At 46.1% G+C, this 72089-nt stretch overlaps 2 protein-coding genes and 1 long non-coding RNA gene across 5 annotated transcripts in view; 1 reads left to right on the plus strand and 2 right to left on the minus strand.

Annotated features, from left to right (window-relative positions):
* Window positions 1-4477: 4477 nt before the first annotated feature.
* Window positions 4478-6198, minus strand: LOC120939689. The gene is made up of 3 exons (XR_005749353.1): window positions 6144-6198; window positions 5051-5103; window positions 4478-4861 (listed from the first exon to the last, which is right to left on the minus strand). It is a non-coding gene; the product is annotated as an uncharacterized LOC120939689 (long non-coding RNA).
* Window positions 6199-9031: 2833 nt separating this feature from the next.
* On the minus strand, window positions 9032-54603 carry TMEM71 (transmembrane protein 71). 2 transcript variants are annotated; one of them, XM_040354985.1, is made up of 9 exons: window positions 54248-54603; window positions 41946-42015; window positions 31850-31910; window positions 28791-28994; window positions 20855-21003; window positions 18820-18948; window positions 15482-15622; window positions 12999-13106; window positions 9032-9132 (listed from the first exon to the last, which is right to left on the minus strand). In XM_040354985.1, exons 2-9 carry the CDS (start codon window positions 41989-41991, stop codon window positions 9047-9049), a joined length of 924 nt encoding a protein of 307 aa, XP_040210919.1. In that variant the 5' UTR covers window positions 41992-42015; window positions 54248-54603; the 3' UTR covers window positions 9032-9046. The 2 variants fall into 2 exon arrangements, with proteins under 2 accessions (XP_040210919.1, XP_040210918.1); XM_040354984.1 differs by having other exon boundaries at window positions 54244-54603.
* Window positions 54604-70588: 15985 nt separating this feature from the next.
* Window positions 70589-72089, plus strand: part of PHF20L1 (PHD finger protein 20 like 1) — a 199330-nt gene continuing 197829 nt past the window's right edge. Inside the window, exon 1 of one of the 2 annotated variants that reach the window (XM_040354986.1) lies at window positions 70589-70845. In XM_040354986.1, the coding sequence (XP_040210920.1) occupies window positions 70840-70845 (6 nt within the window). In that variant the 5' untranslated portion in view covers window positions 70589-70839. The remainder of the gene's footprint in view (window positions 70846-72089) is intronic. The other variant, XM_040354988.1, reaches the window with a different exon arrangement.

The raw sequence follows: 72089 nt of genomic DNA on the forward strand, positions 1-72089 counted from the left end.
ACTTACGAATAGGAGGCGGCTTGCCGTCTCTGCCGTTCTGCCAATGCGTAACCCCTTTCGATGGCGGGCACATTTGACAGAACATTGGAAAATGACTCCTACTTAGGAATGGGAGGCGGGCTTGCCGTCGCTGCCGTTCTGCGCATGTGTGGCCACTTTTCGATGGCGGGCCCATTTTGACAGAACATTGGAAAATGACTCCTACTTACGAAAGGGAGGCGGCTTGCCGCCGCTGCCGTTCTGCACATGCGCAGCCACTTTTTGACAGCAGGCACATTTCGACAGAACATCAAAAAAGGTACTGTTCCGACTTAAGAACAAATTCGACTTTAGAAACAAACCTACAGTCCCCTAGCCCGTTCGTAACTCGGGGACTGCCTGCATTCTATCTTTAGAACCTTCCTTGTCCAGGTTACACAGAAAACATATAAGAAAAACATTCTGGCATCAGCATCACCATTTTCAACACATAAAGGCCTTAAATGGTAAAAGGTTTGTATTACCCAGAACAACTGAACTATCTTTTCATGGTTACTAGAGGTAATACAAATGCTATCATTAAATACAGTTATGTCCTTGAGGACCAATGTTTTAAATTAAGGTGGCATACAAATATCACATTCATGAGAATGAGAGAACATAGCGCAGTTTTTAGTTTTAGCTGCATCTTTGCTTAATTTCCAAAAATAAATCAGTTTTGCATGATTGGCAGGTTGTTGAATCACCATGCTGGCTTCTTGTACCTCCCAGCAGCTTAAGTCGTCGATATTCCCCACCACATTCTCAGTTCACCTAACAAAAGGTGTTGCACTCTCCTGATGGATTCATCATGATATGAGAAATATGGGGAGTCCAGCTTCCGGAAAGTGACATCTCCACTATGGCCTTGTGGAATGCGTCATGAACTGATGGAAAGTAATCTCACCATTGTAACGTCCGAGAGATATAAGAAGCCAGGAGCTCATTCAATGCACCAGTGCCTAACCAAAATGTAAATATTACTTTTGGGTGGAACAGGCCATTACAGAAAACTAATAGCTTATTCCATGTTAACAAACAACACATAAGTGCTAGAAGTACCAGCTTGTCATGTATATTTTGTTAAAGAAAACCTGTCATTGCCATTGCTTTCCTCTCCTACTAAAAATGCTCTTTGCCTGGTTGTAATGCTGACTTATTTTTTTTCGATACTTTGAATCGCTGTCTTAACCTCTTAAGCCCCAGGCCATTGGCTGGCCAAAGACCAGGCCACTTTTTGTGATTCGGCACTGCGTTGCTTTAACTGACAATTGCTGCGGTCGTGAGACGTGGCTCCCAAACAAAATTGACGTCCTTTTTTTTCCACAATTTTTTTGGTGTTATTTGATCACCTCTGCGGTTTTATTTTTTGCTCTATAAACAAAAATAGATCGATAATTTTGAAAAAAAAAGCAATATGTTGGACTTTTTGCTATAATAAATATCCCCCATTTTTTTTTAGGCCGATATGTATTCTTCTACATAATTTTTGGTAAAAAGGCATTTTTATTATTATTTTGTTTTTACTAGTAATGGCGGCGATCTGCGATTTTTATCGTGACTGCAACATTATGGCGGACACTTTTGACACATTTTTGGGACCGTTGGAATTTTTACAGCGATCGGTGCTATAAAAATGCACTGATAACGTAAAAATTGAAGGGGTTAACCACTAGGTGGCGCTGAAGGGGCTAAGTGTGTCCTAGGGAGTGATTCTAACTGTTAGGGGGAGGAGCTACCAGTGACACATCACCGATCACTGTTCCTGATCACGGGGAACAGTAGATCAGTGACATGTCACTAAGCAGAATAGGGGAATGCCTTGTTTACAAAGGCACCCCCCTGTTCTGCCTTTGCCGACCACAATCGCGGGCCGTCCGGGAACATTGCGTTCCCGAGACCCCGCGAGCACACTCACAAGGGCACGCGGCGAGCACGCGCCCGCTGGGTGTCAAATTTAAAGGGACGTACAGTTACGCCCATTTGCCTGCCCATGCCATTCTATTGATGTATATGTGTGTGCGGCGGTCAACAAGTGGTCAAAGATTTATGCATATAAGGGCTGACGACTTTTACCCTGACCTTCCTGATCTGCCTACTTATTTCGGGTCAATAACTCAAAGTATCTAAAGCCTGTGGGACAAAATAACAGCCAGGCAACTATGGTTTTCAGAAGGAGGGCAGAAATGGCAGCCCCCGAATACGTCTTTAATGACAGGTTTACTTTAAGCAAAAAAGCGATAGTTAAATATAAGGTGCATCATCAACAACATTTTATTATTTACAGCAGCCTTCCATAGCTGCCGGTCCTGCTTTTCACTCCTAGCAGAAGCAGGCCCCGGATTTACTCCCTGTGCCGCCCAAGGCCGGGGTCCTTCTATAAAGTCCCCCCCCCATTAGAACCCTTCTATATCCCAGCAGCAGTGTCTCCTTCGCCATTACTGAAGGCTGAGGGGGAACAAAATTGGAGGCAACCATTTTTCAGAAGACCACAGACGATGTTAATAAACAAGAAGGAAGCCTGCCGAGTGGCTACAATAGAAATTGAACGGCGGCACCGCCCACCCGCCACCCTTTCCACAACAGGTCACAAATGAAGACAGACCAGGGGGCGGGGGGCGGGGAGTGGGCGGGGCCGCAGCTCAATTTCTATTGTAGCCACTCGGCAGGCTCCCTTCTCGTTTATTACTAGTTTGTGTCTTCTAGAAAATGGCTGCAGGCGGAGACATTATCTCCGCCGGCCGCGGACCTCCAGCGGCGGGGCGAGAAAAATAGTACATTACAGTGCCTTCACCCACTGCCGCCCCGAGGCCTGGCCTCGGTGGCCTTGTGGGAAATCCGGCCCTGAGCAGAAGTAGATGTTTTTTTGTTCTACACAATGGTTAATTATAGGATTGTGGGAGATCAAAGACCAGTAACTAGGAGAGATAATGAAAAAACAGTCATGCCATGAGTCATGAGTCTAAATACATCTATCTAACATGGTCACATTCCTAAACCCCCCAGCCTAAAATACCCCCCAACACATACTCTTACATACAGGGTGCTTCCTCCCTGGTTTTTTTTTTTCAATAAGTGCTGCTGTGCATGCATCCATTAAAAGGGACTTGTGAATTAACATACTACAAGTCCCATCTGCCACTGCAGGTTACTGACGTCACCACACTTGTAATACACACATTACTTCCTCCATCCCCTTCATATAAGCCTGGGATTGGGGGGTGAGCAATGCAAGATTCGGTGCAGAATGCACCTTTTGCGGTTGCAATGCTCTGTGGGCCTGAATGCAAAAATTTAATAAACACATATTTCAGTGTCAATGTATTTATCAAATCACTGAAAAAAAAGTGGGCTGTGCCTTTAAATTTACCACCAGTCCCATAAAATAATGGATTTTGTATGTGACTAACAGGGTCACCTTTAAAGGAGTTGTAAAGGAAAAAACATTTTTTGCCTAAAATTAATGTCTGCAAGGTAGACAGACAGAATAGTGTAATGATTATGTTAATAAACGAGTAAATACCTATTAATTCCTTCATCTATATCACCTTCGGCATTCTAGTTTCTGTTCTCTCATTCACTTCCTGGTTTGCGGGCGCTCGTTCATGTAAGAACTACATTTCCCAGTATGAATTACGGCATGCCCAGTAATTCACACCTACTGAAGTCTCTCAGGCCCCGTACACACGACCGAACATGTCCGCTGAAACTGGTCCGACGGACCAGTTTCAGCAGACATGTTCGGTCGTGTTGTACGGCCGACCGGACAATTGTCCGGCGGAGTCGGACAGTTTCCAGCGGACAAATGTTTCATTAGCATGCTAAGAAACATGTCCGCTGGAAGCCTGTCCGTTGGACATGTTCGGTCGTCTGTACAGACTCACTCCGGACATGTCCGAGCGGCCCAAGCCCTCGCAATGCTTTGGAAGTGATTCGACGCATGCGTGGAAGCATTGACCTTCCAGGGCCGCACAACGTCGCCGCGGCCAACGTCACCGCGTATCGTGTCCGCGCGGATTTCTGTCTGATGGTGTGTACAACCAGTCTAGACAGAAATCCAGCAGCGGACGCAGCGGACATGTCCGCTGAAAGCGGTCCGGCGGACCGTTTTTCAGCGGACAGATCCGCTGGTGTGTACGAGGCCTAACACGTAGAGAGCGTCCTGCCACACAGATGTAGTTCCCAGGAGGGGGTCAGCACGTTACTGACCAGCACAGTAAAGCCTCCCTTCACGGTGGTCAGTAAAATCAGACAAGCAGGAAGTGAACAGAACAGAGAAGAAATAGAGCAACTTCTGAGCAAAAACGAACAATGAGGAAGTGAAAAGAGGAATTTCTGCAGGTAAGGGATGCTATTATGAAAAAAAAAAATCCTTTACAACCCCTTTAAGGGGTTACATAGTTACATAGTTAGTCAGGTTGAAAAAAGACACAAGTCCATCCAGTTCAACCACAAAAAATAAACAAATTGTAAAGGTACAATTTTTTTTCCCTAACTGTTTAAGGTTATTTTTCCTTAAAAGCAGACACCATAAATCAGTTGAGCATACATTTTGTACAAAGTGGGTTTCTGTATGGCCAGGAAGCACCAAATACTGCATGCAAACTTCAGGCAGTAGGCAGTCACACAGTACAGTAAATATCATTGACATCAACAATCAATATAATAATTACACATTCATAAACCAGTGCAAATTCCAATACATTCATATCTCTTATGTGCGATCGATCCCAGGCTTTGCTCTACTGCTATAGACATGCATACAAAAGGTGAAACTGTCTAACGGACAGATCCTGGGGTTGCTGATGGGTCTGCAGACAATCATACAGAATCTTCAAGTATCCTAAAAAACAAAATAATATCTATATATTAACTGGTAACATACTTCTTCGTTTTCAAAAAATTTGTAGCAGAAAATAAGATCCCTTTGAGGTGTCTACTGTCCAAAAAGGTGTTATTTTGGGGGGGGGGGGGGGTTTGTAGCAAGTTTGTAGAAAGTAAGGGGAACGGGGTGATCAGATGTTGTAAGTACCTCTCTGTTCTTGTTGAGACCTCCTCTGCCTCTTGATACTGGGAATAGAGCATCTGTCAAACAGGAAATAATATGTCAGACTTAAACTCGAAAGCCAACATTTGTGTAAGTTATGGGCTGGCCTCAGACCTCAGCACCATGTATGAGGCAGGGCTGGACTGAGACAAAAATTTGGCCCTGGAATTCATCCAGTCTAACCAATTTTAATTTTGAGTGTCCCAACAGCGTCCCCCTTACATCAGAGTGTCCCCAACAACGTCCCCTTACATCAGAGTGTTCACATCAGCAACTACTTACATCAGAATGTCCCGATCAGCACCTCCTTACATCGGAGTGTGCCCATCAGCACCCCCTTACATCAGAGTGTCCCCATCAGCACCCCCTTACATCAGAGGGGCCCCATCATCACCCCCTTACATCAGAGTGTCTCCCAACAGCATCCCCCTTACATCAGAGTGTCCCCATCAGCACTCCTTACATCAGAGTGTCCCCATCAGCACCCCCTTACATCAGAGGGACCCCATCATCACCCCCTTACATCAGAGTGTCCCCCAACAGCATCCCCCTTACATCATAGTGTTCCCATCAGCAACTCTTACATCAGAATGTCCCCCATCAGCACCCTCTTACATCAGCGTGTCCCATCAGCACCTCCCTACATCAGAGTGTCCCCATCAGCACCTCCCTACATCAGAGTGTCCCCACAGCACCCTCTTACATCAGAGTGTCCCCATCAGCACCCCCTTACATCAGAGGGGCCCCATCATCACCCCCTTACATCAGAGTGTCCCCATCATCACCCCCTTACATCAGAGGGGCCCCATCATCACCCCCTTACATCAGAGTGTCCCCATCAGCACCCCCTACATCAGAGTGCCCCCATCATCACCCCCTTACATCAGAGTGTCCCATCAGCACCCCCTTACATTAGAGTGTCCCCATCAGCACCCCCTTACATCAGAGTGTCCCCATCAGCACCCCTTACATCAGAGTGTCCCCATCAGCACCCCCTTACATCAGAGTGTCCCATCAGCACCTCTTTACATCAGAGGGGGTTCCAATTGTATTTAACTTTTGTTACTTTTATACTTACACGTGAAACTCAGCAGCAGTGCAAGAGACCTGGGAAGAAGGCACTTGTCCAGAATTACAATAAATAATCACAGTTAATAATATCAGTGGAAACCTTATGACTGGCATTCAAAGAATTTGTTCTTTTGCCAGGGCTGCAAGGCCCCTTTCCATAGGCGTGTGCACAGGGTGTGGCAGGTGTGCCCAGGCACACCCTAATCACCCTTTACTGCACAGATTCCCCCTACTGTCCTGGCTCCCCCTCCCCCCCTCCAGTGCTACCAGCTTCCCTCCTCTCCCTCCAGCTGTTGCTGCAAGGATGTTTTAGGATGAGTGGAGGAAGGGGCCGGTAAAAATATAATTGACCATCCCCTTCCGTTTCTGAATGAACATCGTGAGTGATCAGTAGTGTGTGCTTGAGCTTTGGGGTGCACACCCTAATGCATACACTGTGCGATGTGCGTGCACCTATGCCCCTTTCACACTTAGCGTATATGAAAGCGTGTGCTTTTTTCAAGCTCTTTTGCACATTTTTTACACGGTACACATAAGGCAGCCAATAATTTTCAATGGGCTGCCCTCTGCACAACAAACATGGCAAAGTAGCTTAAGGACCCTCCTAGGCTACCAACAACCTCCTCAGCACTCAGACTCCCTGCTAGCATGACTCGTTCGTATTTAAGGGCTGAACTTAACCACTCTGACCGGACATTCTGCCTGGAGATTGGTCCTCAAGTATGCCAATTAGCCCTCCTGGCTTCGCCCACTAACTTCTAGAAGTTTCTCCAACCTTACAGATCCAGGAGGAGGTGCCAGAGACCTGACTGTATGGGTCATCCAGCCTCACCTGCAGTAAAGCCTGACCCAGATTTAGGAATCACCACTTACCATGATTAATAAATTTGCACTATTCAAGTAGCACACTAGAGGGTGCTACATTGCAGTTCCCACGTTTGTGGTGCCGTTAACAAATTTGTGGCACTGCAAGCATAACACATGTATTTTGCACATTCCTGGACCACTGCTGCACAACTGATAGTTCCTTGTGCTGCTTCTTCTCTTCCAGTCACCATGTAAGCCAAACTTTTCTGGGACATTCTGCCTAGGGATTGGTCACTAAAGTATGCAAATCAGCCCTCCTGGCCTCCGCCCACTAACTTCTAGAAGTTTCTCCAAACTTCCAAATCCAGGAGGAGGTACCAGAGACCTGCCTGTATGGGTCATCCAGCCTCACCTGCAGTAAACCCTGACCCAGATTCAGAATCAAACTTACCATGATCGATACATTTTCCTGCACTATTCAAGTAGCACACTAGAGGGTGCTACATTTGTTTCCCACGTTTGGGGTGCTATTAACAAATTAGTGGCACTGCAAGCACAACACATGTTTTTTACCCCATTCCTGGACCACTGCAGTACAACTTATTGGTTCCTTGTGCTGCTTCTAAGGCCCCGTACACACGAGAGGATTTATCCGCGGAAACGGTCCGGTGGACCGTATCCGCGGATAAATCCTCGAGATTTGCGAGGATTTTGATCCGATGGAGTGTACTCACCATCGGATCGAAATCCGCGCCGAAATCCCATCGCGATGATGTGTCGCGCCGTCACCGCGATGATGACGCGGCGACATGCGCGACGCTGTCATATAAGGAATTCCACGCATGCGTCGAATCATTACGACGCATGCGGGGGATTGATTCGGACGGATTGATCCGGTGAGTCTGTACAGACCAGCGGATCAATCCGTTGGGATGGATTCAAGCGGATAGATTTGAAAGCATGTCTTCAAATTTTTATCCACTGGAAATCCATCCCAGGGGATAAAAATCCGCGGAAACAGATCCGCTGGATTGTACACACCAGGGGATCTATCCGCTGGAGCCGGTCCGCGGATCAATTCCAGCGGATGGATCCTCTCGTGTGTCGTGGCCTTACTCTTCCAGTCACCATGTAAGCCAAACTTTTCTGGGGCGTCCCCTCTTCTCCAGGGTAGGAGCTGTCATGTATATTTGCCAGAAGTATACTGTGTGTTCCTGCCATATGACTGACAGCAGTATTAGCCAATCAGATTGAGTGTTAGGAGCAGGTAGACATAGTATACCAATTTCCGGACAGGAGGAGGTTTAGCATCATCTAGCTCTTTCCTCGCCAGCCTGACTATCCTTAATCCACCCCTATCATTCATTGGATTTCAGATCTTTTAATCATGGACATCACATGTGGGCATTACCTAGGGTGGTCCAAGTGCCTAGCAAAGCCCACTCCTCCAGACTGACATCTACCCATCAAGAGTTTTGATATTTGGATAACTCCTCCTAAGAGCCAGATGCAAGCCATCCAGGCTGAGGTTCTTTGAGAGGAGTAGGGTGCTATGTACAGGAGGTCCACTCCCACCAGCCATGATCTACCTGCATTTCATACATGTCAGGCTCTGTGCTGGCAGCTCAGCTGTCAGCTAATTTAAAGCTCCCATCTCTCCACAGTGATCCACCTGTTGATGATCCTGCTCGTCAGCTCTGCCTGCTTAAAGCCTTCCAGTTCATTTGCTCTTTGCCTTCACCTGTGTTAACATCACAAGAGACTTTCTCCTGTGTTTCAGTTGAAGACCTGCTTGACTGACGTTCCCTCTGGCTACAGATCCTGCTTGCTGTACTACCTTTATCTCTGGCTCCTAAAAATTGGCTTGGCCGATTACCCGATCCGGTTACCGAACTCCGGCTATGTTTTGACTACGCTTACTCTGTTTACCTTTTTATTTTTATTATTATACAAGTGTGATTTAACTGTACTTCTGTCTCGGTCTGATTCATGGTTTCTGACAACACAGAAGCACAGAGACCCAGTGATGATGCCATGTGGTCTAAAACAAAAATATGTAATATAAACAGAAATGTTTCTTTTTAAAATGGCATTTTATGTTCCTTACCTTGCACAAAGGACAATGAAGAAAATGAAGATGCCGATGTAGAATACAGCAATAGAAACATTTTTCTCCTGCCTTGCTTTATCTGAAAGAAAACATATGCACAGTTTCCATACATATCTGATATTCACATATACAGTGGAAACTTGGTTTACGAGTAACTCAGTTAACAAGTTTTTTTAAAGACGAGCAACTTTTTTAAAATAATTCTGACCGGTTTGCGAAACAAGCAGAATTCAAGCCTGAATGGGGCCTGCAGTACCGCATTTGGCCAGAGGTGCGGGGGCGCCTGAGTGGAGCCGAACATCGCCCATAGGAAATGCATGAAAAGGCCTCGAGAACAGCTCGGCTGACCTTGGCAAATCTGGGGAACAAAGTCTTTCCGAGGTTTGTCGAGGTCAGCCGAAGTGTCCTCGGGCCTTTTCGGCCGTTTCCGAGGCTCTCCGGTGCCCCCTGCCTCTGGTCACCTACGGTATTGCATGCCCTAGAAGTCAATGCGGAACCAATAATTTTCATTTCCATTGACTTCAATGGGGAAACTCGCTTTGATATGCGAGTACTTTGGATTACGAGCATTCTCCTGGAATGGATTATGCTCGTAATCCGAGGTTCCACTGTATACAGTGGAACCTTGGTTTACGAGTAATGCGTTTTGAATAACAAGCAACTTTTTTTTTTTAAATCCTGCAACTGCCCCTCCTGCTCCCCCCTCCCCCAACCTTGTACCAGCCCTGGTGTGTTCATCTGCTCTATAATGCAGCATTTTCCTGATTCACTCTATTCTGTAGAACAGGGGTCTCCAAACTTTCTTAACAAAGGGTTTACTGTCCTTCAAACTTTAGGGGGGGTCGGACTATGGCTGGTGGGAGAAGAAAATCTCTTGTCATCCCTGTGTGCAAACAATGCCCCATCATTGGTATTAGAGGGGGTAGTAGAGCCCCATTGTTGGTATCAATGGTAGGAATAGTGCCCCATTTTTTGGTACCAGTGGGAGGGATAGTGCCCCATCGTTGGTGTCAGTGGGAGGAATAGTGCCCCATGATTGGTATCAAAGCAAGGACTAGTGCCCCATCATTGGTTTCAATGTGATGAATGGAATATAGATTGGGACTTTGAATGAGGCATATGAAAAACACATGCCTCCATCCCTGATAATGGAACAAGAAAAGGGTTTGGGACTTTAAATGAGATGCGTTTAAATGCAAACAGTAAGTATAAATAAATAAGGTTGTATGCGTAATAACCAGGCTTAAACTTACCAACCAAATAGCAGACCAAATTCAACTGTCTAACTTTGTATGTTAAAAGCAGAGGATTGGTTGCACACATTTGCAAATATATGGTTAAGCTACAGGCCTTGCCAAGGCTCTCTGCATTCCTGTAGCCCTAACTAAACTTTCAGGCCCCGTACACACGACAGAGGAACTCGACGTGCTTGGCACGTCGAGTTCCTCGTCGAGTTTTGGGATGAAGCCGCCGAGGAGCTCGGCGGGCCGGCTTCTCCCATAGAAGAACGAGGACAACGAGAAAATAGAGAACATGTTCTCTATTTTCTCCTCGAGTTCCTCGGCGGCTCCATCGAGCCAAAACTGTACAGACGACAGAGTTTCTCGGCAGAATCCGGGTTTTGACCGAGTTTCTCGGTGAATTCTGCCGAGAAACTCTGTCGTGTGTACGAGGCCTTATAGTTTCCTCAATGGAGGCATACAAGTACTAATGAGTAGATGGAGGGCAGGTGACTAGGGGTGTGTGTCACCGCCTCCATCTAGGATTGGTATAGTAGTAGAGAGCACTGGAAAAAATGCATAAAGGTATATGTATAAACGTATCAAAAAACGCATCTCCATCCCTGATGATATGAATGGAACATGGATTGGGACTTTGAATGAGGCATATGAAAAACACATGCCTCCATCCCTGATAATGGAAAAAGAGAAGGGTTAGGGACTTTAAATGAGGCCTGTAGCTTAACCATATATTTGCAAATGTGTGCAACCAGGGCCGTCATCAGAAATTATGGGGGTGCTACCGCCTAAAATTGAGAAGCGGGGGGGGCTGCCGCGAATTGAGAAGCGGGGGGGCCCTCTGCAAAAAAAATATATATACAAAAAGGGGGGTAGCCATCCGGGGCCTTGGGAACCTCTGGCCCTTTAATAAAAAGAAATAAAAAATATATATAATAAATACTGTATATATATTTTTTTTTAAAAAAGTGGGGTTGCCATCTGGGGACCTCTGGGCCCTATATATATATATATATATATATATATATAAATTACAAATAAGGGGGGTTGCCATCCGGGACCTCTGGGCCCTTTAATAATAAAAAAAAAAAGAAACCTCGGGGCCCTTTAATAAAAAATAAATAAAAAAAAATATATAAAAAAAAGAAAAAAATGTATTAAAAAAGAAAAAAGAGGAAGTTTCCATCCAGGGCCCTGGGGACCTCTGGGCCCTTTAAAATATATATATATATATATATATATATATATATATATATATATATATAAACAAAAATAAAAAAATAAACATTTATAAAAAAAAAAGGGGGTTTGCCACATGGGGCCCTGGGGACCTCTGAGCCCTTTAATAAATATATATATATATATATATATATATATATATATATATATATATATATATATATATATAAGAACTAAAAAGAAAAAAAAAATAATATAAAAGAAAAATGTAATTTTTTTATAAAAAAAAAAAAAGGAGGGTTACCACACGGGGCCCTGGGAACCTCTGTGCCCTTTAATTATATATATATAAAAATAAAAGAAATAAAAAAATATATAAATTTTTTTTTTTATAAAAAAAGGGGGGTTGCCATCTGGGGCCCTGTGGGCCTCCGGACCCCTAAAAAAAAAAAAAAAAAGGGGGGTTGCCATCCAGGCCCCTTACAGGTGTACTGCCTGTACCCCCCTGATGGCGGCCCTGTGTGCAACCAATCCTCTGCTTTTAACATACAAAGTTAGACAGTTGAATTTGGCCTGCTGTTTGGTTGGTAAGTTTAAGCCTGGTTATTACGCATACAACCTTATTTATTTATACTTACTGTTTGCATTTAAACACATCTCATTTAAAGTCCCAAACCCTTCTCTTTTTCATTTTTGGTTTCAATGTGAGGACTAGTGCGCCATCATTGGTGTCAGTCGGAAGAAAAATGTTTCATAATTGGTGTCAGTAGGAGGAATAGTGTCCCATCGTTAGTGTCAGTGGGAGGAATAGTGTCCCATCGTTAGTGTCAGTGGGAGGAATAGTGCCGCATTGTTGGTGTCAGTGGGAGGAATAGTGCCGCATTGTTGGTGTCAGTGGGAGGAATAGTGCCGCATTGTTGGTGTCAGTGGGAGGAATAGTGCCGCATTGTTGGTGTCAGTGGGAGGAATAGTGCCCCCATCATTGGTATTAATGGGAAGCATAGTGTGCCATTATTGGTGTCAGTGAGAAGGCTAGTTTCCCATTGTCGGTGTCAGTGGCAGAAACTATACCCCACTCTTACTGACAGTCGGGAAAATAATGCCCCAAATGCCAGATAAAATCAAGCAAAGGGCTACATTCGGCCCCCCGGGCCGCTGTTTGGAGACCACTACTGTAGAAGAATAAAATTTGACCTGGAAGAAAACAGTCTGCTGACGTTTGGTTTTCACACAACTCAAATCAATACACCCCTAGGTTTGGTCCCTTGTCATTACCAGGTTCTTTCTCCGAAATTAGTTCACTGCACCAGGAGCAGCTGTCCCTCCTGCCCCCCCCAACCTTGTCCCAGTCCTAATGGTCCCTAGATTAGTACTTATTTAATATGTTCATCAGCTCCATAATGCAACAGTTTCCTGATTCACTCTTTTCTGCAGAAGAATAAAATGTGACCTGGAGAAACATTCGGTGTTGCCCTCCATTCACACAATAAAAATCAATACACCCTTAGACGTGGTCCCTCATCATTACCAGGTTCTGTCTCAGAAATGTCCTCCACGCTTCCAATCAGACTTAAAGGAATTGTTTTCTGTTGTGCTGGTATGAGGTTCTTCGTATCATCTGAAAATGTGTTGTTACCTGTAAAATGAAATTGAAATATTTTTATACTGATTTCATATAACTGATATAATTATATTTATTTATTAAAAAGTAGGGGCCAAATTCTCAAAAGAGATACGCAGGCGGAACTGCTGTTCAGCCTGCGTATCTCTGTGCCTAACTTTGGAAACGATCCTCAAAAGGATTTTTCCAAAGTTAGTCAGAAGATCTGACATCTGTAAGACACTTAGGCCCCATACACACCATAGAATCTATCCGCAGATAAATCCCATCAAATGGGTTTCTGCGGATAGATTCTATGGTGTGTACACAGGATAAATCTCCCCTGGGATGGATTTCCAGCAGATGGATATTTGCTGACATGCTCAACAAATCCATCTGCTGGAATCCATTCCAACGGATGGATCCGCTCGTCTGTACAGACTTACCGGATCCATTCGTCCAAAGGAATTCCCCGCACGCGTCGTAATGATTTGACGCATGCGTGGAATTCCTTATATGACAGCGTCGCGCCCGTCGCCGCGTCATAATAGCGGCGACGGCGCGACACGTCATCGGCAGAGGATTTCAGCGCGGATTTCAATGCGATGGTGTGTACACGCCATCGCATAGAAATCTTCTGAAATCCTCGAGAGGATTTATCCGCGGATACGGTCCGCTGGACCGTATCTGCGGATAAATCCTCTCGTGTGTATGGGGCCTTACACTGTCAGATCTTAGGATGCAGTACCGCATCCGCCGCTGGGGGCATTTCGAGTCGAAATGCCGGCTAGCTTATGCAAATGAGTACTTAAGCAGATCCACAAAGCATTTAAGCTTTGTGTTTTCTGCATAAGTTACGATTTGCACGCGTTAAATTAGGGCTGGTTTTACAATGTGTAAAGTTAGTACACCATGTAAAACCAGACCTTTTTTTCGTTCGCCGCGATTTTTTTTTAAATTTGAATTTTTTTTCCCGGCGCGTATTTTTTTTTTCACTCGTCGCAACTTTATTGTCCCGTCGCAATCCACAAAGCCCGGCGTAAATTACGTTTGCGCGCTGCACGTCGGGAAAATTACGTCACACGCATGCGCAGTACGGCCGGCGCGGGAGCGCGCCTCATTTAAATTGTAATCGCCCCCCGGAGAGGAGGACCGCCTTGCGACTGAGGCACTTAAGTTACACGGCCTGAAATTTCTAGGTAAGTGCTTTGTGGATCGGGCACTTAGGTAGAAATTTAACGCCTGTGTAACTTAACTGCTGAAAGTTAAGTTAGGCAGCGTTTTTGAGAATTTGGCCCTAGATCTCTTCCATCTTTCCAAGATAAAGGAGTCTTCTAAGCCCTCACATACAGCAATATAGACAAGCATAGGCTTTTTATGTGAGCAATTACCAGGAACTATCAGTAGACATGTGCAATTCAGTCAGTTCCAAATTTGTTTAACGAATTTAGACAAATTCGTTAATTCGGAAATATACAAATTTTTTGAATTTTCGAATTTCCGAATATTCTGAAATTCTGAAATTTGAAATTCGAAAATTCTAAATTTCGGAAATTCTAAATTTCAGAATTTCGGAAAATCCTAATTAAAAAATTAGGAGATTCGAAAATTCAAAAGTCCGAAAATTCGGAAATTCAAAAATAAGAATGGAAATTCAAAAATTCAAAAGAATGAAAATCCTAAAATTCTAAAACCTGAAAATCTGAAATAATAACCAACTAATAATAACTTAACTATTACTAACTATTAAATTATAGGTATTGGAATTTCCTTTCAAATTTGGCTGTTAGTGAACGTAACGAATACGAATTTAAAGTTACAAATTATCCATAATAACAAATGCCATATAAACAAATGGAATGTAACGAATTAATAATAATAAATAACAATAATAATAATAATGATAATAATAAAAAAAACGTATTATTATTTATTATTATTTAGTTTCGTTCTATTTGTTTAGATGCAACATTCTTTAACTTCAGATGAATTTGTATTCTTTACTTTCAATAACAGCCAAATTTGAAAGGAAATTCCAATACCTAGAATTTAATAGTTAGTTATTAGTAGTTAGTCATTATTTAGAATTTTTATATTTTTGTTCTTTCTAATTTTCAAATTTTCCTTTCTTATTTTCAAATTTTCAAATTTCCGAATTTTCAAATTCTGAATTTAAAATTTTTCGAATTTCCGAATTTTGAATTCTCAAATTTTCCAATTTTACACATTTTTGAATTTCCGGATTTACAAATTACGAATTTTAGAATTTCTGAATTTTCAAATTTCCGCATTTCAAATTTCTGAATTTCAAAATTTAGAATTTTAGAATTTACGAATTTTCAAATGTTCATAAAATGAACAAATTTTTCGGCAGTGCACATGTCTAACAATCATTACAAAGCCATACCTACCTTTGTTTATACATGAATGTTCTTCGACAGAACCATACGTAGAGCTTTTCTCTAAAATTTCTTCCACTTGTGCTTTACTTGGAGAGCTGATTACTGGGATCAAAGTTCTGCTCTCTGAATTATAAATTGAAGACAGTGAGCCTAAAAACAAAAACTCAGTTTAAAATGTGTATTTATAGATTTATAAGCTATCATTTTTGATTTGTTTTCATTATTTGTATAAAATCTCTGTATTGCAAATGTATAATACAGGGTCAACCCATGAAACGTTGTTTGCAGACCATGCTTGGCTTTCTAATAAGAAAACCTAGCACTACCTCTGCACTTTCTCAATGCTTTTGTTGAATTTGGTGCAAACATACACTGAGGGGGCCAGATTCAGATAGGTCAGCGGATCTTTAGATCCGCGTAACCTATCTGATTTACGTTACGCCGCTGCAAGTTTTTGAGGCAAGTGCTTTATTCAGAAAGCACTTGCCTGTAAAGTTGCTGCGGCGTATCGTAAATCCCCCGGCGGAATTCAAATTCCGCGGGTAGGGGGCGTGTAAAATTTTAATCAGGTGTGTCCCCGCACCGAACGAACTGCGCATGCGCCGTCCGCTAAATTTCCCAGCGTGCATTGCTCCAAATGACGTTGTTAGGACGCCATTGGTTTAGACGTGAACGTAAATTACGTCCATCCGTATTGGCGAACGACTTACGCAAACGACGTAAAAAATTCAAAATTCGACCCGGGAACGACGGCCATACTTAACATAGGATACGCCGCATATAGCAGGGGTAACTATACGCCGGAAAAAGCCGAACGCAAACGACGTAAAAAAAATGCGCCGGGCGGTCGTTCGTTTCTGAATCGGTGTAACTCCTCATTTGCATATTCCTCGCGTATACAAACGGAGGCGCCACCTACCGGCCAGCGTGAGATTGCAGCCTAAGATCCGACGGTGTAAGTCACTTACACCTGTCGGATCTTAGGAAGATCTATGCGGAACCTGATTCTATGAATCGGGCACATAGATCCGACCCACGGAACTCAGAGATACAACGGCGTATCAGGAGATACGCCGTCATATCTTTTTCTGAATCTGCCCCAGGGTCTTTAGAGTCTGGGGGGCACCGGATGGCGGTGGGAGGGGAGGATGTATTATTTTTAAGGAACAGGAACAACACGAAAAACGACATTTTTCAGAAGCCGAAAAACGATGTGAAGCCCACACACGATCATTTTAAATGACGTTTTAAAAAACTTCGTTTTTTTTCATGCCGAAAAATTATCGTGTGTACGCGGCATAAAATTCGAAAGTTCTAAAATTCTAAATTTCGGAAACTCAAAGATTTCAGAAATTCTTAAAATTTGAAAATTTGAAAATTCGAAGATTCAGAAAATTTAAAAATTCTGAATTTCAAAACTTCCGTATTCCGAATTCTCGAAATTCTGAATTTCTGAATTTCCGAAAAAAGTAAAAAAACGAATGAAACGAAAACGAACAAATTTTTCGGCAATGCACATGTCTACATAGAATGACATTTTATTTTCTATCAGCCAGTGGGCTGATCCAAAAACAAACAAATGGATTCCTCCATTCACACAAGCAAGGTGGATGAAGAAATCCTCCCCCGCTGCACTATTGTATTCTGACAGCAAGACTATCTGCTGTCACAATACAGTGATCAGCAACTGCAGCCGATGATCAAGAAAAACTTTCCAACAGGACTGTTTGACAGCAGTTGATTGCTGAACCAGTCAAATTTTGATCAATCTATAGCCAGCTTTAAGGTAAATAAGGGGTTAAACAGGAACAACTTTTTTTTTACTTACCCGGCTGTTTTAAGTGGTATCATATGCAATTCAAAGCCCATTCCTTTGAACTGCAGATGAATGAAACAGTGTGAATACAAAAGTAACCATGTTACTCCATATTTCATTATCTCTGGACTGAACGGTGTTTATAAACACTGTGCCAGGCAGTAATTTTTTAACAACAGCAGTTAAAGTGATATTAACCACTTAAGCCCCGGACCATTTTGTTGCTAAATGCCCAGGCCAGGTTTTGCAATTCGGCACTCAGTCGCTTTAACAGACAATTGCCCGGTCGTGCGACGTGGCTCCCAAACAAAATTGGCGTCCTTTTTTCCCCACAAATAGAGCTTTCTTTTGGTGGTATTTGATCACCTCTGCGGTTTTTATTTTTTTGCGCTATAAACAAAAATAGAGCGACAATTTTGAAAAAAATTCAATATTTTTTACTTTTTGCTATAATAAATATCCCCCAAAAACATATATATAAAAAAAAAAAATTTCCTCAGTTTAGGCCGATACGTATTATTCTACCTATTTTTGGTAAAAAAAATCGTAATAAGTGTTTATCGATTGGTTTGCGCAAAATTTATAGCGTTTACAAAATAGGGGATAGTTTTTTTGCATTTTTATTAATTTTTTTTTTTTACTACTATTGGCGGCGATAATTTTCGTGACTGCGACATTATGGCGGACACTTCGGATAATTTTGACTTGTTTTTGGGACCATTGTCATTTTCACAGCAAAAAATGCATTTAAATTGCATTGTTTATTGCGAAAATGACAGTTGCAGTTTGGGAGTTAACCACAGGGGGCGCTGTAGGAGTTAGGCTTCACCTAGTGTGTGTTTACAACTGTAGGGGGGTGTGGCTGTAGGACTGATGTCATCGATCGAGTCTCCCTATAAAAGGGATCACTCGATCGATACGCCGCCACAGTGAAGCACGGGGAAGCTGTGTTTACATACGGCTCTCCCCGTTCTTCAGCTCCGGGGAGCGATCGCGACGGGGCGGCTATAAACAATTAGCCGCGCCGTCGTCCCGGATCACTCCCCGCGGGAATCCGCCGGACCCCCGACCCGCGGAAAGGCGGGGACGTATATATACGCCCATCTGCCTGTACGTGCCATTCTATGGACGTAAATAGGCGTGCGGCGGGCGTTAAGTGGTTAAAGGCATGTTTTTTTCTTTAAAAAAATAACAAACATTTCATACTTACCTGCTCTGTGTAATGGTTTTTCACAGAGCAGCCCAGATCCTACTCTTCTCGGGTCCCTCGCTGGTGATCTTGGCTCCTCCCTCCTGCCAAGTGTCCCCACAGCAAACAGCTTGCTGTGGGGGAACCCGAGTATAGCCGCTGCTCTGCGTGTCCATTCAGACACAGAGCCGCATCTCAGTCCCACCCCTTCCCTCTTCTCATTGGCCCTCTAAATGTGATTAACAGTAGTGAGAGCCAATTGTACATTGATTTGATCTGCTGACCTGCCATTTTTTGCTTATAAATACATAACATTTGGGATATGAGTTCTAAGTCTCTTACCAGTGTCCTGGGATGGTTGAGAAGTTCGATGTTCTTTAAGATTGGATTGCTCTGACTGTAACACTTGGGGAAAACTTGCAGCAAGACTTGGTCCAATTATGCTTCTTGAAGTACAAGCGGTAATCCTTCCTGTACCATGAAGAAAATATCGATGGAAAGGATAAAATAATAAACCTGCCAGTTTTATTTGTACCACCTGTGTCCCTTTGGAGAGATTTCACTTCACTTCCTGTCCCATAGCCAAAACAGGAAGTGAGAGAAAATCCCTCCAAAGTGAGGGAATCCCTAGTTGTCTCCATTCCTATTCTGGTGCTAACCCGAAATTTGGGATTTCCTTTCACTTTCAGTGATAACAGTAAACAGGACAAATAGAAAAATACAGCATCCTCCTAGTTAGGCTGCAAGACAGTGGCGGTGTGTCCATAAAGGGCGTGAGAGCGCCACACCCTCTCTCCTGCACCTGTCTATCACCAATAGATTCATGCATTGGGTTTTTTTTTGGAAGCGCCTGATTAGAGCCGTGGGTGGGCGCAATGCTGTGCGTTCGCTGTTTACTCAGTGTTGCATTAGGGAAGCGAATACATCGCTTTCCTAACACTGACCTGCCTCTCAGCCAATCAGGTGCTCGGGTCTGGTTACCTGTCACCTGATTGGTTGAAGCGACAGGTGCTGTGATTGGACGCCTCCCCTTTTTTTGGGGGGGAGAGGGGGGAGGGGTACAGGGAAAGGAATGGAACAGGACAAGGATCATAAGCATAGGGGTTGAGAGGGAGTGGGGAAAGACATTAGCAATATGTAAGGTCTGGGGATAGCGTCACCCCATGACCAGACAATTTTTGTTTTATGTATTTATTTATTTTTCTACTATACCCGATTAGTACTGAGAATGAGGGGTTCACTGCCACGTCTCGACCCCGGTTACCTTGGACAGGGGGGAGGCGAGAGGATTGGGGTGAATCAAGGGTGCTAATGAATCCTTTGTTGAAATATAAGATGAGAGGTTACGATTAAATTATGTAAAGGTGATTGATTGTTTATTGTTATTTTATGATAAGATTGATGTCATTCCTTTTTTTTTGTATAAATGAAAAGAAAACTGAAAATAAAGAAATTGTAAAAAAATATTCATGCATTGCATGAATCTATGTATTGTCGCCGGCGCCGCTGCCGCCCACTATTCAGATGGCCGGCCCCCTGGCGAGCGCCGGGCCATCTGAATAACGGCAGCTGGTTGGCTGTGGAAGTGTCTATCAGAGGCAGCTGACCGCGAAAGGTAAGTGTCGGGCGGGGGGCAATCTAGCGGTATTTTGGGGTAATCTGGCAGCATTTTATGGGGCAAACTGGCAGCAATTGATGGGCACAGTGGCGACAATGGCATGGCACAGTGGCTGCGTTTGGCATGGCACAGTGGCGACAATTGCATGGCACATTGGCGACAATTGATGGGCACAGTGGCTGCGTTTGGCATGGCACAGTGGCGACAATTGATGGGCACAGTGGAGACAATGGCATGGCACAGTGGCAACAATTGATGGCACAGTGGCGAAAATTGATGGCACAGTGGCTGCGTTTGGCATGGCACAATGGCGACAATGGCATGACACAGTGGCGACAATTGATGGCACAATAGCTGTGTTTGGCATGGCACAGTGGCGACAATTGATGGGCACAGTGGCGACAATGGCATGGCACAGTGGCGACAATTGATGGCATGGCACAGCGACGACAATTGCTGGGCACAGTGGCTGCGTTTGATGGCATGGCACAGTGTCGACAATTGATGGGCACAGTGGCTGTGCTTGATGGCATGGCACAGTGGCTGCGTTTGATGGCATGGCACAGTGGCGACAATATTATGGCACAGTGGCGACAATTTTATGGCACAGTGGCTGCGTTTGATGGGCACAGTGGCGGCAATTGATGGGTACAGTGAGGTTGCAATTGATGTTTTTTTTTTTTTCGTTTGTTTGCGCCCCCAAAAAAATTTGAGCACCAGCCGCCACTGTTAGAATCTGTAAATGTAGGGAAGACTTACCTGCATAGTTATTGAATGTTTGAACAAAGTCTAGAGGTTCACAGTCACCAAGCTCGTCGTCAAGCTGTGGCCTCCACCTGTCTTGGTTTTCGTGATTTGAAAGATCAAGGGCTCTCTGTGCATGTGGTCTACGCCTCCTTCGGAATATTCTAAAAACAAATAAACGGATAAATATTTTGGTTTGAGATGGACTTTAGATCATATGCAACCATCTAATACTTGCTGTGCGACTCTTTGCACCCCCTAGTGGTGGGAGTGAGAACACTCCCACCACTGGGATTGATTGCAAATGGTACTGTAATGACTGCGATTTCTAGCATTCTCATACACACTATATTGTCAAAAGTATTGGGACGCCTGCCTTTACACACATATGGGCCCAGATTCACAAAGAGTTACGCCAGCGTATCAGTAGATACGCCGACGTAACTCCGAATCTAAGCCCGTTGTATGTTTAAATGTATTCTCAAACTGAGATACACTTAAACATGCCTAAGATACGACGGCCTGCGCCGTCGTATCTCAGGGTGCAATATTTACGCTAGCCGCTAGGTGGCGCTTCCATTGTGGTCGGCGTAGAATATGCAAATGAGTCGTTACGCCGATTCACGAACGTACGCTTGCCCGTCGCAGTAAATTTACGCTGTTTCCGTAAGAGATACGCAGCGTAAAGATAAACATGCCCCCTAGGTGGTGTATCCAATGTTAAGTACGGCCGTCGTTCCCGCGTCGCAATTTGAAAATTTTACGTCGTTTGCGTAACTCGTCCGTGAATGGGGCTGGACGCCATTTACGTTCACGTCGAAACCAATGACGTCCTTGCGACGTCATTTAGCGCAATGCACGTTGGGAAATTTTAGGGATGGCGCATGCGCATTAGGTTCGGCGCGGGAACGCGCCTAATTTAAATGCTATAGGCCCCCTACCCGCCTAATTTGAATTAGGCGGGCTTGCGCCGGGGGATTTACGCTACGCTGCCGCAACTTTACAGGCAAGTGCTTTGTGAATCAAGCACTTGCCCGTAAAACTTGCGGCGGCGTAACGTAAATGAGATACGTTACGCCGCCGCAGAGATGCGGCGATCTACGAGAATCTGGCCCATGAACTTTAATAGCATCCCAGTCTTAGTCCGTAGGGTTCAATATTGAGTTGGCCCACCCTTTGCAGCTATAACAGCTTCAACTCTTCTGGGAAGGCTGTCCACAAGGTTTAGGAGTGCGCCTATGGCAGGCATGTTCAAAGTCCGGCCCGTGGGCCAATCGCGGCCCACGTTCCGTTTTGAACGGCCCGCCTGGTTTGTTGGACGTATATATCTTTTGTGGCCCCAGCGATCTCCCGGCGCCGGAGGCCACAAAAGATATATACTGTAATGATGGCTGCCTTGGAGGTGACAGGGACAGGACGAGTGCCGTGCAATGCATACAGGAGTATTTCCTGTTTACGGGTGGGCTCTGTAACAGGAAGTCCCGGCTCCTGCGCTGCCATTGGACGGCTGTTCTGTCCATCACAGGAGGCGGGACTTTTTATTAAAGAGGCCTCCTTGTAAACAGAAGCTTCTCCTGTATGTAATCTTTTGACATTCGTCCCGACCCTCCCTGTCCCCTCCAAGGCTGCAAATGGATGGGCATTAATCAGGCTGCACTGATGTCAATGGTGAGTCTGTATTCCTGGCAATGGAGGGTGCTGTGTTCCTGGCAATGGTGGGTGCTGCGTACCTGGCAATGGTGTGTGCTGCGTACCTGGCTGTGTTCCTGGCAAGGGTGGGTGCTGTGTTTCTGGCTGTTTCCCTGGCAAGGGTGGGTGCTGTGTTCCTGGCAGTGGTGGGTGCTGCGTTCCTGGCTGTGTCCTGGCAATGGTGGGTGCTGCGTACCTGGCAATGGTGGGTCTGCAGATGGGCACCGACCCTTATTTTGCTTTACAGTTCTTTATTTAAAATGTATTTATTTTTTCTGAAACTTCCCTCTTAAAGTGAAGGTGCGTGTTATACGCCAATAAATACGGTATATCTAAATAACATGCCTGAGCTCATCTCTTCACCACACACAGCCACAAAGAGAAGAGAATTCTTGTTGGGCTGTGTATTAGTTGCTCGGAGGAACACACTTAGACCGAATTTTAATGGTCTAAAGAATGTCAGACAAAATGGTCGGCCCTCGAGCATGTTCACTTCATCAAATCTGGCCCTCTTTGAAAAAAGTTTGGACACCCCTGGCCTATGAGAATGTTTGAAAAGGCCTAGAAGACCTGGCTCACAGTCTCCGCTCTAATTCATCCCAAAGGTGTTCTATCGAGTTGAGGTCAGGACTCTGTGCAGGCCAGTTCCTCCACCCCAAACTCGCTCATTCATGTCTTTATGGACCTTGCTTTGTGCACTGGTGCACAGTCATGTTGGGACAGGAAGGGGCCGTCCCCAAACTGTTCCCACAAAGTTGGGAGCATGAAATTGTCCAAAATGTCTTGGTATGTTGACACCTTAAAGGGGTTGTAAAGGTTCATGTTTTTTCACCTTAATGCAACCTATGCATTAAGGTGAAAAAACATCTGACGATTACCGGCCCCCCCAGCCCCCCGTTTTACTTACCTGACCCCTGGAAAGTCCAGCGTTGCGAACAAGCTCGATCTTTGCCCGGGCTTCTCAGCTATTCATCGGATACATTGATAGCAGTGCAGCCATTGGCTCGCGCTACTGTCAATCAAATCCAAAGACGCGGGCGCCGTGGGGGGGGGGGGGGGGGCGGGACAGGGTCATATACTCAGCAGCTATGGACGCCAAGTGTATGACATGGGAGCGTGCTCACAAGGTAACCCCCTCGGGAGAGAGCTTCCCAGAGGGGGTTAGCTATTGCGGGGAGGAGCTGAGAGAGCCCCCGAGGGACCCCAGAAAACGGCGGTCGGGCCACTCTGTGCAAAACGAGCTGCACAGTGGAGGCAAGTATGACATGTTTTGTTATTTAAAAAAAGTGAACATTTAGTGTCACTTTAAGGCGTCAGCATACCAAGACATTTTGGACAATTTCATGCTTCCAAATTTGTGGCAAAAGTTTGGGGATGGCCTCTTCCTGTCTCAACATGAATGCACACCAGTGCACAAAGCAAGGACCATAAAGACATGGATAAGCATGTTTGGGGTGGAGGAACTTGACTGGCCTGCACAGAGTCCTGACCTCAACCCAATAGAACACCTTTGGGATGAATTAGAGCGGAGACTGCGAGCCAGGCCTTCACATCCATCATCAGTGCCTGACCTCACAAATGCACTTCTGAAAGAATGCTCAAACATTCCCATAGACACACTCCTAAACCTTGTGGACATCCTTCCCGGAAGAGTTGAAGCTGTTATAGCTGCAAAGGGTGGGCCAACTCAATACTGAACCCTACGAACTAAGACTGGGATGCCATTAAAGTTCATGTGCGCGTAAAGGCAGGTGTCCCAAAACTTTTGACAATATAGTGTGTAGCACTACCCCCGAAGGAGCTGCTGGTTTGATTTTAGTGGCACGTTACCTCTGTCTTCCCACCGTCTAGGGTACTGGATGAGAGCTGTAATAAAGTCAATGTCTTTTCTGTGCTTTTATTACCCAACGGGGTAAAAATGGTAAGTAGTAGAAAAGGTGAAGGGATAGAAGGAATGGAAGGAATGGAAGGTGACAGATTCAGGTGTAACTGGTTACTGGAAACAGTCCTGCTTCCAACGACAATTCTCTTCGCCACTTTAGCCAAAGTGGGTACAGCGCATCTGGATAGGCCTCTCTCACCAGCCTGGCAGCCAGAGTGTCAGGCCCCGTACACACGACCGAGTTTCTCGGCAGAATTCAGCCAGAAACTCGGTCGGAGCTGGATTCTGCCGAGAAACTCGGTCGTGTGTACACTTTTCAGCGAGGAAGCCGACGAGGAATTCGTCGGGCCGAAAAGAGAACATGTTCTCTATTTCCTCGTTGTTCAATGAGGAAAGTCAGCCCGCCGAGATCGGCGGCTTCCACACTGAACTCGACGAACTCGATGTGTTTGGCACGTCGAGTTCCTCGGACGTGTGTACGGGGCCTCACTCGTAAACTTTAGGGTGAAGTCTCTGCCACAGACAGTCCTAAAGGTGGAGATAGCTTCGGTCCAAAATCCTTCTCAACTGGATTCAGCACCCGGATCTCCTTCTTAGGCCCCGTACACACGACCAAACATGTATGCTGAAACTGGTCCGCGGACCAGTTTCAGCATACATGTTCGGTCGTGTGTGGGCGCGAGCGGGCCGAATTCCAGCAAACATTTGCCCGCCGGGCCTTTTCCCAGCGGGCAAATATTCCTGGACGTGTTTTAAAACCGTCCGCTGGAATCCTGCCCGCTCGGACATGTACGGTCGTCAGTACAGACCTACCGTACATGTCCGAGCGCCCGCCGTCCCTTGCATGCGTCGAATGACTTCGATGCATGCGTGGAAGCCTTTAAATGGCAGGCCCGCCCACGTCTCCGCGTCATCGCCGCGTCATCGTCGCGGCGACGACGCGGACACGCCCCGCGTATTGTTTACGCGCGGACTTCTGTACGATGGTTAGTACAACCATCGTACAGAAGCCCTCTGGCAGGCATGTACGGTGAAAACGGTTCGACGGACCGGTTTCACCGTACATGTTTGCTCGTGTGTACCGGGCCTAACAGCTTTACTTTAGTCAGGAACTGATAGGCGACCATCGTCCAGACTAGGGATGTCCCGATACCGATACTAGTATCGGTATCAGGACCGATACCAAGCATTTTCCGAGTACCGTATTTTCCGGCGTATAAGACGACCCGGCGTATAAGACGACCCCCTAATTTTCCAGGAAAAATGTTGGTTTTGGGATATACTCACTGTATAAGACTACCCCCTTCTTACTGTCTTTCTGGAAGCTGAGGGGGAGCCAGAACCGCTGACAGAAACAGGCTTTTTCAAATCTCACTGTGCCATTACATTACATGCCCAGACTGTGCCATTACATTCCTCACTGTGCCATTACATTACATGCCCAGACTGTGCCATTACATTCCTCACTGTGCCATTACATTACATGCCCAGACTGTGCCATTACATTACTCACTGTGCCATTACATTACATGCCCAGACTGTGCCATTACATTACATGCCCAGACTGTGCCACTGTGCAATTACATGCCCCCACATTGCCATTGTGCCATTACATGCCCCCACATTGCCATCACTTGCCCCCACTGTGCCTGAACTTGTTGCCCCCCCAGTGCATTAACACTCACTTTTTTCCCATCGCTGACAGTCCCCCATGCTGCGATCGCGATCGTGAATGATTTCAAAGCCGCGCCTTCACTGCAGAGTGTTCTGTGATAGGATGAACAAAAATCTTCCCAGCAGCGCCTCTGTTATGTTTCCCGCCTATCACGGACGTCTTCTCATCTCGTCCGAGGATGAGAAGGCATCTGTGATAGGAGGAACAAAGAACAGAGGCGTTGCTGGGAAGATTTTTGTTCATCCTATCACAGAACACTCTGCAGTGAAGGCGCGGCTTTGAAATCATTCTCGATCGCGATCGCCGTATGGAGACTGTCAGCGCTGGGGAAAAAAGTGAGTACTTAGACTGTACCCGGCGTATAAGACGACCCCCGACTTTGGATGCATTTTTTTGCATCCAGAAAGTCGTCTTATACGCCGGAAAATACGGTACTTGTACTCAGGGGGGAAATGCTCCGATGCTTCACCCGATACTTGTACAGTCAGGTATCGGGTGGTGGGGGGAGTTACAAGTCTTCTCTGTGTTGTCTTCTCCCCCCCCCTGATGTCTTCTCCCCCATGCCGTCTTGTTCCCCCGTGATGTCTTCTCCCAGTCCGTGCCGCTCTCTCCCCCCGTGATGTCTTCTCCCCGTCCGTGCCGCTCTCCCCCGTGATGTCTTCTCCCCGTCCGTGCCGCTCTCCCCCGGTGATGTCTTCTCCCCCTCCGTGCCGCTCTCCCCCCGTGATGTCTTCTCCCCATCCATGCCGCTCTCCCCCGTGATGTCTTCTCCCCGTCCGTGCCGCTCTCCCCCCGTGAAGTCTTCTCCCCGTCCGTGCCGCTCTCCCCCCGTGATGTCTTCTCAACCTCCATGCCGCTCTCCCCCGAGATGTGTTCTCCCCGTCCGTGCCGTTCTCCCCCTCCGTGCCGCTCTCCCCCGTGATGTGTTCTCCCCCTCCGTGCCGTCTTTTCCCCATCCATGCCGCTCCCCCTCCGTGCCACTCTCCCCCCCTCAATATGTCAGGATGGAGAGCGGAGGTAGGAGCCGCTAAACTCGGCTCCTACCTTTTCCGAATAGACAGAGTCAGTGATTACTGACTCTGTCCATTCATATAACTGAAACATCGTAACCTGTGTTTACGATGCTTCAGTTTATGAATGGAGAGGAGCTTCTCTCCATTCATTTCAGCTGAGGCTGCAGAGAAAGGGACTGGGGAATCTCTGTCCCTAGTCCCTTTCTCTGTCTTAAAGGGGAGATGTCAGAGGTCTGTTAAGACCCCTGATATCTCACCAAAGCCCCCCAACAGGGCTAATTAAAAAAAAGAAAAAAAAATTAGCAATAAATAATTAAAAAAATAAAATGTAAATAATAATAATAATAATAATACAAAAAAAAAACACACTGGCAATCCACTACCCCCCCTCTAAAAAAAAGACAAATCACTGTAAAAACAAAAAATAGTAAAAAAATAAAAATTGTGTAAAAAATAAAAATAAAATAAAAATACTGTCACATGACATTAAAAAAAAGCATCGGTATTCGGTATCGGCGAGTACTTGAAGAAAAGTATCGGTACTTGTACTCGGTCTCAAAAAAGTGGTATCGGGACAACCCTAGTCCAGACTCTCAGAAACGATGTGTCCTTCGATGAGCAATTAGGCCTCTCCTGAGACACCAGCCTCATGCTCGGTATCTCCCAGACAGGTTCTCCATCAATCGGCTTCCTCCCAAGGGACAGACAGCCCAGGTCCACTTGCAAATAGCGGACCCAGTCTACACACCGGGCCCACAGGTATATTAGGTGCTCCGGACCAACGAGGTTCCCGGAGCCAGGAACACTGCAACACACACACACACCCCGGCCAGGAGGGCCACACACGGGGTGGTGGGACGACTGCCCAGGTGGATCACGGCAAGGCAACGACGCCCAACCAATGGTGTCTGCCCCCTAAATACCCCTCCCCAGCATGCACAGTGAGGCGATCAACCCTCCTGATTGGCTGCCGAGGAGAAGTATCCAATCGATCCTGACTCCACTGCTGCCACCTACCGTCTGGGGATGCCTGAAAATCCCCAGACAGCAAGCACGGGCACACAGTACAGCCAGAGCTGAAACAGAGGCCTTAAATTTAGCCCAAATAAACATGGTCAGAGGCAACTAACTCTCTGACCCCCTCTAAATTTACAGCAGCACCAGCTATGAAAGTAGCCAGGCTCTACAAGTGTAACACATCCCCAGTCAGTGACTGTCCTCTGCATTAGGTTTCAGTCTCCAGCCATGCCTGAAGTCTGACCATCACCTCTAGTATGCAGTAAGGGTTTTTTCACACTCACGGTGCAGTGAAGTGCCCTCTGAAGAGTGATTTGCATTAAGACTACATCAAGACCAATGGGCAAGTTTAACAATTGGTGTCATTTGAAGCAGTGTGTGCAGTAAATAAGAAGGGACTCTGCTCTCCCGACCAGCCAGTGTACCACAGAAGCATGGAAAGTTACGCTACCTGACGTGTTTCGTCCTGCTCACTGGAGGCAAAATGCGTTGAGAGGGCATGTATCTTGGTGGAGACACATAGGCTGAGGCCACTCTATACCTCTTTGTTATACTGATTGGTCGGGAGAGCCGCATTCCTCTTAATTTTCTGCATACATACCGCTTCTGATGAGTACATGGACTGGCAAGTGTCTGTTTCAGCAGCTACTCAAAATGAATTCACAATGAAAATACCTTACAATGTTTTCTTTATAGGAAATGGTACATTTTGTTGGGCTGAAAGACAGGTTTCCTTCATCATCAGTGTTGTAGCTGTCTTCCTCAAACGCGTAGTAGCCATTAGAAAGTAAGCGAGGACTGTGCCGGCACGGTGATGCATCAAGCGTAGGCAGGAATGATTTATTAGGTGTATCAAATTTTAGCAAATCGCATGTGTCTCTAGGAAGAGAAAGATACAAATTGTAATGCTATATTCTTTCACACCACATCCCTAAATCAAGAAAACTGGTTGATTTCCAATCAGCCCCGCCCCTGCGGAGCTGATTGCACCGATACTGGTATTGATAGCATACCATGTATTTGCATGAGTGCACGTACTTGTGCAAATGTTTTGATACCTGAAACTGATACCGTTGCGGTGTGATATGAGCCCATACAAAATTAATGGGCTCAAATTGCACTGCAAAGAATCGCATGTGATTGGAACAGAAATGCTGTGCGATTCCTGTCCGAATCGCATTCAGTTTCCCCCCACCGCTCCTGTGTGAACCCAGGCTTGTCATCGTGATTTCAGCCTGGGTTCACACAGGAGCGGTGCGGGAAACTGCATGCGATTCGGACAGGAATCACACCGCATTCCTTTTCAAATCATATGTGATTCTTTACAGTGTGATTTGAGCCCATTCATTTTATATGAGCTCAAATCGCACACAAAAGTATCGGTACTCAGTATCGGCGAGCACTTGACTGAAAGTATCCGTACTCATCGGCAAAACAAAGGTATCAGTGCAATGGAATGGCGACAAACTTTTAACCTTAAAAATCTCCCTAGGCGACATTTAAAAAATTCTACAGGTTGCATGTTTTGAGTTACAGAAGAGGTCCAGTGCTAGAATTATTGCTCTCGCTCTAACTATCGCGGCGATACCCCACGTGTGGTTTGAGCACCGTTTTCATATGCGCGCGCTGCTCACGTATATGTTCGCTTCTGCGCGCGAGCTCATCGGGAAGGGGCACTTTAAAAAAAAATCGTATTTATTTTTACACTGTTTTAAAAAAAAAAAAAAATTGGGTCACTTTTATTCCTATTACAAGGAATGTAAAATCCCTTGTAATAGAAAAAAAAGCATGACAGGTCCTCTTTAATATGAGATCTGGATGGGGTCAAAAAGACCTTACATCTCATATTTACACTAAAATGCAATAAAAAAATAAAAACATGTCCCTTTAAGAGCTATGGGTGGAAGTAACATTTTGACGTCGCTTCCACCCTGCAATGCTATGGAGACGGTTGGGGGCTATCTTCCCCTCACTTATCTCCATGTCAGGCCAGAAGAAGGGTCCAATCGCCTCCGCCGCTACCGGCAGCTCCGAGGGCACCGGAGGGCACCGGAGAGCCGCCGATAAAAGGGATCTCGCGGCGAATCTGCCGCAGAGACCACTTTTGTCTTGAGGCGGACCGCCCGCTGAAGAAGAGGATACTGGGGTTATGGTATATAGCTGCTACCATAACACCGGTATTCCTCTTCAAAGTATCGACATATAACGACGGCAGGCAGTCCGTAAGTGGCTAGTCAATAGACAACAATTTTCAGGGGTTTCATTTCTTTAAATGTTAGTATTTTTGGAATAATGATAATCATGAGATTAATGACGATTAGAGATTTGTTTTGGTCCGAATCTCAACTCCTTGAATAATGATGAATCTGTTAGGGGTTATTTATAAAAAGAAAACATTAAATATTAGGGGGCAGATCCTCAAAGAAATTACGCCGGCGTATCTCTTGATACGCCGCGTAATTTCAAATTTTGCGCATCGTATCTTGTTTTGGTATCCACAAAACAAGATACGACGGCATCTTTGTTAGATCCGACAGGCGTACGTCTTCGTACGCCGTCGGGTCTTAGATGCAATTTTTCGGCTTCCGCTAGGTGGCGTTCCCGTCGTAATCTGCGTCGAGTATGCAAATTAGCTATTTCCGATTATACGATCCACGAACGTACGACCAGCCGTCGCCTTTTTTTTACGTTGTTTCCGTTCGGCTTTTTCCGGCGTATAGTTAAAGCTGCTATATGGTGGCGTACTTAATGTTAAGTATGGCCGTCGTTCCCGCGTCTAATTTTGAAAATTTTACGATGTTTGCGTAAGTCGTCCGTGAATGGGGCTGGACGCCATTTACGTTCACGTTGAAAACAATGACGTCCTTGCGACGTCATTTGGAGCAATGCACCCTGGGAGTTTTTACGGACGGCGCATGCGCACTTCATTCGGCGCGGGGACGCGCTTCATTTAAATGAAACACGCCCCCTTCCCGCCCAATTTGAATTCCGCACCCTTACGCCACGAGAGATACACTACGCCGCCGTAACTTACGGTGCAAATTCGTTGAGGATTCAAACCAAAGCCAAGTAAGTTACAGCGGCGTAGCGTATCTTACATCTGCGCCGGGCGCAGCGTATGTATGTTGATCTGCCCCTAGGTATCTACGCCAGTGGCGTAGCGTGGGGGGGGGGTGTGAGAGGGGCCGTGGCCCCGGGAGCAACATTTGGGGGGGGGGGGGGGGCCAAATTCCCCATCATACATCACAGATGCATACAATGATTTATGGCATACCTTGCTATATATCACAGACCTATATATATATATATATATATATGACTGACTTGGAAATATCTTTAGCTATTAAAAAGCCCAATGAAGTGGTATTTTTTATCTGGTAGGTGAAATTAATCTTTACCTTGAGTAATGGCTAAAAAGAATGGAAGGCAGTCGTGCCAACTCCTTGAATAATGATGAATCTGTTAGAGGTTATTTATAAAAAGAAAACATGAAATATTAGGTATCTACGCCAGTGGCGTAGCGTGGGGGGTGCAAGGGGGACCATGGCCCCAGGCGCAACATTTGGGGGGGGGGGGGCGAAATTCCGCACCATACATCACAGATGCATACAATGATTTTATACCTTGTTATATATCACAGACCTATATATATGACTGACTTGGAAATATTTTTAGCTATTAAAAAGCCCAATGAAGTGGTATTTTTTTATCTTGTAGGTGAAATTAATCTTTACCTTGAGTAATGGCCAAAAAGAATGGAAGGCAGTCGTGCCAACTCCTTGAATAATGTTGAATCTGTTAGGGGTTATTTATAAAAAGAAAACATGAAATATTAGGTATCTAGAATATAAGTATATAGTTATCTCTGTTAATGTACATTATGAACCCATTCACATTATGGTGTCTATTTACAAAATTTATATAAAAAAAAAACTTGCTATGTGAATGAACAATTGTTATCATGAACAATCACCGTAATGAGTGTTAGCTTGAGAGGTAGATTGGGTGAGCCTATGATATCCGGCACCTCATCCCTGGTAAATGGGAAATGGTGTCAACAGGGTTATTGGGATTATAGCGGCTCCCAAAACAATAAAGAATATATAAATTGTATAAAATAAAAATGTATTACATACATAAACAACAACAAATACAGTATAGGGTTCAATAAAATTAGCAGAGCATGATACAAGTGATATTACTGGTCACTAATATCTGTATATAGTAGGTGATCAATACCAACATGTTTCGCCAACAATGGCTTCCTCAGGGGATTTTTACGGGCCACCAATATTCCATACAGCTCAAGGAAGCATCAGGCAAGTCCACAGAATTAGGAAGGGGAGGCACTGTGTGATCACAGGGGATATATAGGGACCAAGAAGACTCTGCTATAGAAATTGATTAATGCAGGGGCACCAGCAAATAACAGCAATCATGCAATGTGGAGCCATCACATAACGACCACTCATTCTGTGCCATGAATGTAGACAATAGTCGCCCCTGCCTGTCAGGGTACTAGCTCCACCTCTGACAGATTCCCGCACATGCCCAGTAGAATGACATTTCGGCGCATGCCTGTGCGTGGTTTGCGCGCACGCATGCGCGGTACGGCAGCGCGTCGTGTGCGTGGAAGCGCGCACGTGCAGGTATGCGGCAACCCTGGGGCCAATCAGAGGCCAGACACTCCTATTTAAACCAGTAGCCTTCCCTGAACAGGTTGCTGGTTTGTCATCAGCTTTAGTGAGTTTACCTGTTGCCATATCTCCTTGTTTTGACCCGGACTTCCTGACGACTCTCCTCTCACCCGGAACCTCTGACCTTTTGGCTAACGTACCTTGGATTGCTGCTGTCTCCTGCCCTTTGACCTTGGCTTGTACCTACGGACTTTCTCTGCCTTCTCCAGCCCTTGACCCACGGCCTGTGACCCGGACTTGCCTTTATCTTATGCTTGTTTCTTCTGGGCCTCCTGCCAGTAGCTGCCTGATCTCCAGTTGCTTCCAGTCTTCCACGCCTGCTCAGCCACCTTCAGTCGCACCAAGTCTACCAACCTGCTTCCGGCACCGGTGCCTCCTTGTGCCTTCCCTCCTCTGTCTCAACTCCAGAGAGTGGACTGCGCAGGGTCGCAAGGGTGAACCGTCCTCAGCATCTCGGCCTCGGTGAGTACAGGTTCCTGATAGTACAAACCAGCCAGATGTCTGAGGCCGACAGGGCGCGTTCACCTTTTGAGACTCTGTGCCAGCAAGTCTCCGCTTTGACAGAAGCAGTTCAAAAACTACAGGAAGGCTACCTTCAGATCGATGGCCGCCTCCAACAACTGGCTGGCTTACCTGGACCTTCCGCTGCTGCTGTAGCCTCACCTCCCGGACCTTCAGCCTCTCAGGCCCCCGCAAGTCCAGCCATGATGGTGTCCAACCCTGAACCTCGAGTACCCATGCCTGAGCGCTTCGCAGGTGATCGCCGGAAGTATCGGGCCTTCAAAAATGCCTGTTCACTGTATTTGGCTCTCCAACCCAGAACTTTTAGTTCCGAAGCCGTAAAGGTCGGGTTCGTTATTTCTCCTCTCTGATGAGCCCCAAGCATGGGCGCACACCTTGATGGAACAACGAAGTCCGATACTGGACACCATCGATACCTTCTTCACCCACATGGCCAAATTGTATGACGACCCTCTGCGTTCAGCCACAGCAGAAGTCACCCTGCATAACTTAAACCAAGGGAGAAGACCGGTGGAACATTACACCGCTGAATTCAGAAAATGGTCAGCTGACACAGGCTGGAACGAGGTGGCCCTCAAATATCAGTATCGTCAAGGCCTCTCTGAAGCCCTTAAGGACGAGCTTGCGAGGTCAGAAATCCCTGCCTCGCTGGAGGGGTTGATCCAAGCTGCCACCCAGCTCGACAGGCGTCTGCGAGAACGACGTTCTGAGCGGTTCCAGGCCAACCGTCCCAGCTGGACCCCGCCGAGATATGCTTCAGCACCTCCTCCTCTCTCATCTCCACCGACCACCGCACTACCTGAACCGGAGCCTATGCAGCTCGGCCTAGTTCGGGCCCCTCTTACCCCGGAGGAAAAGCTCTGGAGACGTCAAGCCAATCTTTGCCTGTATTGCGGAGCAGCCGGCCATTTCCTGCGCACCTGTCCAGTGAGACCCTGTAAGTCGAAGCCTCCACCTGCTCTCAACTACCATGTTACCAGTTTGCCACAGACTTACGTTGTCCTCTTTCTTTCCCTACAGCTCCCGGAAGGGGCAACCCGCCTGCCGGCAATTATTGATTCAGGGGCCTGCAGCTGCTTCCTGGACTCTTCCTTGGCCCAAAAGCTGCGCATCCCCTGCCGTACCAAGGATTTCCATCTCCAAGTCCACTTGGCTGACGGCTCTCTTCCCCGTTCAGGACTGATCACCCAAGAAACCCTTCCTATCCGTGCCATCTCTGACTCCGGACACCATGAATTTCTCCAGTTGGACCTTATTCCATCCCCCATGTTCCCCATTATCCTGGGTCTCCCGTGGTTGCAAGTCCATCTGCCCTGCATCGACTGGCTCAAAAGAGAAGTCAGTTTCTCCTCCTCCTACTGCTCTCAGCACTGCCTTGCACCAATTACAGCCACTTGTTCTACGCTAACCACTCCACCAGAAGACCTTCAGCACGTCCCCTCGGTCTACCTGGAATTTAAGGACGTCTTCGACAAACAACAAGCCGATAGTCTCCCTCCACACCGGTCATATGACTGCCCCATCGACCTCCTGCCAGGGTCTGAAATTCCTTTTGGGCGCATATTCCCCTTGTCAGAGACTGAGTTGAAGGCCCTCAAGGTCTATATTGACGAGAACTTAAAAAAAAAGTTCATCCGCCCTTCTTCCTCACCAGCTGGGGCGGGGATCTTCTTTGTCGAGAAGAAGGACGGATCCCTTAGACCCTGCATTGATTATAGGGAGTTAAACAAAATTACCATCAAGAACAGATACCCGCTGCCTCTTATTCCCGAACTGTTCCAACGATTCCGATCGGCTCAGGTCTTCTCTAAACTAGACCTCCGGGGCGCCTACAACCTCGTTCGAATAAGAGCAGGCGACGAGTGGAAGACAGCTTTTAGGTCCATATTCGGGCACTTCGAGTATTTGGTCATGCCCTTTGGGCTTTGTAACGCTCCCGCCACATTCCAGCACCTAGTCAATGACATTTTCCGGCAACATCTGGATGACTTCCTGGTAGTATACTTGGATGACATCCTCATCTTTTCAGCCACAATGGAGCTACATCGGCACCACGTTAGGAAGGTTCTCACTATCTTAAGACAGCACAAGCTTTATCTCAAGGCAGAGAAGTGTGAATTTGAAAAGACAACGGTACAGTTTCTAGGATTCATCATTTCCGTAAATGGGGTAGCCATGGACCCCCAGAAAGTCAGAGCAATCCAGGAGTGGTCACCTCCAATGGACAAGAAAGGCGTCCAGCGCTTCATTGGCTTTGCCAACTTTTATAGACGATTCATCATCGGCTTCTCGTCTATTGTCTCTCCTATTACCAAGTTGACCCGCCAAGGGCACCGTTTTCAGTGGCCACAAGAGGCCCAAGAGGCTTTTATTAAACTTAAAGCAGCTTTCTCCTCGGCACCTGTGCTATGTCATCCGGATTCAACACTGCCTTTTGCCATATGCCCCATACAGACGGTCGTTTTTTGTGATGAAAAAAAAATGACGTTTGAAGTGATGAAAAAAAACGACATTTTTGAAACTTCATTTTCAAAATTGATGGAGCATACACACCATCATTTTGAAAAATGATGAACAAAGCGACGGCACTCTAAAGGGGAAGTTCTATTCGCCTTGAGGCTGCTTTTAGCTGGTTACTTGTTAGTAAAAGATGATTCGTGCTTTTTTGTCTGTTAAAGCGTGATGAATGTGCTTACTCCATTATGAATGGTAGTTTTACCTCCCGTCTCAAAACTTGCTTCTGGGCATGTGCGGGTTTAAAAACGTCGTTTTGCCCACACACTATCATTTTCATTGACACAAAAAATGACATTTTGAAAAACGACACAAAAAATTCGAGCATGTTCGAATTTTTTTTTGGTCGTTTTTCTGAAGACATAAAACGACATTTTCCCCACACACTATCAATTTAAATGACGTTTTCAAAAACGTCATTTTTTTCATCACAAAAAACGATCGTCTGTATGCGGCATTAGAAGTTGATGCCTCGGAATCTGCTACAGGCGCTGTTCTTTCTCAAAGACAGGGGCTAAAGTCACTCCTTCACCCAGTAGCCTATGCTTCCCGGAAGCTGAGCCCCCCTGAAAAAAATTATGACGTCGGGGATAGAGAATTACTGGCCATAAAGTTTGCATTAGAGGAGTGGAGATACCTGCTGGAGGGGGCAGCTCATCCCATCATCATTTTCACTGACCACAGGAATCTGGAGTACTTACGGTCCGCAAAACGTCTAAGACCCAGGCAGGCCCGCTGGGCTCTCTTCTTCACTCGCTTCAATTTCCATATTACTTACCGTCCCGGCTCTAAAAATGGAAAGGCTGACGCCCTCTCCAGGATGTTTCCTGAAACACCCAACACATCCGAACCCAGCACTATCCTATCGTCTAAAAATTTCTTGTTACTCCCTCAAGCAGACTTACTGACCTCTCTGAAAGCAGCTTGTCGACGGTGCCCTGACCATGAGATCTCCTCTTTGGAGAGAAGGGATGACCTACTGTGGTCGCGAGGAAAAATTTTTGTGCCAATGGAAGCTAGGCAGTTGATTCTGAGCACTTTTCATGATCGCAAATTGGCAGGCCATTTTGGTACATGTAAAACCTCCGAGCTAATCTCCCGCTCTTTCTGGTGGCCAAAATGGAGGTCCGACTGTAAAGATTACGTCACTTCCTGCATTCGCTGCCAACGGAATAAGGGACCAAACACGAAGACCTGGGGCCTGCTTAAACCTCTACCCATTCCGGAGCGCCCTTGGACTGAAATCTCTATGGATTTCATTGTCGATCTGCCTCCATCAGCAGGGTTTACCACGATCCTAGTCGTGGTTGACCGCCTGTCCAAAATGGCGCATTTTCTGCCTATGATAGGTACGCCCTCCGCGGCAGATACAGCCAGAATTTTTTTTAAAGAGGTCGTCAGGCTTCATGGGGTGCCCAAAAGCATCGTATCCGACAGAGGTACTCAATTTACATCCAAATTTTGGAAGGAGCTCTGCAAAGCACTGGAAGTAAAAATCTGCCTTTCCTCTGCCTATCATCCCCAAAGTAATGGCCAGACAGAACGGACCAACCAAACGCTGGAACAATACTTACGTTGCTTTTGCTCAGTCTCCCAAGACGATTGGTCCTCCTTGCTATCTTCAGCCGAGTTCGCCTATAATAACTCTGTACATTCCACCACTAACCAAACTCCATTCTGGGCTAACTTTGGTTTCCATCCTTCCTTTCTCCCAGACTCTATCCCTGAAGCACCTGTGCCAGCTGTCCAGGAACATGTAACCTTAATTCAGCGGAATTTCCAGAAATTACAGGAGGTTATGCAGCAAGCCCAGGAGGATTATAAGAGGTTCTATGACCGAGGGAGGAAGGATTGCCCAGCTTTCGAAGTTGGTGAGAAGGTTTGGCTGTCTGCCACCAACCTCAAATTACCTGTCCCCTCACGAAAGTTGGGTCCAAGGTTCATCGGCCCATTTGAGATCAGACGGAAGATCAATCCTGTGGCTTTTGAACTGGCATTACCCGAGTCTTACAGGGTCCACCCCGTGTTCCATGCCTCCTTGCTCAAACCCGTTGTGCCGGATCCCTTCAACGGAAGAGAAGAACTGCCACCTCCACCAGTGGAGATTGAGGGTGAAAAAGAATTTGAGGTGGAGGCTATCTTGAGCTGCAGGAAAAGAGGAAGGCAGTTGCAATACCTTATAAAGTGGAAGGGATATCCCCCTGAAGATAACTCTTGGGAGCCTTCCCGGAATCTCCATGCCCCTCGCCTGATTCGGGCCTTTCACCTGGAACACCCGGAGTTAATGACCAGTTTGGGCGTCCGGAGTCCGCCCCTTGGGGGGGGGCACTGTCAGGGTACTAGCTCCACCTCTGACAGATTCCCGCACATGCCCAGTATAATGACATTTTTCGCGCATGCCTGTGCGTGGTTTGCGCGCACGCATGCGCGGTACGGCAGCGTGTCGTGTGCGTGGAAGCGCGCACGTGCAGGTATGCGGCAACCCTGGGGCCAATCAGAGGCCAGACACTCCTATTTAAACCAGCAGCCTTCCCTGAACAGGTTGCTGGTTTGTCATCAGCTTTAGTGAGTTTACCTGTTGCCATATCTCCTTGTTTTGACCCGGACTTCCTGACGACTCTCCTCTCACCCGGAACCTCTGACCTTTTGGCTAACGTACCTTGGATTGCTGCTGTCTCCTGCCCTTTGACCTTGGCTTGTACCTACGGACTTTCTCTGCCTTCTCCAGCCCTTGACCCACGGCCTGTGACCCGGACTTGCCTTTATCTTATGCTTGTTTCTTCTGGGCCTCCTGCCAGTAGCTGCCTGATCTCCAGTTGCTTCCAGTCTTCCACGCCTGCTCAGCCACCTTCAGTCGCACCAAGTCTACCAACCTGCTTCCGGCACCGGTGCCTCCTTGTGCCTTCCCTCCTCTGTCTCAACTCCAGAGAGTGGACTGCGCAGGGTCGCAAGGGTGAACCGTCCTCAGCATCTCGGCCTCGGTGAGTACAGGTTCCTGATACTGCCCTCCAGCAGAGGAAGCCATTGTTGGCGAAACATATTGGGATATGACATCAAGTATTGATCACCTACTATATACGGATATTAGTGACCATTATCATGACTTGTATCATGCTCTGCTAATTGTATTGAACCCTATATTTGTTTGTTGTTTATGTAATCAATTTTTATTTTATACAATTTATGTATTCTTCATTGTTTTGGGCAGTGCTATAATCCCAATTACCCTGTTGCCATAATTTTCCAGTGTATGTTTATTTCAAATACAAATCAACTCCATCTAGTGGCTATAATGTGGTATTGTCCTAACTGAGGTATTTCAGGAAAATGCTGCATTTTGGCCACCCTATATTTGTTTGTTTATGTAATCAATTTTTATTTTATACAATTTATGTATTCTTCATTGTTTTGGGCAGTGCTCTAATCCCAATTACCCTGTTGCCATCATTTTCCGGTGTATTATGTTTATTTCCTATACAAATCTGTGCCATCTAGTGGCTATAATGTGGTATTGTCCTATATGGGGTATTTCAGGAAAATGCTGCATTTTGGCCACTAGATAGAGCTGATGATTATAGGAAACAAACATATTAAACTCATTATGATGAGTTATCGCAGAAAATTGGGCACATAGAAAACAATAGTGTGAATGGGGCACATAGAAAACAATAGTGTGAATGGGGCACATAGAAAACAATAGTGTGAATGGGGCACATAAAAAATAATAGTGCAAATGGGGCACATAGAAAACAATAGTGTGAATGGGGCACGTAGAAAACAATAGTGTGAATGGGGCACGTAGAAAACAATAGTGTGAATGGGGCACGTAGAAAACAATAGTGTGAATGGGGCACATAGAAAACAATAGTGTGAATTGGGCACATAGAAAACAATAGTGTGAATAGGGCACATAAAAAACAATAGTGTGAATGGGGCACATAGAAAACAATAGTGTGAATGGGGCACGTAGAATACAATAGTATAAATGGGGCACATAAAAAACAATAGTGTGAATGGGGCACATAAAAAACAATAGTGTGAATGGGGCACATAAAAATCAATAGTGTGAATGGGGCACCTAGAAAACAATAGTGTGAATGGGGCACCTAGAAAACAATAGTGTGAATGGGGCACCTAGAAAACAATAGTGTGAATGGGGCACGTAGAAAACAATAGTGTAAATGGGGCACCTAGAAAACAATAGTGTGAATGGGGCACATAGAAAACAATAGTGTGAATGGGGCACGTAGAAAACAATAGTGTGAATGGGGCACGTAGAAAACAATAGTGTAAATGGGGCACATAGAAAACAATAGTGTGAATGGGGCACGTAGAATACAATAGTATAAATGGGGCACATAAAAAACAATAGTGTGAATGGGGCACATAAAAAACAATAGTGTGAATGGGGCACATAAAAATCAATAGTGTGAATGGGGCACCGAGAAAACAATAGTGTGAATGGGGCACCGAGAAAACAATAGTGTGAATGGGGCACCTAGAAAACAATAGTGTGAATGGGGCACGTAAAAAACAATAGTGTAAATGGGGCACATAGAAAACAATAGTGTAAATGGGGCACATAGAAAACAATAGTGTGAATGGGGCACATAGAAAACAATAGTGTGAATGGGGCACGTAGAAAACAATAGTGTGAATGGGGCACATAGAAAACAATAGTGTGAATGGGGCACATAAAAAACAATAGTGTGAATGGGGCACATAAAAAACAATAGTGTGAATGGGGCACATAGAAAACAATAGTGTGAATGGGGCACATAAAAAACAATAGTGTGAATAGGGCAAAAGAAAAAAAACTGCAATATATGGTGTAAAAAAAAAAGATATGGTATAGAAAGGGGTAAATGGAATTACCCCAAGCTGCTTGTTATAGGAAAAGTGGCCGTTTATGTGCAATAGGAATTAATAAATATAATAACTAAACCGCTCTCTCTGTTAAGTGTGTGCTATGCACTATAAAACATACCATCAGTGTGTACAATATCAAAATCACTTGGTGTCACCAGTGAGTGACAACTACCATAAATCATCCAATAACAAATAATGAATTCATACAATATAAAGTGCAAGTGCATACATATAAATTGGCAATACAAATAAAAGTGTCCAATATAAATCATGGAAGTGCAATTGCCATAAAGTGCAATGTCCAAAGAAATAAATCTTTGCAGTGCTGGTATAATATAATATATAATATAGAGTAATATAGATCACTCTTCTTAGTTCAACTAGTTTAGACATCATTCACTTGTGGTTTGTTAATCAACCACAAGATGGTGTTAGGTGGTTTAAATTGTACCAGCAACTGGACATAATAGATTTGGTGTCTTTTTAGCGGTCCCGATAAAAATTGCAGATCGCCGCCATTACTAGTAAAAAAAAATAATAATAATAATAATAAAAATGCCATAAAACTATCCCTTATTTTGTAGACGCTATAACTTTTAAGCAAACAAATCAGTATACGCTTATTGCGATTTTTGTTTTTTTTTGTTTACCAAAAATATGTAGAAGAATACATATCGGCCTAAACTGATGAAGAAATGTGTTTGTTTGTTTTTTTACATTTGGGATATTTATTATAGCAAAAACGAAAAATTGTCGCTCTATTTTTTGATTTATAGTGCAAAAAATAAAAACCGCAGAGGTGATCAAATACCACCAAAAGAAAGCTCTATTTGTGGGGAAAAAAATACGTCAAATTTGTTTGGGTGCAGCATTGCACGACTGCGCAATTGTCAGTTAAAGTGACGCAGTGCAGAATCGCAAACAGTGCTCTGGTCAGGTAAATCCTTTCAGGGCTGAAGTGGTTAAAGAGGTGTGGGAGGGCGTCCACTATGACACGGACAAATGCAAATGTGGACAGAGTGAGAACCCTTGTACGCTCATGCTGGTGTGCTTTTTTTATCACAAGGAGATAGTTGACTGCGAGTTCAGAGAACATGGGCATAGCACAACTGTTACTTGGAAATTCTGAAAAGGTTACGGGAATCTGTTTGGAAATTAAATTGTCACACCTCGTAATCTGACAGCAGGACACATTATTTGTGTTTGAACAAATATCTGCCATACGTACATCTTCCTTTTTTCGGCGTTGACATCGCAGGAGATTTGCCATCCATCCTGAAAATGTCTGTGGTCCTGATCTGTGAAGATAAACATTTTGGTTAGAGAATACTCATACCCCCCAACATTTTGAAATGGGAATGAGGGACACCTATTGGAAAACATATGTAGGCATAGGGAACGCCCCCTGCCACGCCCCTTTAAAGGAAAATAAACCCAAAAAAAGGTTATTTAACTTCTTGGAGCCTGGGCCATTGTCAAATGACAGCCACAAGGTGCCTCTTCAGGTCCAGGAGGCGGTCTTTTTACGACCTCGGCTCCTCCGGCCACTGGCGTGGCCGGCGCATCACTGAGATGTCGATGCGCGTGCCTGGCGGCCGCAATGTCCACCAGGTACCCGTTACACAGCCAAGGACGAGGATCTCTGTGTGTAAACACAGAGATCCACGTCCTGTCAGGGAGAGGAGACCGATGCTGTGTCCCTTGTACATAGGGACACAGATCGGTCACCTCTCCCAGTCAGTCCCCTCCCCCTACAGTAAGAATCACTCCCAGGGAACACATTTAACCCCTTCCTCGCCCCCTAGTGTTAACCCCTTCCCTGCCAGTCACATTTATACAGTAATCAGTGCATATTTATAGCACTGTTCGCTATATAAATGTGAATGGTCCCAAAAATGTGTCAAAAGTGTCCGATATGTCCGCCACAATATCGCAATCCTGACGCAATATCGCAAATAACCGACTTTACTAGTAAAAAAAATAATTAAAAAAAATGTCATAACTATGTCCCCTATTTTGTAGCCGCTATAACTTTTGCGCAAACCAATCAATAAACGCTTATTGCAATTTTTTTTTACCAAAAGTATGTAGAAGAATACGTATCGGCCTAAACTGAGAAAAAAAAGTTTTTTTTAAAAAAAATTGGGATATTTATTATGGCCAAAAGAAAAAATATTGGCCCAGATTCTCGTAGACGCGCCTATCTATTGGCGGGCGTAGCGTATCTCAGATACACTACGCCGCTGTAACTTAGTGAGGCAGGTCCCGTATTCTCAAAGAACTTACGCCCAAAGTTACGGCGGCGTAGTGTAACTGTGCCGGCGTAAGCCAGCGTAATTCAAAGTAGGCTAGTGTGGGCGTGTTTTATGCTAATGAATCGTGACAGCGTAAATATGCAACTAAGATACGACGGCGTAAGAAACTTACACCGCTCGTATCTTAGCCGAATTTATGCGTAACTGATTCTAAGAATCAGCCGCATAGATACGACGTCTCTCATTCAGACTTACGACGGCGTACATGGCGATACGCCGTCGTAAGTCCTTTGAGAATCTGGGCCATTGTGTTTTTTTCAAAATTGTCGCTCTAGTTTTGTTTATAGCGCAAAAAATAAAAACCACAGAGGTGATCAAATACCACCAAAAGAAAGCTCTATTTGTGGAAAAAAAAGGACATCAATTTTGTTTGGGAGCCACGTCGCACGACCGCGCAATTTTCATTCAAAGCGTGAAAGTGCCGAAAGCTGAAATCTCGCCTGGGCAGGAAGGGGGTATATGTGCCCAGTAAGCAAGTGGTTAAATCAACAAGGGCTTTTTTTTAACCATTACTATTTATTTATATAGGCTTTTAACATTTACAAATGCAGCAATTTAGAAATTGGATGAAAGGTTTAGTGCTGGGAAACCCTTTTTGAAAGATAAAAAGTGCATTTTATATACAACTCTATAGATCAGACAAAAATGAGGGACAAATGAGGAGGAAAGAGGGACTGAGGGACTTTGTTCCAAATCAGGGACAGTCCCTCAAAATCAGGGACAGTTGGGAGCTATGGAATACTACATGGACAACCCAAGATCAAAGCACAGGTTAATTTTAAAGTAAGTCTGCAATGGTGGCTCCAATACTGTATCTGTATCCTGACAGGTCCTCATCTGTTATGTCTCAGAGTCACTCAGTATTTTTAGTCTGAATATATTTGATATGAACTTACTGTATTACCATGATGAATTATATCACTGACCTAAGAATGTATGGGGCGGTTTTAGAATCTTACTGGCTAAAATAAGCGGATAAAGACTAATATGTCTGGGACATGAACCAGACAGATGAAAGGTCCTTGAGATAAAGAAGGAATCCAGACAAGTGGCAGAAATATCTAAGAACATGAAGATAGGATAGTTAACGCCTCTTAGCAATTCCATATATAACTAGCTACTCCTTAAATTGAACCCATCAGGAAAGGATGTGCTGGAACTGGAGAGAGTCCGGAGAAAGACAACAAAACTGATAAAGGGTCTGGAGGACCTCAGTTATGAGAAATTACTACAAACATTAAACCTATTTTCTCTGAAGAAGAGACGAATAAAGGGGTTGTAAAGGTACATTTTTTTCACCTATGCATTAAGGTGAAAAAACATCCGACAATTAGTGGCCCCCCCAGCCCCCCCTTTACTTACCGGAGCCCTTGAAAGTCCTGTGACTCGATCGTTGCCCGGGCTTCTCGGCTCCTCATTGGATAGATTGATAGCAGCACAGCCATTGGCTCGCACTGCTGTCAATCAGGGCTGTCTTAATGGCACCATGGGCCCCTGGGCAAAGTAATGCACTGGGGTCCCTACCAGCCTTCCCTAATTTACACACCTACTTCCAAGAAATAAAGTACAAATAGTTACAAGTACAAATAGTTAGAATATACCTCTGTTAAAAAAAAAGTAGTTAGAATAGATAGAATATAACATATACTCATAAGTACTTCAAATAAAATTGATTTTACAAAAGGAAAACATTCCATAAATCAAAGACTAGTCAACACAAAGGGCACAGTGCAGGGGGGAAATGCAGAAGGGCACAGAACAGGGGGGGTTAGGGGGGCACAATACTGGGTTCAGGAGGGCACAGTACAGGGGGGGAATGCAGAAGGGCACAGAAGGGGGGGAGGGGTTAGGGGGGGCACAATACTGGGATCAGGAGGGCACAGTACAGGGGGGAATGCAGAAGGGCACAGAACAGGGGGGGTTAGGGGGGCACAATACTGGGATCAGGAGGGCACAGTACAGGGGGGGAATGCAGAAGGCTACAGAACAGGGGGGGGGTTAGGGGGGCACAATACTGGGATCAGGAGAGCACAGTACAGGGGGGAATGCAGAAGGGCACAGAACAGGGGGGGGTTAGGGGGCACAATACTGGGTTCAGGAGGGCACAGTATAGGTTCTGGGACGATTCCCGGGACATGACCATATCATGATGCTTTTTACTAAACTATGACTGTCCCGGCTAATCCTGGACAGTTGACAAGTATGATGTAATGCAAGATTATTGTGGGGCCCCCCATGTACCTCGGGCCCCTGGGCAGTGCCCAGGAGTTCCCTTGCATTAAGATAGCCCTGCTGTCAATCAAATCCAATGACGCGGCACGTCGGGGGCGAGGCCGAGTCATACTGTCGTCGGTTATGGCCGCCGGCTGTATTACACGGGAGCGCACCAGCGAGCTAACCCCCTCGGGAAAGAGCTTCCCAGAGGGGGTTAGCTCTTGCAGGGAGGAGCCGTGAGAGCCGCCGTAGGACTCCAGAAGAGGACGTTCGGGGCCACTCTGTGCAAAACAAACTGCACAGTGGAGGTAAGTATGAAATGTTTGTTATTTTTTTTTAAAAACACAAATCTTTAGTGTCCCTTTAAGAGGAGATATGATTGCAATATACAAATATCTAATCAGTGATCCCAATACAGGGAAAAGACTATTCGGTCTCAGGTCGCTTAAAGTGGTTGTAAACCTTAAATTTGCACTTTTACCTACAGGTAAGCCTATAACAAGGCTTACCTGTAGGTAAAAAGAATATCTCCTAAACCTGTACGGTTTAGGAGATATTCCCCTCGCAATGCGGGCGGCGCATGCGCAGGAGGGATCCACGGCGGAAGATCCGGCAGCCGCCGGACCTTGCCGATTTTAAATCTCCCGCGCGCATGCGCGGGAGTGACGTCATCGCCGCTCCAGCCAATCACAGCGCTGGAGCGGCGCCGCTCCAGCCAATCACAGCGCTGGAGCGGCGATACCCGGAAGACACGCCGGAGCAAGATGACATCTCGCTCGGCGTGAACCAGGTAAGTGTCGTTCACCTCGTTTTGAGGTAAGTATTTCATAATCAGCTATTATGCGGTGCATACTAGCTGATTATGCATTTTGCCTTACAGGTAAAAAAAAAAAAAAAAATTATATATGCGGTTTACAACCGCTTTAAGAAGACACAGGGCCATTCAATGAAATTGGACGAGAAGCCGTTTATTCACAAGGATGTGGAACTCCCATAATTGGCGGTGTCAGCTGAGAAAATCTTACAGGGATATGGAAATTTGGTAGAGACATAAATACATACAAACTCATACACCTACACAGTTTGAACTGGATGGACCGATGTCTTTATTCAACCTTACCAACTATGTAAATAGGTAATGGGATGCATCACAAGAAGAATCACAGGGAGGACTAAGGAGGTCTTAATTCCAGTAGAAAGATCTTTAGTTATGACTGGAGGGATCACCAGCAGGAGCAAAGAGGTCCTGATTTTCGTATATAGATCTTTAGTTAGACCTATGAATTGGACGCAACCCGTCCCGCGGTCTCGGCATTGGACAAGTGTGACGTCCGCCATAGGAGTCGAGTCTCGGAGGCCGGACATTTGTACGTCACTCGGCCACGCTGGCGGGAGATCGTTCCCTTTTGCCACTCGGGGCTAATAATGCATTTAGGGAATTTTGAGACCCGGGGCTTTTTGGGGGCACACTCGGGGCTCCAGCCCCCCATCAGCCCCCCTCCCAACGCCACTGTGTAAGCCTGTTTTAAAAAAAATGTGTTGAATAAACAGAACAGCTATTTGGAAAGATGCTGGAAGTATTTTTTGTGTCTGCTCCTAACTGCAGTAGGTATTAATTTGTAAGCAAAGATCAACATTAGGAAAGGAGTTGCCAATCTATAAAATGTCCAAGACATGTTACCACTCCTTGCAGCAGGTGTGTCTTGACTTAAAGTGGAGTTCCACCCATAAATATAGCATTACATCAGTAGTTTTAAAAAAATGTCATTAGTCCTTTAAGAATTTTTTTTTTTTTTTAGATGCCTTCAAAGTGTTGTTGCTAGGCAGAATAGTTAATCTTCCCACTTCCTGCACCTAGGTGCTTAAGCTTCCTAACCTACACCACACAGACTCCTGGGAATGTAGTGGGTGTAACTTTCCAGGAGTCTGTGCACTCCCCAGTCTCGAAGAATCATGTGACTTGGACAGTACAGGTGCTGAAACTTGATCTGAAACCTATTACACTGCTTGTGCAGCACTGAGCATGTGCGAGATCTGCAAGGCTGAAATCCAGGAAGTCATACAGTCTGGCTTCATGATGCCCACACTTAAGATGGCCCCAGTCAATTTCTATTTTATAAAGTGTCTAAATGCTGTAACAACCTAACAAAACGGACCTTAGTTTACAGACTAACTTTACTAGAATACATTAAGCTTGTGTATTACAGGGGTATTTATATATAAAAAGTGAAATTGTGGCCGGAACTCCGCTTTAAAATCTCACAGGACCCTCTTCTATATATTCCAGTTATGACAATGGACACCTTTAAAAACAAAACTCAAGGCTCACTACTTTACAGCTCCAGTGCTGTTGCAGGGAAACATTTAAATATTGAGAGGCCTCCTTTTTCTCAATAGCCCCAGGATACTGCCTTGGGGTCCCAAACGACCCAAAAAGCCATTGAGATACCCAAAGTTTTTTGAGATAGCCAAAAGTCAACCGACTCATTTCAATAGAAGAGAAGGCCTAATATTCCATTCCACAGCAGTGGCAACCCTAGGATAGGCCAACCACTCATTTCCCAAAAACAGGCATTTGCATATTTTGTACCCCAGCCAAAGGCTTAATCGCAAAAACTCTGTAGGAACAAGGGTAGACTCATAGCTGGTTGCGTAACACATTTACTAAACCTCATAACTAGCTTTTACATCTTCATGCACGTCCTTTCAGGTTTTTTACGAAACCTTTTTTTTTTTTTGCCATAATTCTCGCAGTACAGTTTACTAAACTTTTGGGGTAAACCTCATGCCCAGGGGATCAGGGAAGCGCAGATCCTCCCTCCCATTCCTGTATCAATTCCCAGTAGTCCTGGCAAGGCACCCAGAGGTAGAATCCTCAATTTCCTTCCCTAGGGGGAAGCTAGGCACCTTGCCATTCACAAATTTCCAATGGAAGGGTCACCCTCCCAAGAAAGTTAAAGTCTGCCCAGCTGGGTTCCCTTTGTTGGCACACTTTATGCCCTCCCATCTAAGGGTTTTTTAGTGGCATTACCAACTCTTAGCAATCATGGGACAAAGACCTATACTAAAGGGGCACTATGTGGCCCCTATCAGAATCATCACAACCTCTTCTCAACTTCCTTATTACCACTTTATACCCTCCCATCTGAGGGGTTTGATTGGTATTGCCAACTCCTAGCAAACATGGGACAAAGACCTACACTAAAGGGACTTTACAGGGCCAATATCAGGGACAACACAACTTCTTCCCGATTTCTCTACTATCACACCTTATACCCTCCCATCTAAGGGGGTTTGAGTGGTGTTGCCAACTCCTTGCAAACATGGGGCGAAGACCCATACTAAAGGGACCTTACATGGCCCTTATCAGGAACATCACAACCTCTTCCCGACTTCCCTACTACCACACTTTATGCCATTCTATCTAAGGGGTTTGATAGGCATTGCCAAATCCTAGCAAACATGAGACAAAGACCTTCAGTAAAAGGGCCTTACATGGCCTCTATCAGGGACATCACAACCTCTTCTTGACTTCCCTATTACCACACTTTTTACCTTCCCATCGAAGGGGTTTGAATGGTATTGCCAACACCTAGCAAACATGGGGAGAAGACCTACACTAGAAAGACCTTACTTGACCCCTATCAGGGACATCACAACCTTATCCCAACTTCCCTACTACCACACCTTTTACCCTTCCATCTAAGGGGGCTTGAGTGTTGTCAACACCTAGCAAACACGTTATTGAACCTACACTAAGGCCTCGTACACACGATAGGTTAACCAGAGGACAACGGTCTGAAGGACCGTTTTCATCGGTCAAAACCGATCGTGTGTAGGCCCCATAGGTTATTTAACCATAGGTTAAAAAAAAGCCAACTTGCTTTAAATTTAACCGATAGATTCCTAACCGATAGGTCAAAACCGATCGTTAGTAGGCACGACCATCGGTTAAAAATCCATGCATGCTCAGAATCAAGTCGACGTATGCTTTTGAGCGTTGTGTTTTACGTCACGGCGTTCTGACCTGATCGGTTATTTAACCTATGGTGTGTAGGCGTGACGGACCATCAGTCAGCTTCATCGGTTAACCTATAACAACAGTCCTTCAGACCGTTGTCCTCTGGTTAACCTATGGTGTGTACGAGGCTTAAAGGAACTCTACATGGCCCCTATCAGAGTCATCACAACTTATTTCTTTTCGATTTCAACTGTTTGGAACTTGCCTGGCCCTTTCATATTAACCTATAATATTATGTATGATAATACCTTGGGAACAATGTTTATTTTTAAATTTAAGAAATTGAAGGAAAATTATACTATAAAAAAACAATGGGGCAGATCCACAGAGATCGGCACCCGCGCAGCGTATCAGAGATACGCTACGCCGCCGTACCTTACCTGGATTTAAATCGAATCCTGGAAGAATTTGCGCCGTAAGTTACGGCGGGGTAGTGTATCTCTGGCAGTGGAATTCAAATCGGAGATTAGGGGGCGTGTTTCATTTAAATGAAGCGCGTCCCCGCGCCGAATGAACTGCGCATGCTCCGTTTCTAAATTTCCCGCCGTGCATTGCGCTAAATGACGTCGCAACAACGTAATTTTTTTTAACTTAGACGTGAATTACGTCCATCCCGATTCACGGACGACTTACGCAAAAAAAAATATAAAATTCAAAATAAACGCTGGAACGACGGCCATACTTAACATGGCAAGTCTAACTATACGCCGCAAAACACCAGCTTGAACTATACGCCGTAAAAAGCCGACTAGAACGCCACCCAGCGGACGCCGAAGTATTGCATCTTAGATCCGAAAGGCGTATGAGGACGTACACCTGTCGGATCTAACCCAGATGCCGGCGTACTCGCTCTGTGGATCTGCCCCAATATGAGCAAATTATAAGTGTTAATTCAAACTTGCGGCCAGGCGGGTGTTAAAATTAGGCAGATGTCCTTCCCCTAAACAGCTTCTGCTAAGCAGGGCCTCTCTTTCCCTTCTCAGAAGGTTGGAAGCGTTGCTGTGGCTGGACTGTATAGTGTTTCCAGAGCCATTCAGTGGGGATTGCTGACTTGAGATGTAAGGAATTTCTGCTATGTACGTACTCATATAGGATAACACAGGAAGTGATTATACAGCCAAAGCCTACATGCTCTAAGTAACGCTATGGAAGAAAGAAAATTATTCTACGCACGCTACAACCACCATTCCAGCATAGATAATGAAACGCAAACCAGCGTGCAGACAGAAGAGAACCAAAAATGAAATATAGAACACTAAAGAGGTATCTCTCAAAAAACACACCACAAAAAAAAATATGTTACTATGAAACAACTTTATCAGAAGTTACAAATCACCATACAGCTGTATACCACATCATTGTTTTTCTTTTTTATGATTTTTTTGTCATTTTCAGATAGTATTACATCATTGTTACCGCTTGGCACCCTTCTTTGGTAGGACACAGGTGGCTATTGCTTTTAGATCAGGGGTCTCAAACTGGTGTCCCTCCAGCTGTTGCCAAACTACAAGTCCCATCATGCCTCTGCCTGTGGTAGTCATGCTTGTACCTGTCAGCCTTGCACTGAATAGGGACCTTTAGCACAGACTTTTCTTTCTTTTTTATTCCTAACCACTTAAGCCCCGGACCATTATGCAGCTAAAGGACCAGGCACCTTTTTGCGATTCGGCACTGCATCGCTTTAACTGACCATTGCGCGGTCGTGCGACGTGGCTCCCAAACAAAATTGATGTCCTTTTTTTCCCACAAATAGAGCTTTCTTTTGGTGGTAAAAAGTTAAAAATATTGCTTTTTTTTCTAAATTGTTGCTATTTTTTTGTTAATAGCGCACAAAATAAAAACCGCAGAGGTGATTAAATATCACCAAAAGAAAGCTCGATTTGTGGGGGAAAAAGGACGTCAATTTTGTTTGGATACAATGTTGCACGACCGCGCAATTGTCAGTTAAAGCGACACAGTGCCAAATCGCAAAAAATGGCCTGGTCATTGGGCAGCCAATTCTCCTGGACTGAATTTTTTTTTTTTTTTTTTTTTACACTACTTTATTTCAGGAGATTGCGCAGATTGATATTCACTTTATACAATAAATAGCGATGGTCCAAGGAAATGTAAATGGTCCCTTAGGGTAGGAGCTCATATTTAGCAGCTAGCTAAAAGTATTGATTGCTACACAGATTGTCTCATGGTGTAAGTTGCACAAGTTGCATGTAATAGCGATGGTGTACAACGCTGCAAATGTTACTAATCATTACTCAATGTTATTTTTTTTTAAATCACACCATAGAGAGCCATGCGTTTCATCTGTGCAGAGTTTCATCATCATTCCTAACTATTAAAGTGACACTAAATATTATCATTACTCTCCAAAATAATCACTTTTTAATCAATTTTTCATTAAATCAAATCCCATAGTCCTTAGCAGTGGCGGCTGGTGCTCAAAATTTTTGGGGGGGGCGCAAGCGGAAAAATAAAAAATAGAAAAAAATTGCAGCCTCACTGTGCCCATCAAATGCAGCCACTGTGCCATCAATTGTCACCACTGTGCCATACCATCAAACGCAGCCACTGTGCCATCAATTATCACCACTGTGCCATGCCATCAAATGCAGTCACTGTGCCATGCCATCAAACGCAGCCACTGTGCCATCAATTGTCACCACTGTGCCATACCATCAAACGCAGCCACTGTGCCATCAATTATCACCACTGTGCCATGCCATCAAATGCAGTCACTATGCCATCAATTCGCACCACTGTGCCATGCCATCAAACGCAGTCACAGTGCCATGCCATCAAACGCAGCCACTGTGCCATGCCATCAAACGCAGTCCCTGTGCCATGCCATCAAACACAGCCACTGTGCCATCAATTGTCACCACTGTGCCATGCCATCAAACGCAGCCACTGTGCCCCTCAATTGTCGCCACTGTGCCCTTTAATTGTCGCCACTATGCCCATTGTTGCCACTGTGCATGACACTGTGCCCTTTAATTGTTGCCACTGTGACCATTGTCACCATTGTGCCCATTGATGCCACTGTGCCCTTTGTCCCACTGTGCCCTTTGTCGCCACTGTGCCCATTGATGCCACTGTGCCCTTTGTCGCCACTGTGCCCGCTGTGCCATGTAAAATGCACTTACCTTTCTCCCTCCACGTCCCTCGATGTCTTCTCCCGCCTTGGTGACGCTTCAGCCAATCAGGTTACCGTTAACCAGAATCGGGGAACCTGATTGTCTGAGACGGTCGTCAGTCTTATCCAAGGAACGCACCCCCCGTACGTTCCGAGGATAAACATCCGGGAGACGAGGGCTGTATTCGGAAAGCCTATCATAGCCGCTGGCTCTGATAGGCACTTCCGCACAGCCAACCAGCTGCCGTTATTCAGGTGGTCGGCGCCCTATGTCCGGCTATCTGAATAGACCAGCGGCAGCTGGCAAAAATAACATACATTCATGCAATGCATGAATGTATGTTATTTCAGTGGCGCTGCAGAGCCAGAGGGGGCGGCGCTCCAGCGCCCTCCATAGATGGACCACCACTGGTCCTTAGATCATCTCAGGAGCTAGCAAAAGAGGGTGGCGACCTTCCTCCATACAGGGGGACCATGGAGAATGAGCGTAGCCACCCTCTAACAGGAGGTCACATGACTGCAGCAAAGAGAAGGAATTTGGAGGAGACTGAGAGCAATAGAATAGACTTTTTTTGAGTCAGGAATACATAGAATATATATCATTTTTTAAACCAGAGTTTGGTGTCACTTTATTTCAGGGGTCTCCAAACTAGCTAAACAAAGGGCCAGTTCAGACATTGAGTGGGCCAGACGGTGGCCAGTGGAAGTAGAAAATGTTCCATCATTGGTGTCAGTGGGAGGAATAGTGCCCCATCATTGGTATCAGTGGGAGGAATAGTGCCCCATCATTGGTATCAGTGGGAGGAATAGTGCCCCATTGTTGATGTCAGTGAGAGGAATAGTGCTCCATTGTTGGTATCAGTGGGAGAAATTGTGCCCCATTATTGGTGTCAATGGGAGGAATAGTGTCCCCATCATTGGTATCAGTGGGAGGAATAGTGCCCCATTGTTGGTGTCAAGGGTAGGAATAGTGTTTGCATCATTGGTGTCAGTGAGAGGAATAGTGCCCCATCATTGGTATCAGTGGGATGAATAGTGCCCCATTGTTGGTGTCAAGGGTAGGAATAGTGTTTGCATCATTGGTGTCAGTGAGAGGAATAGTGCCCCATCATTGGTATCAGTGGGAGGAATAGTGCCCCATTGTTGATGTCAGTGAGAGGAATAGTGCTCCATTGTTGGTATCAGTGGGAGGAATAGTGCCCCATTATTGATGTCAGTGAGAGGAATAGTGCTCCATTGTTGGTATCAGTGGGATGAATAGTGCCCCATTGTTGATGTCAGTGGGAGGAATAGTGCCCCATCGTTGGTGTCAGTGGGAGGAATAGTGCCCCCATCGCTGGTATCAGTGGGAGGAATAGTGCCCCATTGTTGATGTAAATGGGAGGAATAGTGCTCCATAATTGCTATCAGTGGGAGGAATAGTGTCCCATTATTGGTATTTGTAAGAGGAATAGTGTCCATTTGTTGGTGTCAGTGGAAGGAATAATGCCCCATCATTAAATAGTATTAGTAGAAGGAATAGTGCCCCATTGTTGGTGTCAGTGGGAGGAATAGTGCCCCATTGTTGGTGTCAGTGGGAGGAATAGTGCCCCATTGTTGGTGTCAGTGGGAGGAATAGTGCCCCATTGTTGGTGTCAGTGGGAGGAATAGTGCCCCATTGTTGGCAGACATTCGGCCCCCGGGCTGCAGTTTGGAGACCCCTTCTTTACCTCAATCAAATTAATGTGACTGCAGCCCACAAAAGCAAACGAGGGATAAGCAGATTTCCTTCCTAAGCTGATAATCCTAATCAGACACAATAAATACTCTACATAAGAACGATGACACAAACATTAGTGCCACTTACCTACCAGCAGGAAAAAGTTTCTAGTACCTCCGGTGAGTTGCAGGGTTTGTTCCTGGATGACTTTGGAATATTTAGCATTGAGGCGGACGGTTCTAATGGGTAAAGTAGAACAAGCGGGTCAGTTAGAGCCTCATCCCCGGAGTGAGCGGTGCAGGGGAGATGCAGGGGAGAGGCAGGGGAGATGCATATCCTTGTATCCTTGTATGCTGAGCTGTGGATGAGACTCTCCTGTAGAATGCTGGCTCTGTGATATCAGCCTATTATTATACAGCTGTGGGGAAGGCACTGCACTCTCTTGTTTCCTTTCAAACTCAGCCTGTGCCGTCAGTGGCTGTCAGGCAGAATGAGGTCACATTTCCTGTTACACTTCAGCTCTGATCAGAGGCATTCTCAGGGGCAGGCGGCCCAGACAGCAGCAACAGATGGAGCTGAATTGTACCGGACGACGCATGACGCCGTCCACCGACCTCCAAAATTGTTTTGCAATTACAACGTTCTCATTCCATTGTTCTCCGCTCCGCTCGGTGATTTTTATCATTGTGCATCACTTGCACACTGCAGCTTCAAAAAGCTCAGTACAGCTTTTTTTTTCTTTTTTTTTTTACTGAGCTAAAATACCGCCCATTAATTGTAATGTGCGTATGTACACAGGCGTGTAAACAAGCGCCGTGTATTCTTCAGTAAAAAAATAAATCTGCATTTTTAACCACGTAAGGACCGCCTCCTACACATATACATCGGCAGAATGGCACGGCTGGGCACATCCATGTACAGGTACGTCCTCTTTAAGTGCCCAGCCGTGGGTCGCGACCGCGGGACCCGCGATCGGTCCCCAGAGCTGAAGAACGGGGAGAGCTGTTTGTGTTCCCTAATTTAGGGACACACAATCAATGATGTCACACCTACAGCCACACACCCCTACAGTTAGAAACACAGATGAGGTCATACATAAGCCCTTCAGCGCCCCCTGTGGTTAACTCCCAAAACTGCAATTGTCATTTTCACAATAAACAATGCAATTTAAATGCATTTTTTGCTGTGAAAATGACAATGGTCCCAAAAATGTATCAAAATTGTCCGAAGTGTCCGCCATAATGTCACAGTCATGAAAAAAATTATAAAAATGCAATAAAACTATCCCCTATTTTGTAAACGCTATAAATTTTGTGTAAACCAACTGATAAACGCTTATTGCGATTTTTTTTTTACCAAAAATAGGTAGAAGAATACGTATCGGCCTAAACTGAGGAAAACATTTTTTTTTTTTTTATATTTTTGGGGGATATTTATTATAGCAAAAAGTAAAAAATATTGAATTTTTTTCAAAATTGTCGCTCTATTTTTGTTTATAGCACAAAAAAAACACCCCGCCAATTTTGTTTGGGAGCCACGTCGCACGACCACGCAATTGTCAGTTAAAGCGACGCAGTGCCGAATCGTAAAAACTGGCCGGGTCCTTTAGATGCCTAAAGGTCCGGGTCTTAAGTGGTTAAATAGTAATTTACACCTTATGCACACAAATGCTCATTTGCTCATTATACAGAACGAAAATGCGCTAAAATGCGTGCAAATACAATGGAACCTTGGTTTACGAGTAACGCGGTTAACGAGCGTTTTGAAAGACGAGCAACTTCTTTTTTTTTTTTATTCTGACTCGGTTTGCGAGTGTTGTCTCGAAACACGAGCAGAATTCAAGCTAATGGGGTGTGCAGTACCAAATTTGGCCAGAGGTGCGAGGGGGCGCTGGTGACACTCGGACCGGTTCTGAGCCGTTCAGAAAATGTCAGGGACGTACTGCCCGCTTCAGAAGGCGTGTGCCTATGCGCAAGTCACAGACAACGCTCACGAATGTGCGCATGCGCGCGCACGTTCGACGCGCTTTGGCGCCCAACGGCCTGTAAAAGACGCTCATGGGGTACTGTTCCCTGCGGTTTGATCTGCTTCTGTTACCTGTGTTCCTGACTCTGTGCCTGTATCCTGTTACTGTGTTTGACCTCGCTCTTGTCTCAAGTCCTGACCCTGGCTTGTTTGGCCCTGCTCAGTTACCTGTCTGATCACCTGTTGCCAAGACGCAGCCTGGACTCTGACTACTCTCTGCCTGCCGTTTATGCTATTTACCCTGATGTGTATGACCTGACTTGTTTGACTCCGCTCCTGCATCCGCTGCTCTGCATACCTACACCTGCTGATCTGCATCCGCTGCTCTGCATACCTGCACCTGCTGATCTGCATCCGCTGCTCCCTGCACCAGCTGTTCCAGCTCCCACTTGGATTCAGCAGGCACCCTTACCTCGCCGCGCTCTTACCACCACTGTCCACACTTTAGTGGTCTCCGAGCCAGGGTTGTTTCCCTCTGCACGTCAGGCTCACACCTAAGGTACGTGATTGAAATACTCTGAATCACTCGGTAATACACGGAAACACTCAGAGTGTTTCCGAGCCTTTCCGAGATCAGCCGAGCTGTCTCAGAGTGTTTCTGAGGCTCTCCGGTGCCCCCCCCACCTCTGGCCACATGCAGTATTGCATGCCATAGAAGTCAATGTGGAACAAAATATCTTTGTTTCCATTGACTTCTATGGGGAAAATCGCTTTGATATGCAAGTACTTTGGATTACAAGAATTCTCCTGGAACGGATTATACTCATAATCTGAGGTTCCACTGTACAATATAAAAAAAACACCTGAAATTACGTCTTAAAAAGTAGATGCTAACACAGGTGTATTATGTGGAAGAGGCCTTTAAGGGGTTGTAAAGACTGAAGGTTTTCTATCCTAATGCATTTTATGCATTAACCACTTAACCCCCGGACCATATTGCTGGTCAAAGACCAGAGCACTTTTTGCGATTCGGCACTGCGTCGCTTAAACTGACAATTGCGCGGTCGTGCGACCTGGCTCCCAAACAAAATTGGCGTCCTTTTTCCCCCACAAATAGAGCTTTTATTTGGTGGTATTTGATCACCTCTGCGGTTTTTAGTTTTTGCACTATAAACAAAAATAGAGCGCCAATTTTTTAACAAAATGAATATTTTTTACTTTTTGCTTTAATAAATATCCCCAAAAAATATATAAAAAAACATTTTTTTTCCTCAGTTTAGGCCGATACGTATTCTTCTACCTATTTTTTGTAAAAAAAAAATCGCAATAAGCGTTTATTGATTGGTTTGCGCAAAAGTTATAGCGTTTACAAGATAGGGGGTATTTTTATGGCATTTTTATTAATATTTTTTTTTACTAGTAATGGCGGCGATCAGCGATTTTTTTTTTCGGTACTGCGACATTATGGCGGACACTTCGGACACTTTTGACACATTTTTGGGACCATTGTCATTTTTATAGCGATCAGTGCTATAAAAATGCATTGGATTACTATAAAAATGCCACTGGCAGTGAAGGGGTAACACTAGGGGGCGGGGAAGGGGTTATGTATGTTCCCTGGGTGTGTTCTAACTGTAGGGGGGGTGGCCTCACTACGGGAAATCACTGATCATCTGTACATACATTGTATGAACAGAAGATCAGCATTTCTCTCCTTGACAGGACCGGGAGCTGTGTGTTTACACACACAGCTCCCGGTCCTCGCTCTATAACGAGCGATCGCGTGTGCCCGGCGGCGAGCCCCTATTGGCTGCTGGGCGAGGTGACGTATAGCTACATGCTCTCGCCCAGCAGAGCCGACCTGCTGCCATATAACTGCGGTGGCTGGTCGGCAAGCAGTTAAGATTAGGGTTGTCCTGATACCGGTACTAGTATCGATATTGGTACCGATACCGAGCATTTGCGCGAGTACCTGTACTTGCACAAAAGCTCCCGGTGCCTAATCCGATACCAGGGAGAGGCGGCGTTGCTGCACGCAACCGGAAGTCAGCAGACAGCGAGGGCAGAGTGAAGGGTGAGTCTTCAACAGCAGTGGAACTGGTTAAGCTGGCAGGGGTGCAGGGTGCAGCCGCATTTTCCATAAGGTTTGGTGACTGGAGCCGTCACATTCGGTAACGATCCGTTCCATGTCTCCGCCAGTGGTTGAACATCCCGACGCCCATCTTGTACACCTTGCACTCGGCCGCAGTAAGCCAGCAGTGAACTTTCAAATAGTGTACCAAAACTTCTGAATTTCGGAATTGTGGTGCGTTTTTAGAAAGCACACTAAACCTGCAGGATAAATAAGAAGTCTATGGCTCGGTGCAGCTAACCTGCAGGAACGTTGCAGGTGCATTGTGGTGCACCCACGCAGGGCCGATCCGCCCTATAGGCTCACTATGCAAGCCCCTTATGGCCCCGCAAAGCTGTGGAGGGCCCCCCAAATTACTAGAGGCCCCCGCCTGGTGAGAAGTAATTTTCGGCCCCTCACCCCACTTCTCAACTTGCTGGCTGCATGGGAGAAGAGGTAAGAAGTCAGCACCCCCCTCTTCTCACTTTAATGTAAGATGGCATCTGCGACAACAGAACCCCCACTTCTAAACTTAAATATTTAATGTGACATGTCACTGTTGGCAGCGCCCACCCCCTTCTCAACTTTAATGTGACATGTCATTTCGCTTAGGGCCCCAGGGAGGTCAGGATCGGCACTGCACCCGCGGGTCAGTGTGAAAGTAGCCTTATAGTTGTTAACCCATAAGTGCTAATATGCCTATTGCAAAAGTGCAGTGTTCAGGGCCGTCTTAATAGCATCATGGGCCCATGGGCAAAGTAATGCTCTGGGGCCCCTACAATGGAGACAGTGCAGGTAAACAGATATCAAGTAGGTAGGAGGCAGACAAGTGGAGCATCTCCTTTTGGGTGAAGCTCCGCATTAACTACATGAACAATCATTCCGTACAGCAAAGAAACAGTGGTAAAAAACTACATACATAAAGTAACAAAGCTGTCCTTTGCATATAATATATCTGCTAGATTGATGCCTCCCCAGCAATATGGCCCCTCTACACCCCAGATATCCCCCCAGCACTCTGACCTCTCTACACCCCAGATATCCCCCCAGCACTCTGACTTCTCTACACCCCAGATATCCCCCCAGCACTCTGACCCTCTCCACCCCAGATATCCCCCCAGCACTCTGACCCCTTTATACCCCAGATATTCCCCCAGCACTCTGACCCCTCTACACCCCAGATAGCCTCCGAGCACTCTGACCTCTCTACACCCCAGATATCCCCCCAGCCCTCTGACCCCTCTACACCCCAGATAGCCTCCGAGCACTCTGACCCCTCTACACCCCAGATATCCCCCCAGCACTCTGACCCCTCTACACCCCAGATATCCCCCCAGCACTCTGACCCCTCTACACCCCAGATAGCCTCCGAGCACTCTGACCCCTCTACACCCCAGATAGCCTCCGAGCACTCTGACCTCTCTACACCCCAGATATCCCCCCAGCACTCTGACCCCTCTACACCCCAGATAGCCTCCGAGCACTCTGGCCCCTCTACACCCCAGATATCCCCCCAGCACTCTGACCTCTCTACACCCCAGATAGCCTCCGAGTACTCTGACCCCTTTATACCCCAGATATTCCCCCAGCACTCTGACCCCTCTACACCCCAGATAGCCTCCGAGCACTCAAGCCCCTCTACACCCCAGATATCCCCCCAGCACTCTGACCCCTCTACACCCCAGATATCCTCCCAGCACTCTGACCTCTCTACACCCCAGATATCCTCCGAGTCCTCTTCCACATTTGGATAAGGAAAGCAGTCCTGCCTGTAATTATATCAGTACGTCGCCACTCCAGCCCACCGAACGGCATACAGCCTGGGATCTCCTCAGTAGAAGTGGGGACCCAGTAAGTCACTGGGGCCCCTTGGTAGCGTCAGTTGCTCCAGGCCAGGAGGGCCCAAAGTCGGGAACTCGGCGTAGCACGCAACCCCAGGCCAGGCGACCCCAGGCCAGGTAGTGGTGGGGCCCGTGATGTGCGATCTCCCTAAAGGTGGGTGCCGCACCCGGAACCAGGAACCCACGAAGAACCCAGAACAACGGCCTCCGCCACAGAAATACCCCTCCCCAGCATGCCCTGTGAGGGAAAACTCCTCCAATTGGCTGCTGGGAAGAAGCGGCTCCGCCTGGACCCCCTCTGGCGCCAACTGCCACCCAGAGATGGAACCACCTCCCTGGAACGCAGGCTGACCCACAGAACAATCCAGATTTGGCGACAGCCAAATTTAACAAAAATCAAGAATGAGAGCAACATAACTGTCCCATTCCCCACTAAATTTACCATAGCGTCCTTCTGAAGGTAAAGGGGCGCTACATATTTTTGGGGGATATTTATTATGGTAAAGTAATGGTAAGTAAAAAATATAATTTTTTTAAAAAATTGTCGCTCTATTTTTGTTTATAGCAAAAAAAATAAAAACTGCATGTAGCGCTACCCCTGCAGGAGCCGCTGTTTGATTCAGGATCGGCTTTCTAAGTTACCTTCTTGACTTGGTCTAGGGGGTGACTTCTGTGAGTGTGGGAGAAAAGCTAATGTCCAGACACAAATTCAGTTTCAGAGCTTTATTCCAAGGCCCAAACTGGCCAACATTAAAAGGCACACGACAGGAAAAAAAGCTGATGAGAGTAGAGGAACTTTAGTATCAGGCCTCCGGATGTTAGGTGTCCCGTCATTGGGGTCAGTGGGAAGAATAGTGCCCTACCCTAAGATATCCTCCACCAGGAGACCCTCCATTACAGAATCCCATTGCTGCTACAATACTCTGCTTACTGAAGAACTCTCATCCTCTGCAAACGGATAAGTACCATTACTACATTACATTTATTGCTCTAGATTAGAATTACCCGGTTCACATTTTACTAAGTACTGTATTTGAATCTGGCTCTAGTTTATACTACCGTGCTACTTGGGATTACTTATTGTGCCTTCATGTAACAGTTGTGGTATATCTTAAAGGGACTCTTAAACCATTTAAGCTACAGTTGCCTCTCTCAAGTATATGCTATCTGCATACAGTATTTTCATATGCTACGTGCTTGACATTTGTTCTTTATAGTATACGCCCTTCTGGCTGCAAATACCGAACATGTTCGCTATACCTTTTTAACGCTAGGGGTTGAAGGTATGTTGTATTACCTTCTCCCTTAGTAGCTCAATGCATTCCTATATGTGAGAGATATGATGTAGTGAACCCCCAAACTCTTTTTCTCTGATTAGAGTGACACCTGGGTCCAGTACTGAAAATCACATACATAGAGAAGTGCATTGAAATCTTTTCCCTAACCACAGTTGTGGTTCACTCTCGTTCACCGTAGGTTGTGACAGAACCTTTTCAAAGCTAGGGGCTGAGGGTATGTTGTAATACCTGCTCCCTTAGTAGCTCAATGCATTCCTATATGTGAGAGATATGATGTAGTGAACCCCCAAACTCTTTTTCTCTGTTTAGAGTGACGCCTCGTTCACCGTAGGTTGTGACAAAATGGTTGTGGAACAAATCATTTGAGTTTCCATTATTTCTTATTGGGAAATTTGCTTTGATATACAAGTGCTTTGGATTACAAGCATGTTTCTGGAACGAATTATGCTCGCAATCCAAGGTTTTACTGTACTTGAGTATAAAGAGAGAAACACATTTGCTTGCTATGGAAAGCAAGACTATTGTAAAGTGAGTCCAGCCATCCGTAGCGCATTTCTTAGTATGATGTCATCTAAGTCTTAGTTGAGGGACAGACTGGATCTGCAGGATGGATTAGCTCATCATGTATGAAGGACAGCATTCCATTTATTGCTTTAAAATGATGAGATTACAGCAAATGCTGCTTTGTTTTACAGACATGCGGTTGTCATAACGATGGGAGAAACATGTCATGTTTGGAATATAGCTTTCATCAGAGGTCTTTGACAAGTTGGGCCGACACCTGGAAACCGAGGACTGTAGAGGAAAAATACATAGAAATATAGAAAAATTAAGGGTGGAAAAAAAGACCAAGTGGTCCATGGATTTTTTTTATTCCACTTTTGTGGAATGTTGCTGAGATTTCTAACATTTGCTGCTCTGAAGAAATAGCTGCTTGTTTCACCAATAGACATGCGCATGATGAAAAAAAATTGCTTTGTTTCCTTTTGATTCGTTAATCTAGTTATTTTATTTAGTTAAATTCTGTTGATACGTTCAATTAGTTTTTTGGGAATTTGGAATTGGAATTTTTGAATTTTCTTTGAATTTACCAATTTTTTTCAATTCGAAGCGATCAAATCTACAAATTTTTTAATTGGTCAAGACGAAAATGTTATATTGTTTTCGATTCGAATGCAGCAAAGTGAACAAACAAAAGAAAAATCTTCATAAAATGATTACAATTAATCTTTAAATCACTGTTGGTTTAACAAAGACAGCATTATTTCATAATGGTACTCTAGTTGATATTAGAGTACCATTTCGAAATAATGCTGTTTCCGAAATTAACGCTGTTTCCGCTGTTTCCGAAAACGAATTGAACTTATCAACCGATTTGGTCGCTTTGAATTGAAAAAATCTGTAAATTCTAAGAAAATTCTAAAATTCCAAATACAAATATAAAAACTCACAGTCTTTAATTTCAGCAATATGTGTGGTTAGAATTCGACTGGAGTTCAATGTAAAATTCGATACAAATTTCAGTCCGAATTTATGAAATTTGGACGAATTTCATAACGTTATTCGGAGCATTCGGTAAAATTTGTTTATATGATATATCCGAATCTCTGAATAAATAAAAATGTGTTCAAATATTAATTAAAATATGGCTTTGTGATGATAATGTAAACTCGGCACCCCCAAAACTGATAGAAGACACGCAAGGCAGCTTTGTTGCTTTTTCGAAAATCATAAGTCAGCCTTAATTTTTTTTAGAATAAATCCTGATAAACACAGTAGGACTTCAAACAAACTTTTCTGTGGATTTTTCTTTGAAGGGCGTTGGCCGGGAACACCCATAGCATACACACGGCAGGACTTTTTCTGCAAACTTTCCCAAAATCAAGGGATTTTTTGCTCTTTTCTGCTCTTTTCCACCACCCTTTGGTCCACTTCTGATATTGTTGGTTGATTTTAACATTGGTTCTGGGCATGCGTGTTTGAAAGTCCGATGGATTTCTGTATGCACGATAGGACTTTGCACCGTAGGACTTTTGTTGGCGAAAAGTTTGTCTGTTTGCAGAGCGAGCTTTTGTCCGATGAAAACTGAAAAAGTTTGTCCGATGGAGCGTACACACGGTCAATTTTTTTTGAAAACCTGCTCATTTTGAAGTTTGTTGTCAAAAAGTCCTACCGTGTGTATGGGCCTTTAGATATACAAAAGCCAGCTTACCCTACAGCCAGTGACCCCCACCCAGAACATGATTTAGGAATACACAACTTTTCTAGCAGGGCCATAAAACCTACATAGGCCAGACCTGTTGTTAGCACATCTGTGAATGACTGGCGGGAGGTGTAGATTTGAATACTGCAGTATATCAGGGTTTGCTGATCATTAGACATGGGCACTGCCAAAAAAATTTGTTTGTTTTTGTTTATTTATTTTTTATTCGTTTTCGGATCATTTGTTATGATTGCAATTCGTGAATTGGTAAATTGGTAAATTCAAAAATTCGTAAATTAGTAAATTCTAAAATTCATGAAGTCAAAAATTTTAAAATTCGAAAAATTTGTAAATTATTATTATATTATTATTATACAGGATTTATATAGCGCCAACAGATTTGCGCAGCGTTTAACAAAATGATGGGAGACATTACAGTTACATTACAATTTGGTACAAGAGGAATCAGTGGGCCCTGCCCGTTAGAGCTTACAATCTAGAAATTTGGTAAATTTGAAGATTTGTAAATTTGAAAATTCATAAATTGGTCAATTCTAAAATTTGTAAATTGGTTAACTCGAAAATTTGTAAATTGGAAAATCTGAAAATCCAAAAATAAGAAAGAAAATTCGAAGGAACGAAAATCAGAAAAATTCAAAAAATTACTAACTAACCAACTAACTAATAATAACTAACTATTAAATTATAGGTATTGGAATTTCCTTTCAAATTTGGCTGTTAGTGAATGTAACGAATACAAATTTATCCGAAGTTATGAATGATCAAAAATAATGAATGCCGCATCTAAACAAATGACTGGCACTGTGTATAGTGAGATGGATATATGGTATATAGGGGATAGCACTTGTAGCGCCCCCTTACTTTTCAGTACGGGCACTACGCTAGAGTAAGTTAGAATGGGGGGATTATTTTACTCCTATTCACGGTTTATGGAAATTTAGGCTGTTGCCAATTTTCAGAATTTGTCCTGTGGGTCAGTCTGCGCTCCGGGGGTGCGTTATCACCCCCGGGCGGCAGCTGGCGCTAGAGGGGTTCTGACAGACCCACCTTCTCCCAGAAGCCAATCAGAGGAGTTCTTCCCTCGTTGGGCATGCTGGGAGGGGGATATATCTGGGCAACCGCCTTTTGGCCGCTCTGTTCTGTGCGGGGCCCGAGTTCCAGGTGCGGTACCCACCTTCAGGGTGCGCGCATCCATGGGCCCCGCCAGTCTGTGGCAGAGGCCTGTTCCTCCCAGTGATTGTTAAGTGGCGCTCCGGCTGCCAGGCCTGTGATAGACGCCTGCCCGGGGGCACTTTACCCACCCTGATTGTGGTGGCGACGAATTGTGTTACATTATTGCTGAGAGCAGGCTTGCTCTCTTTCATATCCAAGGCCTGATACTAAAGTTTCTCTCCTTGCTCATCAACTTTTCTCTCTTGTGTGTCATGTTGATGTTGGCCGTGTTGGGCCTTGCAATAAAGCATTGAAAACTCAATTGACATCTGGACACTTGCTCTTTATTCACACTCACAGCTATTACCCCTAGACCAAGTCAAGAAGGTAACTCAAATAGGCCGATCCCAAACTAAATAGCGGCTCCTTCGGGGGTGAGCGCTACACACTGAATATAGTGAGATGGATATTTGGTATATAGGGGATGGCACTGTGTATAGTGAGATGAATATATAATATATAGGGGATAGCACTGTATATAGTGTAAGGGGTTAGCTCGGTAGCGGGGGTGTGTGACCCCCTGGATGGGTTCACTACACACTGCACGATACAGAGAAACAGCCGAAGACGGTTGAAAACAAAGATTTTGGTTTATTCTTCCATCTTCCTGGAAACAAGTGCAAGCATCCAAACAGCATAAACAAAATCAAACATAAAATAAACCCTGGCCACTTGGGGCGTCAACCTTCACCACACAGAAACCTATCTATGGAGTCTGGCACAGCCTAGTGCTGGGCAGACACTGCTGGTCATACAGCAGAAAAACAATAGTCTCTTTTTGATTTTTATCACACAGAAAAATCAATGACCATTTCACCTCCTCAGAAGACTTTCAGCTACTGCTCTCCTTTCTCACAAAGCCTCAGGATGCAGCAAATCAGTGGTAATCCTCTGGATTACTTATAGAGGCCTTAATTGCCTCATTCTGAACAGCTGAAGTTTTCCAACGCCCTTAGACCTTTTCTGGCTACTTTTGCAGCCGACACCTAATAACAATTGGTGTATTGTCTAAACAAGGCAGAAATGTATGTCCCGTCTGTGACAACACCCACAGATTTACCTGACTTCCTGTCACAATAGTGAGATGGATATTTGGTATATAGGGGATGTCACTGTGTATAGTGAGATAGATATATGTGTAGTAGCGCCTGGTTACTTAAAAAATACCGGTGCTAGCTAAATTTAGAGAGGGATCAGAGTGTTAACTGACTCTGATCCAATTATTATGCTCAAAACTGATCTCTGTCTCAGCTTGGCTGTGCTGTGGGCTGTCTATTGTTACTGGGGTGTAGTTCCTACCCCAGGGCGATGGGGGGCAGCAGTGGAGTCGAGGTTTGGGTGCTTTTCCCCAGCAGCCTATCAAGAGGGTTCAGCCTCGCTGTGCATGCTGGGGGAGGGTATTTATGGGGCAGACGCCATTAGTCTGTGTTCTTCTTCGGAGTGCGGCACCCACCTTCAGGATGACCGCATCACGACGCACCAGCGTAATGGCCTTTCAGGCCGGGGTGCGCGTGCCACGCAGTGTTCCTGGTTCCGGGACCATGTTGGTCCGGAACATTTGAGCTGTGGCAGGGAGCCCCATAGTCGACTGGGTTCCCAATCCTGAAGATCCCAAGAGAGATAGCTGTTTGACGGGGAGTCCATCTGAGGAGAGCCAATGAGAGGCTGGCGATCCAATAGGGTCTTCGACAAACCACTGGGGATCAAGGTAGCCGGACACTGAGAGGCTGGTCCCCTGTCAGTCGGTACCTGAAAATTATCTGAAGAAGATCCAGACGCAATTCTACCAAGGAGGATAGTCTCTGTAATCACAATCAAAGGGAGGGCCTGTGGCAGAGGCTTTTCCCTGAGTCCATTTCAGGAGGGTCTGTGGCAGAGACTTTTCCTTCAAGTTTGAGCTATATCCTGGCTGCCAGGTCAGTGGGAGAGGCCTATCTAGGTACGCTATACCCACTCTGGCTAGAGTGGCGAAGAATACAAAGCATTGTTGGGAGCAGGACTGTTTCCCTATTGTTGCGCCTGAGTCTGCTACTTCTTCTTCTACTTCACCTCTACTCTTCATCATAAGTTTTAATGTTTTTACCCGGCTGGGTAATAAAGAGCACATAAAAAGACACCTATCGTGGACATTCCGTTACTGCTTTATTTACTTTACACCCCTAGGACGGCGGAAGAGCCACGAGGTAACGTGCCACCCAAACCAAACCAGCAGCTCCTTCGGGGGTAGGGTGACCACATTTCCATACAGCCATTCAGGGACACCCCCCCCCCCAGCAAGCAGCGGTCGGTGACATCACAAGGAGGCAGTGCCACCATATGACGTGCCCGAGAGGCCCCGCCCCTTACCTATTTAAGCATTTGTTTCATGTATGGAAGCCCAACATTGCAGCTGCTTAGATTCACAGAGTGTAATTGTTCTTGCGATGTTGGGCTAACATACATGAAACAAATGCTGTTTATATCTAAGGCACTAAAGTTGTATATAAAACCCTGTACTTTATACCACAAAAGAAATACAAATGACACAAGGGATCTGGGGTAAAAACTGCACATACACTGACCTACCCGACTACTACACTGACCTACTGTACCTGATTCCTACACTGACCTTCCTGATCCCTACACTGACCTAATTGATTGCTGCATTGAAACACCTGACCACTACACTAACCTGATTCCTACACTGACCTACCTGATCATTACACTGACCTACCCGATTCCTATCCCATCCATTGGGGGAGCATGTCAGATCCTCAGCTCTAAGGGACTAATGCTGGGACCTGTAGTCCTTCATTAGGAGGATGAGGCCAGTGGCAGACTGGCAGTGCTGGGGGCATGGGTTAAGTGGCAGTGCTTGGGAAGGGATGGGATCACTAACTCTCACTTGCTGTCACCTGTTAGTGTCCATTTGGGAGAAGGGGAGAGGGGCTTGGTGAGGGTGGGAGAAGGGGTGGGAGAGAGAGAGAGAAGGGGTGAAAGAGAGAGAGAGAGAGAGAGAAGGGGGGGGAGAGAGAGAAGGGGTGGGAGAGAGAAGGGGTGGGAGAGAGAGAGAGAGAGAGAGAGAGAGAAGGGGTGGGAGAGAGAGAGAGAAGGGGTGGGAGAGAGAGAGAAGGGGTGAGGTAGAGAGAGAGAAGGGGTGAGGTAGAGAGAGAGAGAAGGGGAGGGGGAGAGAGAGAGAAGGGGTGAGGGAGAGAGAGAGAAGGGGTGATGGAGAGAGAGAGAGAGAGCGAAGGGGTGAGAGAGAGAGAGAGAGAGAGAGAGAAGGAGTGAGAGAGAAGGGGTGGGAGAGAGATAGAGAGAAGGGGTGGGAGAGAGATAGAGAGAAGGGGTGGGAGAGAGATAGAGAGAAGGGGTGGGAGAGAGAGAGAGAGAGAAGGGGTGGGAGAGAGAGAAGGGGTGGGAGAGAGAAGGGGTGGGAGAGAGAGAGAGAGAAGGGGTGGGAGAGAGAGAGAAGGGGTGGGAGAGAGAGAGAAGGGGTGGGAGAGAGAGAGAGAGAGAGAAGGGGTGGGAGAGAGAGAGAGAGAAGGGGTGGGAGAGAGAGAAGGGGTGGGGGAGAGAGAGAGAGAAGGGGTGGGAGAGAGAGAGAGAAGGGGTGAGGGAGAGAGAGAGAGAGAAGGGGTGAGGGAGAGAGAGAGAGAAGGGGTGGGAGAGAGAGAGAGAGAGAAGGGGTGGGAGAGAGAGAAGGGGAGAGAGAGAGAGAAGGGGTGAGGGAGGGAGAGAGAGAGAGAGAAGGGGTGGGAGAGAGAGAGAAGGGGAGAGAGAGAGAGAGAAGGGGTGAGGGAGAGAGAGAGAGAAGGGGTGGGAGAGAGAGGGGGTGGGTGGGAGAGAGAGAGAGAGAAGGGGTGGGAGAGAGAAGAGGAGAGAGAGAGAGAAGGGGTGGGAGAGAGAGAGAGAGAGAAGGGGTGGGAGAGAGAGAAGGGGAGAGAGAGAGAGAGAGAGAGAGAGAAGGGGTGAGGGAGAGAGAGAAGGGGTGGGAGACAGAGAAGGGGTGGGAGAGAGAGGGGGTGGGAGAGAGAGAGAGAGAGAGAGAAGGGGAGAGAGAGAGAGAAGGGGTGAGGGAGAGAGAGAAGGGGTGGGAGAGAGAGGGGGTGGGAGAGAGAGAGAGAGAGAGAAGGGGTGGGAGAGAGAGAGAAGGGGAGAGAGAGAGAGAAGGGGTGAGGGAGAAAGAGAAGGGGTGGGAGAGAGAGGGGGTGGGAGAGAGAGAGAGAGAAGGGGTGGGAGAGAGAGAGAGAGAGAGAGAGAGAGAGAAGGGGTGGGAGAGAGAGAGAGAGAAGGGGTGGGAGAGAGAGAGAGAGAGAGAGGTGGATGAGAGAGGGGGGATGGAAGAGAGAGAGGGGGGGGGGTGGTGAGTGAAATTGAACCCCTAAGCTGGCCTGCAGTCCTTCCTGTACCCCCTGTCCCAGCCCCTGTCTGTGGGTAGGTGTGTGTGATGCACCTACCTCCAGACTGTCCTCTGTCCTCGGTCAGCCTGTTTCTTGTTGATGACAGGCACAGCTGGAGCAGACGTTGGGGGAAGGTGTGCAGGCTCTGGGAGGATGTCACTGCTGCTCAGGTCAGGTCTCACTCCCTCTTGTGCTGTTCCTTCCAGTCAGCCTCCTGCTTCTCCCCGGGGCCCCCACTCTCTGTTGTTCTCAGATGATGATGCTGCTCTCCCTCTCAGATCAGAAGCTGTGTCCCTCTCTGGTATGTCAGGGGGCAGCCTCGGAGCTCAGCTGCTTTGGGTCCCAGGAGGCAGACAGAGCAGAAGCGCGGAGGTTGGAGGAGGAAGTGAAATCCTCCCGCGCTTTCAGCTCTGAACCAGGGGGTGCACTGCAGCCGTGATGTCACTGGTTGCTACACGCCAAGCGGCTGTAGCAACCAGTGAGCACAATGAAAGTCATGAGGAGGTGGTTCTGCATGCTGCAGACAGCGCTGCCGCGGCTCAGACTCTGCTGAATTCATAATGACTTTACCCAGTGCTTCATTCCGGGACATTGTATTGTCCCGGAATGAAGGCATCCGGGAACAGGGACACAGATGCCAATTAAGGGACAGTCCCGGGCAATCCGGGACACCCTATTCGGGGGTAGTGCTACATATAGTATATAGGGGACTGGCACTGTGTATAGTGAGATGGATATAGGATTTATAGGGGATGGCACTGTGCATAGTGAGATGGATAGATGGTATATAGGGGATGGCACTGTGTATAGTGAGATGGATGTATGGTATATAGGGGATGGCACTGAGTATAGTGAGATGGATATAGGATATATAGGGGGTGGCACTGTGTATAGTGAGTTGGATATAGGATATATAGGGGATGGCACTGTAGTGTATTGGATATATGGTCTATAGAGGACTGGCACTGTGTATAGTGAGATGCATATATGGTATATAGGGGATGGCACTGTATATAGTGAGATGGGTAGATGGTATATAGGGACTGTCACTGTGTATAGTGAGATGGATATCGGATATATAGGGGATGGCACTGTAGTGTATTGGATATATGGTATATAGAGGACTGGCACTGTGTATAGTGAGATGCATATATGGTATATAGGGGATGGCACTGTATATAGTGGGATGGATATATGGTATATAGGGACTGGCACTGTGTATAGTGAGATGGATAGATGATATATAGGGAATGGCACAGTATAGAAGAAGGTGTGTATTACATTTTGTGTGTCTTTGGTCCTATCAGTGGGTGAGTAACCTTGACAACACAGCACATCCTATCATTACAGCACATCTCTTTACTGCATGAGGTTGGCCCCACCCACACAGTTCGGCCAGTCACATGACCAGCCAGCTGATCTGTAACAGGGGGAGGAGCGCCAGCTAGACACGCCGGAAGTCACTGGCTCCTCACCTAGGAGACGGCGGCCGTGCGTCCCAGGTAGGACGCGTTGACCCGGAAGCCGTGCGTCTCAGGTCTGTGACGTCTCGGTAAGTGATTGGCTGAGGGGCTCTGAGGGAGCAGCGGGAGGGGAGTCCGGCGGAGAAGCGGTTGGAGAAGATGAGGCTCCCCGGAGACCGGACGGCCCGGGACTAGAGACGGGAGGATCTGCGTTCTCACACCCCCGGTCCGTGCTGTAAGGAGACTGCATGGAGGTGAGAGACACACCTGGGAGAGGGAGAGGTGACACCAGACAGGGAGTAAGATATTGACACCGGGGTGAGAGAGGTGACACCAGAGAGAGGGAATGATAGGTGACACCAAAGAGAGGGAGAGGTGACACCAAAGAGAGGGAGAGGTGACACCAAGGCTAAGGAAAGAGAGGGAGAGGGAATGATAGGTGACACCTGGGAGAGAGGGTGGTGACACCAGAGATGGAGGTGACACCAAAGTGGGGGAAAGAGGGAGGGGCGACACAGAGGCAGGGGGGGAGAGAGAGATAGGTGACACTAAGGCCCGCTAAGGTGTGGAGGGGGCAAAACTAAGGTGTGTGTGTAATGAAGAGTGGGTTGACACTAAGGGATGGGGGGGGTGAGAGAGGGTTGACCCTAAGGGGTGAGAGAGAGGGGCCACCCTAAGGTGGGGGGGAGAGGGGCGACCCTAAGGTGGGGGGGGAGGGAGAGAGGCGACGCTAAGGAGGGGGGGAAAGAGAGAGACGACGCTAAGGTGGGGGGGAAGGAGAGAGAGGCGACGCTAAGGAGGGGGGGAAAGAGAGAGGCGACGCTAAGGTGGGGGGGACGGAGAGAGAGGCTACGCTAAGGAGGGGGGGAAAGAGAGAGACGACGCTAAGGTGGGGGGGAAGGAGAGAGAGGCTACGCTAAGGTGGGGGGGGGACGGAGAGAGAGGCTACGCTAAGGTGGGGGGGGGACGGAGAGAGAGGCTACGCTAAGGTGGGGGGGACGGAGAGAGAGGCTACGCTAAGGTGGGGGGGGAAGAGAGGCTACGCTAAGGTGGGGGGGGAAGGAGAGAGAGAGAGGCTACGCTAAGGTGGGGGGGGGGGAGAGAGGCGACGCTAAGGTGGGGGGGGAGAGAGAGGCGACGCTAAGGTGGGGGGGAGAGAGAGGCGACGCTAAGGTGGGGGGGAGAGAGAGGCGACGCTAAGGTGGGGGGGAGAGAGAGGCGACGCTAAGGTGGGGGGGAGAGAGAGGCGACGCTAAGGTGGGGGGGGAAAGAGAGAGAGGTGACACTAAGGTGGGGGGAGAAAGAGAGGGGCGACGCTAAGGTGGGGGGAGAAAGAGAGAGAGGCAACGCTAAGGTGGGGGGGAGGAAGAGAGAGAGGCGACGCTAAGGTGGGGGGGAAAGGGAGAGAGGCGACGCTAAGGTGGGGGGGAAAGGGAGAGAGGCGACGCTAAGGTGGGGGGGAAAGGGAGAGAGGCGACGCTAAGGTGGGGGGGAAAGG

The sequence above is a fragment of the Rana temporaria genome, chromosome 5, assembly GCF_905171775.1.
Source record: "Rana temporaria chromosome 5, aRanTem1.1, whole genome shotgun sequence".
In the NCBI taxonomy this organism is placed as follows: Eukaryota; Metazoa; Chordata; class Amphibia; order Anura; family Ranidae; genus Rana; species Rana temporaria.

Bases quoted from the DNA above. Each gene is read 5' to 3' on its own strand.
- TMEM71 (XM_040354985.1), bottom strand. From the start codon at position 41,991: ATGGATGGCAAATCTCCTGCGATGTCAACGCCGAAAAAAGGAAGAT. The intron at 18,949-20,854 runs GTAAGTCTTCCC...TTCATGGTACAG, and splicing joins AACATTCAATAACTATGCAG to GAAGGATTACCGCTTGTACT. The intron at 9,133-12,998 runs GTAATGATGAGG...GTTTTCTTTCAG, and splicing joins CATTTCTGAGACAGAACCTG to ATAAAGCAAGGCAGGAGAAA.